The sequence below is a fragment of the Medicago sativa genome, chromosome 5, assembly GCF_051527215.1.
Source record: "Medicago sativa cultivar Bolivia chromosome 5, Bolivia_mono, whole genome shotgun sequence".
In the NCBI taxonomy this organism is placed as follows: domain Eukaryota; kingdom Viridiplantae; phylum Streptophyta; class Magnoliopsida; order Fabales; family Fabaceae; genus Medicago; species Medicago sativa.
In genome coordinates this window covers 43646062-43718150 of record NC_140753.1, presented here as the reverse complement: position 1 = coordinate 43718150, position 72089 = coordinate 43646062, and the positions used below count along the sequence as shown (strand labels likewise).

Genomic DNA, 72089 nt, shown 5'->3' with positions numbered 1-72089 from the left:
GGAAAACAGTTACGATTTGATCTTTGGAAAAGAGAGAGAGAAAGTTGAACTGTGTTTGCGGTGATTTGGCACGTTGTGATTGATTCTGTTGCTGCACATTGATGAGTTGGCTATTTATAGGCTGACATGTGGATTTGTGGACCTGTGAAATTGTGACACCTGGACTGGACTGTAACTAACTCGTCCTTGGCTGGAAATTGGCCTGAGGACCATTCTGCAATTTTTTGAAAGTTTGGGACCAATCTGGAAATTAAAAAAAAAAGACTATTCTGCAATTCTGGAAAATTTAAAAGGACTAACCTGCAAAAAATGAAAAAACTAAAAATAAAATTGGACAAAATATGGACTGTTCTGCAATTATTAAAAGAAAAGGACTTAAAAATAAATTTGAAACAAAGGAGGACTTGGATGCAATTATTAAAAATTTGAGGACTTTGAAAAAATTAAAAATAAAATTGGACTAAAAAAAATTGGTAAACTTGACTAAACGTAAAGTGGAACGATTAAAAATAACAAAACGGACTAAAACGAACCAATTACTTAAATGAGGTACTTTAAAGTAACCTCTCTCTGTCGAAATTTCGTGTGAAAAGACCAAAATGCCCCTAGGGACCAAAACGACTTAAAATGACTCAGATGCAATTTTAAAATGATTTTTAACAAGGAATTTAGGCAAAAATCTATACAAGCACATTGAAAAGACCCAGAGACAATTTTTTTGGAAATTAAGCAGAGTTTTAACACATGAAAAGACTAAAATGCCCCTAGGGGCTAAACTGACTCAAAATGACTTTAAATGCAATTTTTGAAATGGATTTTGACATGAGATTGAAACAAGGACTTATTCAAACCAATTGAAAAGACTCAAACAATTTTCAAGGACTAAAATGAGTTTGAATGCAGGAAATGACTAAAATACCCTTTTTATGGATTTTGCAAGTAACATTGAAATAAGATACAGAGGAAAATGCAATTGATCAAGGACACATCAAGTGATTTGAAATACAAGAAAAGAAGAATTGAGCTAGTATTTTTAGGTCCAAAATTAGGGTATAACAACTCCCTCCGGTCCTAAATATAAGAGAATAATCCTTTTTTAGGTTCATTGAATAATTAATGTACATAGACTATAATATTTACTAAATACATCATTTATTCAATGAATTTAAAAAGGAATCTTCTCTTATATTTAGGTTTGGAGGGGGAGAGAGAGAGAGAGAGAGAGAGAGAGAGAGAGAGAGAGAGAGAGAGAAAACACAGGCAATTTTATACCGGTTCCTCTCATAATAAAGGAGTGGTCCAGTCCCTTTGTACTTCCAAGGGATTTCACTATAACCTCACATATTACAATTGCTCAACGACTCTTCCAAGTGAGTTCTCAATGCTCAAGAACACTTTCAAGAGACTTTTTTTTCCCAAATTCACTACTAAGGGACTTCCTATGCTCAAGGACAACTCCAAGATACTTCCTTTTCTCAAGCACGTAGGCAAGAGACTTATTTTGCTCACAAGGCATCCCTAAGAGACTTTTGTTGCTCTAGGATTCACCTAGATACTTATATTGCTCAAAGACAACTGAATGAGACTTCTGGTGCTCAATCAAATCTGACTGAGACTTTGTTGCTCAAGTTTTCACCAAGAGGCTTATGATGCTCAAGATTAACAAGCAAGAGACTTATGTTTGTTTACAACAAATATAAACAAACTTGTTCCTACACCGGATTTAACAATTTATGGTGTAGACTGAACAAAGTGAACACACTCTTTTAGACTTCTAGGATTTCTAAGATACAATAATCAAAACAAAAATCCTAAGTGTTTATGCACTATTTAATTTGGCAGAGTAATGACACAATTAAAATAGTAGAGTCCTGTTAGTCCACTTCATGGTCTTCAGCTCCTTATATAGGGAGGGATTTGAGAGACTTCGGAGAAGAGTGCTAGTGTATAAAGAGTTGTTGAGAAGTTTCAGATCAAGGACGTTGAACCATTGTCAGATATGGATAATTTCGTTGGATAGTCATTCAAAAATCCTTTGCTGAAATAGAAAGTATTTGTTCATTCTTCTTGACTATGAAGTCTTTTTTTGTTTCTACACGTGGTCAGAAGAAAACAAAACTATGCTCAGATCCTTTGTGAACAGCTACATAAGACAACAAAGTTGACATGGAGTTTAGGTCCCTCAGGTGCTTCTGAAGTCTGAAGGTCTTCCAAGTCTGATGGGGTCTTCCGTGTCTTACATGAACTTCTGAGTCTGGTGATCTCTACAGAATATGATGATCTCTTCATCTTCTGGAGAGGCGTCCTTTTCTTCTGATCTAGTGAGTTGACTTCTGGTTGACCTTTCTTCCAATCTTCTACCAAAGTCTTTGAGCTTCTCTTGTGCTTATGATGCTTTCATAGTTGTTCAATACTTGATGGATATATTATATGATCTGCACACTTGAACCAATATTAGTATGTCCAATTGTTCTTCAATACTTTGTTATCATCAAAACCTTAGAGGAATTGTACAAGACCTTTCTTGTTCCAACAATTTATGGTGTTTGTAGGAACAATGAAGAAGGCATTGGTTACTCGAAAAGTAAATCTATTGAAATGGTTCACATTCTTGAAAAACCAAAGCAGACTAACTACATGATCTGACTATTTGAAAAAGAGAGAAAAGATTAAATCATATTAAAAGCCTCAAGCATCTGAACAACCTAAATCTAATGTAATATCATTCAAAGAGTTGAAACTCGAGAAAAATATAAAGCACAAAAAGGTTGAAAGATTGGAAGACCAGAATTAAGGTTTGATCAAGCCATAATCATAGTCTCAATTATCTTATAGGTCCACCAATTAACTGCAGCATGATAGCTAATTAATTAAATGGGTTAATATATATTTACCCCCTGTAATATTAGCGATTTACCCCCTGCAATTTTTTTCTAGATTCCAACCTTATAATTTGAAAATTCGTTGTTTTTGGACCTTCATGGCATCAAATTTCAAAATTTAAGGCACTTTCACCCCCTGTAATTTTGATAACATGCAAAGTTATGATAATCATGTGTTAAAATTAATAAGACAAACTTAATTGAAATAAAAACTGAAATTTAAATTAAAAATTAGAACATTACAATGTCTCTTAACTTTCTAGATCCACCTGAACCCTAGAAAATATTTAGCTATCCTCATATTTGTTCCATATAAGTGGGGCAAGTGTCAATAAGACAGTTATAAAACATTTCCACTTATATGAGTCATCAGAGTCAATTAATCAGATTCTAACCTTCAGAGGCTCAGATGCTGATTCCCATCATATTCACTCACTCAGAGGCTCTGACTTGAATAGCTTTTGAACACCATCAGACTCTGAACTTTATCAGGTCTTGAAGTTGTTAGATAAAGCAAGGAGTGTATCATACCTTTGTACAGTTTCTGAATCAGACCCTTTTATTCCATATCCACTTATCCTTTTCAAGGGATATAAATTAAGATTTGATAGGGAGTTCATTTAAGTATAAAACATAAACTTTTTAATTTCTTGATCCGATAAAGAAATTTTTTCCTAAAAATTCTTGTCTAACCTCACGTAGCCGAGGTTTGAATATTACTTCAAATCTACTATCATGCAATTGACTGATGCTTGTTAAATTATTTTTTGATCCTTCTCTGTGATGAACTCTATTATTTTTTGCTGAGTTTATCTTACCAATAAAATCTTTTTCATTTGACCTGAGTTTTTTCCATTATTATCAAAAGTTACTGGACATCATTATTTTTCTCTAAAGGAAAAAAAAATAGCTTTTTCTATCTCCAACCATAAGTCTTGGGCATCCATTGTCCAAGTACCATGGTTTTTTCTATACTGTCAGAAGGCCTTCCTTAAAGAAGTGTTAGTAGCGTTTTGGGTACCTATAGCTCGTTGGTTCCTTGCTGGTTAGAGTTATTTATAGGAAATCCTTCTTTACGAAACTAAACATTTTGAAGTTTGGATTTATAATTACTATGACTTGAGTTTTGTGGAGGTTGATGATTTTTATTTTAAAAGCAAAAGATCTAAAGATGTCTATATTTGTTACAATCATTGTTATCAAAATCCCGATTTAAATCCTAAAATCCAGGATTTTGCGACTTTCTTCACCTTCAACGACTTAAATCCATAGTAGAATCCTAAAATAAGCAAAATCCATGGATTTTGATTGCGATTTTACGATTTTTTATAAACAAAGTCATTTATGACTATAAACTATTTATAACATATATTTAGTATTATTATTTTTTGGTAAAATCCATCGATTTTGATTGCGATTTAACAATTTCCTATATCGATTCTACAAAAGTCCTTGAGTAAAATCCTTCGATTCTGATTGCGATTTTACGAGTCCTGATTTCGCTATTCCCTTCGAACTTGAAGTAAAGTCCCGATTTTGACAACCTTGGTTACAATATGTATATTTGTATCTTTGATTAATTTTTGTATTCTTTTCTGGAATAAAAAAGTTTTCATTTAATTTTTCAAAAAAATACTTACCTGAAATCACATAATATATAGGAAGGTTTCAGTGGACTTTACGAAACTAGTTGTGTAGATTTTTAATTGACAAGATTTTTTCTTCAAAACATTGTTTTCTTCTTGTTCTTTAGAAAATTCTTTTTCTTTGATGAACTCACTTTGTTTAGAGAATTAGGTTTGTATACTAATTTTTGTAATTCCTTTGGAATCATTGTGAAAAATTACTCTCTTGATTAGGGGAACGGAGAGCTGCTCTCTCCCTCATAGTAAGTCAATTTGGACCGAATTGAATAAACAATAGCGTGTTTTTCCTCTTCTCTAGTACTCTTTGATCTTATGTTCTTCGATTCAATTGTGATTTTGCTTTACAATGTTGTCATTGCTTGTGATTTATTTGGTTATTGGTTGTCGCTGACCCTTACTCCACACATCAAAGTTTATTGATATGAATTCTGAGCTGTATTCACAAAAGATTTGATGTAACGGTTCCAAAAACTACTACAACTCTACAAGGATATCACTATATAAGATACTATTAATGAAAAAAAAAAGCCAAATAATTTGTATAAACAATTTAATGTTGCCATAATATCTTATGCAATTTTATAGCATAATAAAATCCAATCTAGCCATAGTCAACATTTTCTATGATTTAAGTTTTTTAAGGGAACTATTAATATATCTTGTTCTTTTTTCCATTTAGTTTAATACGATATGATTAATGACATAGAATAGCATTATTTAATATTAAATTTATTAATTTAATATATTATAAAACTTATTAATTAATTTAAATAATAAATACATAGATTTAGAAGAAAAAAAATTGGTCAAGTAGTGTAGTGGCATAATATTTACCCCTTGAGGTGAATAATTGAAGAATTCAGAGTTCAAACGTTGGCTCTTTTATAATGCAATGTACCTTACCAACCGACTAATGCTCCTGGGTACTGTAAATACTTACATAATTAGTCAAAACATGAAGTAGTTAAAAGCATAATTACGAGTGACGCTAGCACTCATTTAATTTGTATGCATGTCAAACCAAAATTTCATTGGTGTTAGGTACATATAGATTAATTGTTTTCTAAATTTTGATATAATCCCTCCTATTCTTTTTACAAGAAATAATTAATTTTTTAGATACAATGAATAAATTATGTATTTGCTTTAGATTCTAGATCATATATGTAAATTATTCAATCTAAAAGAAAATAATTATTTTTTATAAATAGGACCGAATGAAGTATTTTTTTAACCTTAAGTCAAAAGTATTTATTTAATAAACAAAATGGTCTCCTTGTTCGTATGTGTATATCGAAGTCGTTTTTTTGATGAATAAAATTTTGGATTATAGGAGACACAACACATAGAAAGTCATAACGGGAAAAAAAAAAGTCTATGAGAATTTACAATAAAATTTACATATTGTGAAGCCTTTGAAATTAACTAGCCTCTTTAATTTAATCCATCATCATAATGTTAAAATTTATGTAAAATATAGGCTTAAATATGAATTTCGTCCCTGTAATATAGATGTGTTTTGATTTTCGTCCCTGTAAAAAAAAAAGTTTGAATTACGTCCCTGTAAATTTTTTTTTGTTTGAAAATGGTCCCTGGGCCCACTGTTCAGCTGAGTTGGCAAGGGTTTGGCCACGTGGCAGTTGCTGACTTTGCAACTTTTGCCACGTGGCGTGCCACATAATTAAAAAATAAAAAATAAAAAAAAATTCTGAAAATTATTTATTTAAATTTAAAAAATCTGAAAATAAATTTAAAAATCATAAAAAATTTCCAAAAAAAATCTAAAAATAATAAAAAATTTCCGAAAAATCCCAAAATAAATTTAAAAATCATAAAAAATTTTGAAAAAAATCTGAAAATTATAAAAAATTTCCGAAAAATCTGAAAAAAAATTTAAAAATCATAAAAAAATTTCGAAAAATAAATATTTTAATTTGAAAATTATATATTAAATTTTTTTCGAAAAACATAATTTCAGAAAAAATTTCCGAAAAAAAATTTATTTTAATATTTCAGAAAAAAAATTATGAAAAATTTTATTTTAATATTTCGGAAAAAATTTATAATTTTTAAATTTTTTTTGAAAATTTAAAAAAATTTCGAAAATTTATAATTTATTTTTTCGGAATTTTTAATTTTTAAAAAATTTTAAAATTTTTTCGGGAAAAAATTAATTCTTATCTACAACATTCTTCGAAAATTTTCACATTTTTTAAAATTTTTCGGAAATTTTTTTCACATTCTTCAAAAAAATTTCGAAATTTTCGAAAATTTAAATTTAAAAATCTGAAAAATCCGAAATATTTTTAAACTTTCGAAAATTTCAATTTTTTTAAAATAATCATGAGGTAAGGCGCAACATTAAGAAAGACTAATGGGGCAAGAAAGATGTAGCAGAAGTCTGACAGGAAACTTTTTTCGTATAACCCCCTTCTACTTGTTTAATTAACTGAATATGCGGGGAAAATAATAAATAACAAGCCTTTTAAAGTAAAAATTGTCATATTCATATATGTATAATGTTATCATAATCATATATAGATCAACTTTGCTGGCATGACACACAAGTTTTCGAATTTTTTCAAGTTTTTGAAATTAAAAATTAAAAATTTTAAAATTTTTAAAATTTTTGAAATCTTTTTATGATTGTTAAATTTATTTTCAGATTTTTCGTAAATTTTTTATGATTTTTAAATTTATTTTCAGATTTTTTGGAAATTTTTTATAATTTTCAGATTTTTTTCGGAAATTTTTTATGATTTTTAAATTTATTTTCAGATTTTTCGGTAATTTTTTATGATTTTTAAAATTATTTTCATATTTTTTAATTTTAAAAACAATTTTCAGAATTTTTAAAATATTTTTTAAAATTGAATATTATGTGGCACGCCACGTCAATGCCACGTGGCAAAAGTTGCACAGTCAGCAACTGCCACGTGGCGAATGCCATGCCACATCAGCGCTACAGTGGGCCCAGGGACCATTTTCAAACAAAAAAAAATTTACAGGGACGTAATTCAAACTTTTTTTTTTACAGGGACGAAAATCAAAACACACCTATATTACAGGGACGAAATTCATATTTAAGCCTAAAATATATAACACCAATAGGGGATGAGTCTAATTGGTTAGACCCCCACAACATGATGGATGGTGGAGGTACACATATTTAGTGTCTTACATATTTAATAATGGATAGAATAAAAAAAATACAAAATGTAAATTGTCCAATAGATTTAATTAATTTTAGCACACGTCTTCATTGTTCTTCCCCCGTCCACCTTTGTTTTCATTTGATTGTAATTTTAAAACTTCCAACTAGATGATTGAAAAATAACAAAGGAATGACATTGATTCATTGAAATTAAAATGATTAATGAATGTTTTGGAGATATATGGAAATATAAATAAATAAGATGCTCTTTATTCAAATAATGCATACAATAACACCACTATGATTCAGTCTTTACCAGGTCACATACATGAAACTAGTTAAGTCTGTGTGCTTTAATTGAAATTAATTTAAAAATCATGAAACATAAAATATTAAGCATAAATTAACAGGAGCATCTTAAGGTGGATCTAAGGACTCTGATCAAAAGAACTCATGAGGACCATGCCCACCTTCTCCTCCCATATTATTGAAGCCAAATAAATGAGGTTGAAACATTGGGTTATGTAAATATTCTGCTAGGATCGAATCTTGTTCAAGATTTGGCTGATGCTCAAACGATATGTTAGAGGATGAACCATTTTCAACAAAAAATGGAAGGGGTTGGGTAGAAGTACCCTGGATTTCAACCTTATCAGCATAATGTGCAACAAGTTTTTTAAGATCCTCCAAAGGCTTCTTGAATGATTCAAGTTGGACAAAATTCATCCTATCAAATGGACAAGTCCACCAAAAATTAGCCCCGTTATTCTTTCGCAGTTGGCTCAGATCATTCGCACGGTTCTTGTTGATGTCTAATGCATCTTTCATACGAGTCAATAGATCATTGAGCTCGCGCACACTAGCATTACGGTAAGCCTCTATGAATCGCATGATGTCATCATTTTGGGGTGGGACCTGAGAGAGATAACGATCTATGACCGTTTCAACATTTGGGTGACCAAATGAAAAGACCTTCTCACTAGGTGAGAATATAATTAGAGCGATATATGCACCACAAAGGGTGCAAAGCTCACTAGCTTTCTTGAAGAGCCCACTACGGCGCTTTGAGAAAGTCACCTGAAGGTTGCTTTCATTGCTAATCTTTTTCATCTCAATCTTTTGGCGACCTTGAGTTTTTTTTCCGCTCGACATGGTTAAAGCACAAAAAACAGAGAGACAAAATAAGGGTGGGTGTGTTTGATATTTAAACTAAGAAATGACACATTTTAATTGGTCGTGAAGAGTTCATTTTATAGACAAATTTTGTCAATATATTTTTTACACGCATTTTTTTCTTAAAAATCTACCTTTCCGTTACATTAAATATTTACTGGATTGAGATTCTCATAAATCTCTTTTAATATGGTTTATATGGCAGGTGATTAAATCTAAAATAAAGTATTTCTTTTTTCAATTTGTATTTATATTAGCATATTTAACACTTGTTAGATAAGTTATTGTTGGATAATTCTAAAAATTTGCAATAATTATTTTCATATTAATTTAATATATAAAAATTTACGAGTGTGGTACACTATAAAGAATAATGACATTATATTTCACAAAACAATGTAGTAGGGTTTATAGATGTTTTATCCAGTCTTAGTATGAAACAAAATATTCCGATTGATTGATTGACAAAGTTGTTTATAAAATATTTATAAATTAATTGAATTGAGAAATAATAAAAAGAAAATGTATGCAAGTAATCATGATTGATACATAAACACTCTTTGGACCTTCCAGCTTAATATTAAATGGTCATGTAAGCACTTTTTAACAAAGTTTAATACGATCCTTCAAAAAAAAAACAAAGTTTAATACGAAATAGGTTCAATTTGTTCCAACAAAAAAAAAATGTATAGGACTAGTTCAAATGCACTCTTGGACGGCAGTAAAATGAATATTAGTATCACTTAATTAATAATAATTTCATTCTTCCTCAATTATTAAAAAACATAGATTTTATCCGGCTGTCAATTTTATAAAATATTATTAATTTTTTAAACATGCAATAAATTAAAATATTGACACAACTAAAAATATATTTCTTTAATTATATATATATATATATATATATATATATATATATATATATATTATGATTCAAAGAAAAAAGTAAAATTTTGAAACTAAATTATTTGTTTATGTTAATAATTATTCTTAATTTAATATGATGAAAAAGTCATCTTTAATATATTACATTAGTACACGTATGGTAATTGGTTTTTAATATATATATATATGAGATATGATTCGTTGACATCAGGTGTCAAACTTTATTTTGACACCAAATTATATCCGTTGATTTTATTTCATCCAACAACTCTCGTTAGTTCACTAGATCCACATCAGATCTCATATGTACTTGATGTGAAGCTTCTACAATTCTTGCTCTTTTATTCCCATACTGTTGAGATTTACATTCGTTTATGAGGTTTGTCTATGTTATCAGTTACTGGAACTCAAACGAACATATTTTTATTTGTAATTGCAAAAGGATATTAGGTTAGATATTTTCATTCCTTCAACGAATCCGTTGACAGGTGTCAACGGACCCTGACTCTCTCTCTCTCTCTCTCTCTCTCTCTCTCTCTCTCTATATATATATATATATATATATATATATATATATATATATATATATATATATATATATATAATTTCATAGGCTTTTCGAATATAAATCTCTTTTATACTTTTCTACTCATCTACACGAAAAAATTATTCATATTAAATTGGTGTGAATACTATTGATGCACCAAAAACATAAATATCAGTCTCTTTTATCCTCTTCTACTCATCTACATGAAACAATTATTCATACTAAAAGATAAAATAAAATAAGAAAAATGATGGAAATGTATACTAATAAATGTTATATCATCAATAAGAAAAAAAGAAAGTGAAATATTTGGTAAATCTATATCCATATAAGAGAGTAACTTGAGTCACTGTTGTCTACCACAAAAACTAATAAATAGTCAAGAAGTGTGTGAAGAGTACGAAAGAGAAACAAAAGCTATCATACAAAATTTAAGAGTAAGAGCTTGAGAAGAAGGGAAAGAGGAAGAAGTATTCAAATAATTCACTCCTTTCCCTTTATGAAAGCTTTACTTTATTCTTTTTCTTCTATACGAGGCAATCGAATATGGTCCCTGTCTGTCATCCAATCCAATAGGCATTTAGGGATCCCCGACAAAAACTAATAAATAGTCAAGAAGTGTGTGAAGAGTACGAAAGAGAAACAAAAGCTATCATACAAAATTTAAGAGTACCATCCAAAAATCCTTTGAAAAAAGTAATGATGATCCAAAACTTCACCATTGAGCCCTTTCTTCCTACTCCATTTTTTTCTTTTAATTTTCTATGGACACTCATTTTGTTGGGATGGAGGGTATGATGAAAAGATCTCAAAGTCTTACTACATATTTATACACACAATGATCATGACTATGAATATGAAAGTATAACCAACTAACTTATTATTAAAATTTTGTATTAATGCAATGAGTGAAAGAATAGTCATATTTAAGGAATGAAAGTTAATGAATATGAATCAAATTATAGTTTAAAGGTAATTCATGTGCTAAAGTTAATATTTTTTTTGAAATAACATGACAATATCTTTAAAAAATGATAATATGACCATAGACATTATTGAAATTTGTAACTAATTAATTGATTAATTGTGTGGCTAAAATTGTAGTGTATATTATCTTATTAATATTATTTAACTGAAACTAAATGAATAGTTATGTAACAACAATGGAATAGGAATATAAGTATAGCACTTAACTAAACATGTAATATGCTTCTATATTAATACTAAACCACTGTCAGATTTTCTCCTTCTTACAAAACACCACAAAAATAAAATAGACACAATCCTCTATTATTATTATTATACAATTGTCTAATATTGTAAATAAAATAAAAATATGACATATAAGAGATGAGTTGTTATTTTGATGCACACATAAATATATTGCTATAGATATTCATGAGTCATCTTTCATATTTTTCCTCATGACTTGGACAAATATGAAAAAATCAAAATGGTTTATATTATAATATTGATGATATGAAAAATTAAATAGTTAATTTTGATAACAATAATTAATATGGTGGGACTGCTATGAAGTTAAACAACAACAATATGGATATCAATGGACTAAGAATTTAAGATATATAGAATTAATCAATTTATTAAAGATGCATAAAATAAGAGAGGATGTCAAGTTATTAATAGTGTGAGAAAGCTTTTTTAGAGGTGCAACATAGTCACAATACTTGCATAAGAACTATGCAAGCTTAATAATAATAGACAGACAGATAGATATAGATAGAAAGGGCTTTAGACCCTGTATTAGGCCTCATAGTTTTGTCTTTGAAAATATTTGTGTACGTCAAATTTTGTAAACATGTTCACTTGAAGCTCAAGTGGTATGTAAATGATAAGTCGTAGTTCATGTTGTAAGTTCGATTTTAATGATAGCTATTTTATTGGTTATTTGAACCTTAAATTCCTTTTGCTATCAAATTCCTATCAATTTAATTCGATGTTGGTTGTTCTAAATATATTAAGACAAGTAGTGTGCAATCAATGTTTGTAAAAATAAAAAATTAATATATATTTGTATCATTTTATTAATATTATTTTGTTATTTTAAGATCTCTAACAAAATATTTCGCATGTCAAATTTAGTAAACATATTCCCTTGAAGCTCAAGTGGTATGTAAATGAGGAGTCATACATAGTTCACATTGCAAGTTCAATTTCAATGCTAGCTATTTTATTGGTTATTTGAACCTTAAATTCTTTTTGCCTTCAGATTCCTATCATTCTAATTTGATGCCGGTTGTTCTAAATATATTACGACATTTAGTGTGTAATCAAAGTTTGTAAAAGTAAAAATTTAATTTATATTTGTATCACTTTAATCTTAATTTTTTATTTTATGATCTCTAACAATTTGTAAATAATATCTTTGTTAAATATTATTTTCAACATGCACAAACGCACATGCATGCGTGCGCACACACACGCATATACATATATATATATATATTAAAAAGGTCACACATATTGCGTTGATTATACAAAAAGAAGATATACTCTCACAACGTGCTAAACCAAAGTTTAATTTCTAGCTGACAAAAGACACACATCATATTGAATTAATTTTGATTGAGGAAACTTATGAAATTTTTTTTGTTAATTTTTGTTTTATTATCTCTAAATATACTTAAAATGCCTCTATTTAAATTTCTCTTTAACCATCTAACCATCAGCAGCTGCTTCTGCACTAGGAGGAGGAGTGGCAGCTGCTTCCATCCTGTTATGAAGAGTGCAAAACTTCAGAGAGAGGTCGCAATTGAGACAGTACATCAAACAGTGTTGGTGCCACAAGAAACATTATATGAATGTTTTCGCATGTCAAATTTAGTAAACATATTCCCTTGAAGCTCAAGTGGTATGTAAATGAGGAGTCATATATAGTTCACATTGCAAGTTCAATTTCAATGCTAGCTATTTAATTGGTTATTTGAATCTTAAATTCTTTTTGCCTTCAGATTCCTATCATTCTAATTTGATGCCGGTTGTTCTAAATATATTAAGACATTTAGTGTGTAATCAAAGTTTGTAAAAGTAAAAATTTAATTTATATTTGTATCATTTTAATATTAATTTTATATTTTATGATCTCTAACAATTTGTAAATAATCTCTGTGTTAAATATTATTTTCAACATGCACAAACACACATGCGTGCGTGCACGCGCGCGCACACGTGTGTATATATATATTAAAAAGGTCACGCACTTATTGAGTTGATAGACAAAGAAGATATACTCTCACAATGTGTTAAACCAAAGTTTGATTTCTAGCTGACAAAAGACACACATCATATAGAATTAATTTTGATTGAGGAAACTTATGAATTTTTTTTTTTGTTAATTTTTGTCTTATTATCTCTAAATACACTTAAAATGCCTCTATTTAAATTTCTCTTCAACCATCTAACCATCAACAACTGCTTCTGCACTAGGAGCAGGAGTGGCAGCTGCTTCCATCCTGTTATGAAGAGTGCAAAACTTCACAGAGAGGTCGCAATTGAGACCGTTCATCAAACAGTTTTGGTGCCACAAGAAACATTCTACGAATGTTTTATCATAACCGTAGGAAGCTTTACGAGCAATACAAGTACCACCTTCTTCATGACCAGCACTACCATGTATCATAATAATGAGAATCAGAATACATAAAGCACTATTAACTATTTTAGCTATTTGTAATTGTAATTAGAATTGATGATGATGCATAATTCACACTGCAAGAATTTATAGGCCCGGTTCTTTCCATTAATTAATGTGAACGTAAGCAACTTGAGCACAATTTCAATTTGCCTTTCTTTGGTAAAATTAAGGTCGACATGCGACATAATAATAATAATAATAATAATAATAATAATAATAATAATAATAATAATAATAATAATAATAATAATAATAATAATAATAATAATAATAATTCCCACTCAATTGAATATGCACAGTAACCACAACAACAATACAAATTAAATAGAATTGGAAGTGATGAATACGACTATGAAAAGTGGTTCCATGAATTCATCACTCATCACGCAGAACAAACTAAATGAACGGCAGAAGCAACAATCATATAAATAAAAATTGTTGTTTTTGGATTCCCAAATGGTTGTATTTTGGTTTTCCAAATTCTATTTTCTACCGAAGTTGTTACTAGGTTGAGTCACGATCAGGTCGCTCTCTTTAAGACGTTTCGTGGCACTGCCCAAAATTGTGCAAGGCAGACTATCAACCACGCCGCCTCCAGGATAAAACAAGCCCAGCTACAACTGTGCAGCTAACTACTGCATTGTAGAAAACTGTTCGAGAATTACACCTTCAATATGGTACTAAGACCACTCTTTTAATACTGAAACCAATATGGTACTATAACCACTCTATTATGGTGTTGAGACCACTCAAATATGGTGTTACTACCATTCTAATTTCTAACATCTCCAAATATCAATATGGTATTTCAACCACTCAAATATGGTGCTACGACCATTCTAACATCTAACTTCTTCATGAATTGAAGAAGAATATATATGTTTAAGATCATTCTTATTATACCGAAAATGGACTATGATCTTAAAATATTATTTATTGTGAAAAGTCATAAATAATTGAAGGGGCTATGCTCTTAAGACCATTCTTGATTCCGAAGGGACAATATGCCGACAAGGGACTATATGGTCTTAAGAACACTCTTAATTCCGAAGGGACAGAAATGAGTAGAAAAAGGAGAAGGACTTGTCAACACAAGTCGAAGGAGGGAGAAGAGAGGAAAGACACAGGAAGCATCAACTGTGAATTTCGGTGTGTAGAATGCACTTTGTGAGCTCTCTATTTATAGAGAAAATTCACAACTAATAAGTGAGAAACTTTGGGAACAAATAATTCACATATTAGATCTAGTACAAAAAATATCTCAATTGAGTACCAAAATATATTATATTGAGTACAAAAATATATTATATTATATTATGTACCAAACTATATTTCAGATAAGTACTAAAATATATTAGATTGCCTACCCAAATATTTTAGATTGTGTTCCAAAATATTATAGATTTCGTTCCAAAATATTTTAGCAAAACTTGGGGACTAAGAAAGCACTTTCTAATAATGATTAAATTAATTGTTTAATTTATCATTTCCCAATAATAAAATATATATCAGTATATATTTTTTCTCTAGTGCTTACTTCATTCACATAATTATGTACCCCCAATAATTAGAGGTACACCCCCACTATATAAACACTACTAATGTGTGTGTTCCATCCGATGTGGGACTTCCACTTTTTTCAATTCACACAACACTAGTTCTACCCAACATGAGAATTTGTGTTTTGTATTTTAACTCAATTTCCACACATGTTCCAACAATCCCCCACTTGAATTTAAAAAATGGTTTCAGAAATAACGTAAAAAACGTCTCCATAAGATTTGCTAGTAAACAAAGGTGTCGCCTACAACTCGAACCTTTGCATAGCGAGTAAAATTCTGATTAACAAGAGTTGCTTACAACATTGAACTCTATCTCAGACATAGAATCCACACACAAACCTTATCATAAGGTGTATTCTAAAAGCCCGTGCGTTTATGGTCCTGCACGTCTATCCCAGTTTTAATGAACGCTCTAGGTATTCTACCCCGAATCCCATAGGAACCGGCCTCAGTTCCACATTCGTATAGGTGAGTCTACCAAGAGTACTCCTGTAGCTATGTACTCCACTCAACATAGAGTATAGATCTCATTAAGAGTTTCTATTATCTCATCCTTCTGTCGCTGCAGGATTCATGCTTTCTTAATTTTTCTCATAGCATGTTCTATCACTCATGACTTGTTATTACCCATTGAACCTATTTCTTGGGATCTCCAGTCACGTAGGTCGGGTTACCATCACTTGTGACCTTTGGGCATTAGTCCCATCCTATTGGATGTGTTTATGACTTTCTTTCTAGTAATTCCTTTCGTCAAAGGATTGACTAATTCTTTATCAGTACGTGCATGATCTACTTCAACTGTTCCTCTTGAGAGTAGCTAGCTCTCTAATTCTTTATGTGTTCATGCCTTAATAATCGTCTCTTGCCATTGTAGTAACGATTCTCAATTTTTGTAATAGCTGCAGTACTATCACAATGAATTAACACTTCTGGAAACAGTTTTACCCACTAAGGGTTCTCAACTAGCAAGCATCTTATCAACTTGCTTCTTCACTAGTTTTCTCTAGTGTTCTCATCTCAGATTCATTCCATAGTGGACTGAGTCAATATCATTTGTTTCTACAAATAACTCCTCCAATGATGCTCAATATGCAGTCACTGGTCGCTTTAAGACTCATCTGAAGGAAGTTTAATTTTGTATCTTGTACCATTCATGTACAATATGATACTTCTCATTTGTATCTTGTACCATTCAAGTACAATATGATACTTCTCATAATGTAATTCTAGAGTCATAATCTTCTTAAGGCACCTCATGACTCTTTCAATAGCATGACAATGCTTCTTATCTGTCTACTAGTAAACTTGAACAAAATTCTCACGACATGGCCAACATCGAGTCTAATACATTCAATGACATACCTAAAGAATGTCAATGATGCTCACATATTCTATTTGTATAACATCATCTCAAGTGTTCTTGAAAAGTTTTACACTTGCAAGTTTACAGTCAAATAATTACGGTTCCTTAAGATATTCTCAACTTTATAAGATTCATCAGAAAAATTCTATTTTCTGATCTAGTAATCTTGAAACCAAGAATTACTGATCAACTTTGTCTAGGTCTTTCTTATCAATGTTGTTGATAAACAATGATTTCACATAATTCATAACATGAATCTTTAAACCAAATATGAGCAAGTCGTCTTCATATAGAGACATATGATCGTGCAAATATTATTTACATATTTATTGTAAATATATTTAATGCTTTCATTCACTTTATACTCATTCGATAACATTAGAATGTCAAATTTTTCATGTCATTCCTTTTTAGACCTCACAAAGAATTATCTAACTTACAGACCTTGTTTTCTTGTCCATGAATCACAAAACCTTCAGGTTGTTTAATATAGATTTCTTCTTCTAGTTCACCATAAAAAAGGCAACTTTCACATCCATTTGGAGTACTATCAAGTTATGAACAGCGGCTAAAGGGACTAGTACTCATCAACCGTACCATCAGGTTTTAGTTCTTTTCCAAAATCCAAATACAACCGATTAGTTTGCAACTATGAGGCAAGTCAACAAAGTGTCATGTTTTGTTAGACTCTAGAGAATCCATTTCATCGTATATTGCTTCTTGCCAAAATTCAACATCCATTAAGGATATAGTTTTTTAAGGCATAATGGATCTTCTTCCAATGCATAAACCAAGTTCATACTCTTTAACAATTCTAGCTTTCTTACCTCTTCGAGGTTCTATAACATCTCGAACGATGTTTTCATAACTATTTATGATTACTGAAATATGATCAGATATAGTGCCCCTTCTAGTTCTTAATATATAAGGGGAATTTAGTTTACCCCCAGTAGTGCCCCCACTATTCTTCAATTTACAGGGGGGTACTTACTTCATAGAAATCAACATCGTTTGACTTTATGATCACTTTAGCATTTAGGTCATAAAACCTATAAGCTTCCCTAATTATAGGATACCCAATGAATACACATTCATAGGCTCTACTAGTGAGTTTAACTCTCTTGGGTTCAAAATCCGAACTTATGTCAGACAATCCCAAGTTCAAAAAATAAGACAAGTTGGATTGTCTTTTGTTCAAAAATTTCTTAATTAGAATTTTTGTTCATAGACTTGGGTACTCTAGCCAACATAAGTTTCAATTTTCGTTAAAGAAATTGAACAAATCAAGCATATCAATTTTATTTTTCAAAATTCGCAGTCATCAATAAATATGATAAAATATCATTTCTAGGTTATGTGTCATCAAGTTCTCACATATCATAATTTATTAAATTTAGAGATTCAAATTCCCTAAACACTGATTTATATGAACTTTTGGTTCATTTATCTTGACTACAAAAGATAAAATTGTCTAATCATATAACTTTGGAATTAAGTCCAAGTTACTCAAGTTTAAAATTAAACGTTTGTTCACATAACAAGTTTTGATATGTCACATATTAAAATTACACAACTTATAAAATATAAGGAGAATTTAGTTTTAAACATATCATCAAAAGGCGCAATCTTTTTCACAAGAATGCATGGTACACAAGTCTCTCTTTTAAGTCTGATTCAACTCAGTCTTATTCAGTAGAAATCTGAATTTCAGATTCTTTCTTACTTCATATCTCCAATGCCAACAACTTTAATGGTGTTATAATATTACTAGACCTTGCATCCGTGCTGCCGCACGGGTCATATTGATGGCAAACAAAATATTCAATTATACTGTTAATTCATAATCTATTTGTGCAAATACAATGTTAAAAATAATAATACAACTTAAAAAAAGGGAACAAATCATGCTGGTACATTACGAAAAATTTCCTTGTAAACAACATTGTATTTAGGATGATTTGAATGATTCAAAAATTCGCCGCAATCTAAAATATGAGAACCATCTCCACCATATACTAACAAATACAGGTGTTTCATGTGTTGAAACTGACATTAAATATATGGTAGTATGTCCACAAAGATTAGTTTTCGAATAGTTGTTCGAAACGAATATCTTAATCATTTTGGATACTCGCCGCTACATAGGGAAACATAGAATTATGATTTGAATAATAACTAACTTGAGATCAGTTATGAATTGACTATGGGTAGATGTCGAAAAATTTCCTTTCTAGGAGAAAAAAGGCAAAGTTTATTTGAATGCATTTTGTGCCTTGTAACTGCAATCTTGGTTTAACAATCACCGCAATTTAAGATAATAGATGCACTGATGGATAAGATAACATGGTCTCTTAGATTATCTTGCAGTGAATAATTGCATCAGTTCTTGCTTCTTGAAAAATTAGAATATTAGCTATACGTAACAGATATGAAGTTATGATTGATGGTAATAATGTCATAAGCAATGAGATTATAATAAGGTACGTTGTTCATAGAAGGTTGCTCGGAATGATAACATAATAGAGATCAGTCAGCAATTTACTATACTAAGATGTCAAATAGCGTCCTGTTCAGCATTAAGTGACAAAGTTTAGCAGAAAAATATTATGTGTACTGTAACTACTATGCTTTAACAGTCACCAAACTTTAAAACATAAGCTGAACTGATCGCATGCATTTTGTAGATACAATGAGTTGCAGTGTAAGGTTTTAATCTGATGCTTTTTTCCAATCGTATAATAGAGTATGTTGCAGAGAAAATATATTGTCAGTTATCGCTTCACAGAGATTTAGGAAATTAGTTATACTTAACGGATATGAAGTGGTGATACCAGTGTAACGAAATGTGGACCTTTCAATACTCGTGCTCTTTTTCTCTTCAGATTCAAGTAACTATAACTGTGTGCACCTTCATTAGAACCTACAAATTAAAAAAAAAAAAGCTTAGAACATCAAAAGGTAAGAATTAAAAAAAAAGTTCAGAACAATCAAATGGAATAAATGAATTAAGTAATAGTAGTTTTAGCACGTTCTACTATAATCACAATGAAACAACTTTTTTATAAGCACAATGAAACAATTGTTCCCCATCTGGAAAATGTGTAGACAAAATTTTATCAAATAAACAATAAAAGATTAACAATCACAACATTCTCATGTTTAGTCCATCTCAAGGAAGTTTGAAAATTGAAAAAACCAAATAAGACACAATCAAAATAGATAGTTAACTGAATCAGATGCTACAGGAAATTTATTTGCAAAAGAATGAACACCAGATATCACACAACCATGATTAGAGAAACAGATTAGAGAGAACATACATACCTTCTATTAGTTTCTTTCCTACGGACAACATAATTCGAAGTTATTTAATTCCTCAATGATTTAGTTACTCTCAATTTCTCAACAAATCATCTAATACCATAAAAGATAAAGAATCACAGACAAAACAATAGTTGTAACAAATAAAAGCTAAAAAAAAAAAAAAAACTTAAATATAGATGATAGCAGCAGAAGAGCCATTGGTCTGTTTTCATAACAACAACCACCACCTGAATTCTTCAACCTGCAGTGGGAAGGGTGAATTTTGTGTTTGTGATTGTGATTTCTGGTGATGCAATTTCACAAAGGTGGGGTCGGAAATTAGGGATTTCCAACACTTACTTACATACCTGAATCGAAGAAAAGATCTTATAGGAAGAAACGAAAGTACATCAAGGATGAGATCGCTAGAGAGGATAGAGGGCACTGCCGGCGACGGAGTCATTGTCATGGCGGTGATGGTAATGACGTGATGAAAGTTGACCGCGACGATGGTTTGTTAACGGTGACGACGGTGACGGTTGGTTAGTGATGATTGTTTGGTTACTGCACTGATGGTGTGGATAATGAATGGTGATAGTGAACAGAGAAGTGAGAGAGTGGGAGATGGAACAATGAAAAAAAAAATGGTGTATTGAAGTTGAAAAAAAAAGAGATGACACAGATAAAGTAAAAAAGATGGTTTATTTCGATTTTCATATATAAGCATCAGATTGACTATATCATTAGTTGTCGACATGTTTAAACAATGAACAAATTTTTGGAAAAAAGTTACTGTATGAAGGGAAAAAATGGTTGAAAATCACAAAATTTTGAGTTTAGATTGCGAAGGAGAAAAAAGGGTTCAAAACCGTTTGGAAAGAAAGGAAAAAGAATTAATTTGTTTTTAGAAAAAGGAGTTTAATGTTGGATATCATGTAGTGGAAGCCAAATGCTATCACAAAAACAGTATGTGGCTTGTTGGTCAAAATGCTTTGAAGTAACCATATGTCATGGGTTTGAATCTTTGGAGAGAATTTTTTATGTCATGGGTTTGAATCTTTGGAGAGAATTTTTTTCATGTCATGGGTTCGAATCTTTGGAGAGAATTTTTTTCATAAATATTTTTCAAAACCCTCAAAAAAGGCAGGAGGACACAAAGGCAATTGTGAGATATAAATTAGGTTTAGGGTTTTCATATTAGGCATGCATTGTGAACCTTCGTATTATATATTAAGATAACAACACTTTCTTATTTTCAGCAGTAGCATATGTTTTGAACATAGCATAATCATAGTAAATATGGCGTGATGCGCTAATGTTTATCCATCATTCACTTAATTCACCAACTAGAATGATTTAACTAGTCATATAAGTGAATTTCTTTAGTCATGTTAGGCTACAAAGCAGCACTTGACATGTTCATATAATTGCGGGGCATATGACATGGTTTCTCACAATTGTATTAAAAATAAATTGTGAACCAATGTCAATTCTTGATGGTGGCTGCTGATTTTCACTTAGGACCTTTTTGGGGTTCCTATTCTCTTGGCAATTAGAGTTATTTATTCACAGTGCAGTTCTGATTTTTGAAAATAAATTTCAAATAGATTCAAAGTAGCTTATGTGAATTTCGTTAGTGTTGTTGTTATAACAACAAGCAACACTTCATTGTTTCAGTCGAAAAGATGTAATTCCATAGCTTGATTTATCCTTGTTGTATTTAGGAACAACGAAACCTCAAAAAATAATTTCTTCGGTAGACATAGCAGTCGAAACGTCTTAAAATTGTTGTTTTTAGATTCCCAAATGGTCGTATTTTGGTTTTCCAATTTCTATTTTCTACCGAAGTTGTTACTAGGTTGAGTCACGACCAGATCGCTCTCTTTAAGACGTTTCGTGGCACTGCCCAAAATTGTGCAAGGCAGACTATCAACCACGCCGCCTCCAAGATAAAACAAGCCCAACTACAACTGTGCGGTTAACTACTGCACTGTAGAAAACCGTTCGAGAATTACACCTTCGATATGGTACTAAGACCACTCTTTTAATACTGAAACCAATATGGTACTATAGCCACTCTATTATGGTGTTGAGACCACTAAAATATGGTGTTACCACCATTCTAATTTCTAACATCTCCAAATATCAATATGGTATTTTAACCACTCAAATATGGTGCTACGACCATTCTAACATCTAACTTCTTCATGAATTGAAGAAGAATATATATGTTTAAGATCATTCTTATTATACCGAAAAGGGACTATGATCTTAAAATATTATTTATTGTAAAAAGTCATAAATAATTGAAGGGGCTATGCTCTTAAGAACATTCTTGATTCCGAAGGGACAATATACCGACAAGGGACTAATGTAACACCCATACTAGACGTATCTAGAAAGTCTAGCATGTGCATTAGTTTAGTACTGGATACATTAAAGTTTTACAACAATAACACTTCGAAGGAATATCGTATACAACAAATGCGTTCGTACAATAAGTTTACAACTCAACTTTTCTAAAGAATAATAAATGCATCCTTTAAAATCCACATCATCCAGCAGCGGGTACGAACGAACACTTGTCGCGTCATCCATTCGGCTACTAGCTTGCTAATCCATCCTGATATCTGAAACAAATAAGGATTGGGATGAGACATAATGTCTCAGTGAGTTCCTCCTAACCCTAGGCTATGGCAACCACGGGGGAAACCTACGGTCACCACGTGTCTACAATACAACCTGCCGGTTGATTATACGTGTATGGGGACTTGCTTTCTTAGACGGCTGTGCTTGCTAGGGCCGTCATAATATTCTTAACTTGTTATGGGCTTCTCTTCTATACGTGTCATGGCGGTTAAGGGGAAACTAAACCGCAATGCCAAGATACAAACTATGCATCAAGGCCTTCACTTGCTAAATTCATGACACGACTCTAAACCGGACGAGTAGGGAAAACCTAAGATCGTGGTCGGCATATCTTCCTTTACTTGCTTCTACTTGCTTAATATGTTGTATCTACAACATAACATCTCTTATCACCTAAGTGATTCTTGCTATTTACTACTTCTTGACGAACTACGCCAAGTCTCTACTTGTTCTTGAAGATCTACGTCAAGGCTCTATGACATAACATAAACATGTATAATAGATATGCATAGTTAGCTTCATTGATTATGTTAGCGTGTAACAAACAACTTATCTGAGTTCATTTTACGGATTAGTCCCGAGTGGAGTAACCCCGGAAACTAATCCCTTACTACCGGTGAAATGCTTAGCAAGAGCGCACCGGAATCCCTTAGTGAACGTGCGGGTCCCTTACGGCTTACCCCATTCCCCTTGGAGAACCTTTTGTACCTAACCTTGGAAGGTATACAAAAGTCACGACATCTTAACTTAGTGAAATTCGGCTCCCTTGCGGCTTAACCATTCCCCTTAGGGAACCCCTTGAATCCGATTTGGATAACAAGAGACATGACACTCTTTCTTTCTTGAAAGTCTTAGTCTTATGCTTGTATGAAGATTAAATCTATACATACTATCTCTTATACCTCAGATCCTTAAACGATCCCATTAGAGGTAAACTTATATGCTTGCTTAACTTACTTTGTGAATGGATATGAAATCGATTCACGTCTTGCCATACTCGTATGACACTAGCTTCTATGCGAAGATAACACTCACATTACCTCGCGTCTTATCAAGCATACTACTAATGCATGGCATTCTATTTCTTTCTAACTATTCTAGTTCTTGACAAGCTATGTCAAGGCTCTACTTCATTCCCTTCCTGAATAATTATCTTGCTACCCGATTCTTGTCTTACTATTCTCTCGCTTACCATGCTTGAATATACTTGCCAAATACTTGCTTTATTTTCAGAAAATCTCCTTTTCAACTTTAACAATTAGGATCTTGGTTTGAGGGGTTTATATATAAAAAGACTACTTGAAGAAAACTTGAGCCGGGACATGCCAACAATACGCGAAATAAGCAAACAGTGCACTGTGCACTGTCCACTCGCCTCGCGAGTAAGCTTGCTCGCCGTGGCGAGTAGCTGCTCGCAACTGCGAGTTGGGGGCGAGCAGTACCCCCTGTTCGGCCCTCTAGCTCGCCTAGCGAGCTATTTGCTCGCCGTGGCGAGTTGTGACAGTCCAGCAACCTCAAAATGGATATTTTTGACTTAAAAACCTCAAACCAAGCATCTCCAAGTGCTATATGACCCTTAGGATCATTAGAAACCTGTAAAACATGAACTGAGCAAGTATTCACAAGTCAAGCAAGCATGGCATACAAATAGGGTAATAATTTCTATGTATAAACACTAAATAAATATATATTTTCTTGCAAGCATGAATCACATATTCCCAAGGGTGGGAACTATCTAAGGAACTCACCTAGACAAGGTTAACATAGCAGCCCCAAGTCCTAAGCTCAAGCATGCCAAAAACCCTAGCTCTTGGTCTCTTTTGCTTTCTTTGTTCAAACCACTCTAATCTTGTTGTTTCCTTGCAATTCCAAGCTTCATGATCTCTTGTTGATCATCTTAATTTCAACCCAAAGCTTTCTAACCAAAACCCTAGTTTCTCATAAACTTCTCTTGAGGAGAGAAAGTATTGAGATCAATCCATTCCAAGCTTCATAGCACTCCCTTCATGGAGATAAAACCATGACATAAGCAAAGCTCAAGCTTCCACTTCACCAAACCATAAACCCTAAGCTTGAATATCTTCTAAAAAGGAGAGGAAGAGAAAACAAGCTTAATCCAAGTTACTAACCTCTTGTAGAATCATAGGGAAACCAGAAATTGAATCATGAACCTTGAGGAAGAAGATTTGATGACATGATGAGGTGAGGAGAGAAGAGAGATCGATGGAGAAGAGGAGAGAAAGAGAGAAAATGCCTTTTCCAACTTTTGGAGAGAGAAGAATAAAGGAATAATGGGATATTCTTTGGTCCCAATCCAATAAATATCCTTTCACGCGCAATTACCAAATTGCCCTTGCCTTAAGCGTGTTAAATACGACACCGATACTTTTCCCGTGTTATGCTGACATGTCATAAAATATTGACTATCAACTACTTTCCATGAATCATAGGTAAAATTCAATTCCAGAGCAACTCTATCTATATATATTTAGTTTACTTTGATTAAAACCACCAAAATCTTATATAAAAGTTTTGTTAAAAAATCTGTCGATATAAACTCAAGTTAGCTAAGTGTGGTCTCTGTGGATGCGATATTTTATTTGTTTGATAAAAACCAACATACTTACCACTGTGCTGGAAAAATACAAAACCAGTGTTTTTCCTTTTATCCGTTCAGAAGGAGGCAGATACTCTTTGAGAATCGAGTCATTCAATTTGGATAGCAACGACAAGGTGGTTATTGCAGATATCGATCTTGTTGAGGTTAGCAAGTGCTTAAAACCGTTTTCAAGTAATAAAGTGATAGGTAAGACGTCTTCACAAGGATTGTCGTTTCAACTAGGCAACTAGCTATATTTATTAATAAGAAAATAAATTAAATAAAAAGCGAGTAAATTGGGGGGGGGGGGGGGGGGGGGGGGTTGCAAGTTTCGTTTGATTACGCAAAGCAGTTGAGATTTTAGCAATGGTTTTTTATTGTAGAACTTAGCAGTGGTTAGGATTTTTCTGATCCCCTCTATTTTCTTGTTGAATTAAAGACAATTAAATATCAGTTATGAGATAAGAGTTCTATTTAAGTGATGAGTTCGTCGAATTGTTACGTCCCTCCAGCTGTCAAGTTGCACCTACTGATCACAATAAGGCTACACGCTCTCTAAGGGTATAAGGTCATAATCCTTTAGTGTCCTTATACTCATATAAGGTTGTTAGAGTGGGATCTTACTCTCTCAGAGGTAATTAAAACATAAAGTCTCTCCTCTCTCCCTTTAAAAGTCACTATTCCTTTTGATAATTCCGATGACATTCTTAATTGGCCGAATATGGAAATAATTCATTCCTCCCTCCAGGTCGTTTATTTTTTGGAGATATGCTCACAACAAACTTCCAACTGATGAATAACCTAAGTAAAAGGGAGTGGCATTGTCTCAAATTATCAAGCATGAAATTAAATATTTGCCTTCTAATGGTTGTTATGTCCTCGCCTAGAAAAACCATAAAATCAAAGCACATGAAAATTGCAAAGAAAGCAAAATAAAGGCTCGATTCAACAAGAGGTAAACAATAGATTTCAGTTGATTTTTAAATAAATCAGAAGCTTGCATGATTAATCTCACAAGGTGTTGCCGAAGTCATGGTGGTAGGAGCTTCTACGTTGGCAGCAATAAAGTAGTATAGTAGCAAGATTTGGCAGATGATCGATTCCATGTAGAGCATTGTGCGACGCCATAAATACGGTTTAAACACATGGTTTACTGCCAACACATATTTACCATATCACAGTTTTTTGTTGAGTTTTATGGTGTCCAGAGCTAAATATAGTTATTTCAATGCCTAACCTGTTAAGCGAATGGCATAAAAAAGTTTGTGCCTTTGATTGCGTAACTAGCACTACTATTGCATAGGTTGTTTAACATACACTAGACAGAATGAACTAACTCATCAAATTCCCTTCTTCAATCTTTGTAGCACCTTGTGATGAAACGTGTCCTTGAGAAACCATTTGGAAGTGTCCAACCATCTGTGGCTGCTGAAGAAGCTGTTGATGCTGCAGTTGCAGTTTTGAATGCTGAAGTTGCAGTTGTGAAAGCTGCAGTTGCAGCTGTGAAAGCTGGTGCTGTTGTTGCATTTGCTGCATCTGCTGCTGCTGGTTAAATACAAACATATCCTGCTTGCATTCAAGGTTTCAAGTAAATAAACAACAGTGTAATGTAACCCACCCATCACAGATTTAAAATAGAAAGTAAAAAGCTCTCGACTATATGTTACCCGAGAAAAAAGCATCCCAATCAAGTGGCAGGCTATGTCAGAAACAGATAGTATCAAAGTCTGTGATGGCAATTGAATAACTGCACACTGAAATTAGATAATATGTTCATTACCACAAATTTAGTGCATAGACAAGTAACACAGGTGAAACCTTACTGTAACCACAGAAAGTACTCTACTATCACGATTCACGAGTTTATATTCTACCGGTCACGAGTTTTATTATTAATTCATAACCAACAGGAGTTGAGTTGTTGAGTTGAGTTGTTGAGTTGAGATATTCACAGTATCCTTAATTTGAAGGTAAGACATTCTAACTAGGAAAGCAACCCTAAATGTAAGGCAAGGGGGTTTAAATGAAAAGAAAACCAAAATTAGCAAGTCACAAATAACCTACCAGCTTTTTTTCCTGCAGCTGACCAAGAAAACCATGTGGGTTCATTGCCCGAAATACTAGGAAATCTACCTTTCCTACATATTGTTGCCTAGTTACAGGATATAAAATTAGTACAGCTACAGAACAAAATTCATGTGATCCTGAGATACAAAAATATGTTAAAAGAATACAAGTTGAAAAAAGGACATACAGGTTATTCATGTGATCCTGAGATATAAGCTGAACTATTTGCATTTCAGGAGACCAGTTTGCTGCAAGTCTGAGATTAATAAAAGGTGGTGAGTAAAAATGGAAAATGGCAGGTTTGAGTGTCACGTATGTTGGTAAATCGAAAGAACTAAGAAGATATAAAATGTTAGATGATATGATTTGGTCCGATAAGGCAGTCAAACTCAGGAAAATTCAATACAGACTCAGTCATTACAATGAAATTGGAGAAAGCAATGCGTAAAGAGTGAAATTTCCTAATGTTCTCAATCAAGTTAATTTAAAATGAAATTATAAAACTGAAAATTGTATCACTGAGTTATTTTGTTAGTTTTTATTGTGGATGGATGTTGGTACTGAATTTGAATTATATGAAATTATTCTACAAAGATACTGAGTTAGCATTAAATGCAAATGTCACTTAATAAAATAAATGATGCCATAATAATAAGTAATTCACCTTTACTGTTTTAAATGAAGAGTGGGGCACTGCAGAATTATTCAGTTGCCTCTAGTATAAAAAATGCTTTTATAGATTATTCAATTGCAGCCACTATTGGCATTCTTTATACTAGGGACCGTAGGCTGCAATGGCACGCTATCAATGGCGGATGGCGGTTTCAGGCTGTCACCAACAATCCGCCATAAAAACGTGTCATTGCGGCCCATGGCAGTTGACACAAAATCCACCATACTATAACTCCATGCAGCACTGAACACTAGTAAATCATTTCTATGCAAGAAAAGACAACCACTGAATTTGTATCACTTCCATTCGCAGGCAATACAGGATGCTCTTACATTAGAAAGTAAGGACTTTGTTGTGTCCAGAACAAATCGCATGCCAAGCTTAAGGAGACCAGTAGATGTATCAATAAACTCAAATGGAAAATTAAGCAATGTGACACATTATTGACTTAAAGTTTAACTGTTTAATTTTCTTTCTCGGAAAAACAAAGAGGTTTTATTTTGTAACCAAACAAAAATATGTTGTATTACACATAGAATCTCTTAAAAAAACTAACCAATTTTTGCACAATAGGAAAATCACTATTTCAGGCTTAGCTTTAATGAAATGGACCATAGGTAATAAATTGCTGAGATTGCTCTGTCCATTCATATGGGAGTCTGAAGTTTATTTACCTCATTGTGGTTACTTTGGGAAGATAATTTGTCCTGTTATAATTTCCTCTTCTCATATAAAATCATTGTTGTCAATTGCGGATAGCGAAAAATAATGGACTGTTAAAACTCTGCAATGCAATAGTGCTATAGTGCCACTATAACCTCTATTCGACAATATTTTGTACTTAATAGCGTATCTCAGAACAACAGCAGTTTGTCCAAATCCAGCTACTCTATAGGCCGGTATAGCTTCTATTTAACAACATTGAATATAATATATATATATATATATATATATATATATATATATATATATATATATATATATATAAGCATAAATTAATTATCAATCAAAGTTAATCAGTACTAAGAAAATTTTCCCGAGCAAACCAGGAATTACTATTTCACTTATTATAAAATATCACAGAATAAATTCTTTGACTCTAAAGTTTGAAGACCAAAATCAACCCAACATCAAATACTAATAATAATAATAATTTTGCATCAATAGTATTATAAACTTCAACGACAATATAATCTAGTCTTTTGAGAAGAGATAATACGACATCCGAATCTTACGTCTCAGAGGAAGAAGAATTCCTGTAAGCCTGCCACAGAAATTATACATCAGGATTACACGTCGAAAAAACAAGACAGTTTCCACAAAATAGTATAAATAACAAATATTAAGAATAAGACTGCAAAGGCCATATAGGGAAATGATGATAGGCTGGATAAATTAAAATGCAAAACTGAAATAGTTTAAAACATGTAAAATATATAAATATATTTTATCAGGCAGTCGGGAACATACTTCGAGTTTGGTGATAAATACTGGTTGTCCTTGTCTAAGTCCTAATAAGCTTCCCTGCATGAATTTCAAATTCAATTATTAAACATTTAGAACTGATGCATGCTAAAGAAATCCAAAAATTTGTTACTATAACATTCATAAATGATTGAAAGCTACCAAGATTAGCTATTGGTGCGAAACAAAATGAATGGCGGATGGAAAAATTGTGAGGCTATTTAATCAACAAAATAAATTCTAAGCTTTACTAAAACAAAGTGATATTCTTAAAGGACTTGTAGACACAGTGGTGTAAAATGAGGGTGAGAGTTAAAGTTGAATCTAGGTTTAAGAAAGAAACGCATACCTCCCAGACGCTTATATAATTCGATTGTGCAGAAGTTGTATGTTGTGATTGCATCTGCTGGTGCTGGTGCTCGTGCTGTTGCTGCTGCAGACTGGATAATTGTGACTTAGATACAAACTTATCCTGCTTGCGTTCAAGGTTTCAAGTAAATAAACAAAGGTCTAACCCATCAGAGGTTTAAAATAGACATTGAAAATTCAACAACTATATGTTACCCCAGGAAAAAACATCCCGATCAAGCGGCAGGCTTTGTCTGACACAGATAGTAGCAACGTCTGTGATGGCAATTGAATAACTGCACACTGAAATTAGATAATATGTTCATTACCACAGCCAGTGTATAGACAAGTAACACATGTAAAACCTTACTGCCAATAAAGCAAGTAACTCTACTGTTACGAGTTAATATTCTACAGGTCACGAGTTTTATTATTAGTTCAGAACCAACAGGAATTTAGTTATTGGAATGATATGCTCACAGTATCACGCGTCAATTTCATTACACAGGGGAAGTAAATTGGGGGAGAATTAAGGAAAACATTTACATTCTAACCAAGAAAACAATGCTAAATGTATGACAAGGGTGTTTAAACGAAGGAAAAAAAAAAAAGTAATTAGAAACTTAAATAACCTACCAGCTTCTTTTCCTGCAGAAGACCAAGGAAACCATGCGTGTTTCTTGCCCGGAAAACTAGGAAATCTGACTCTCCTACATATTTCCTAGTCACAGCATATAAAATTAGCACAGCTACAGAACAAAAATCATGTGATCCTGAGATACCAATAGTTGTTAAAAAATACAAATTGAAATAAGGACATACTTGTTATTCATGTGATCCTGAGATATAAGCCGAACTATTTGCATTTCAGGAGGCCAGTTTGCTGCAAGTCTAAGATCAATAAAGGTAGTATCGTGTATGTTAGTAAAACGAATGATTTAAGAAGAGGATATAAAATGTTTGATCATATGATTTGGTCTGATAAAGAAGTCAAAATCAGAAAAATACAATACAGACTCGGTCATTACAATGAAATTGGAGGAAGCAATGCCTAAATTAAGAGTGAAATTTTCTATTATCTCAATCAAGTTAATTCAAAATGAAATTACGAAACTGAAAATTGTGGTACTGAGTTCTTTTATTAATTATTATTGTGGATTGATGTTGGTACTTAAATTTGATTATATGAAATTATTCTTGGAAGGTGCTTACTTAGCATTATATGCAAAATCCGCCATGACATTGATAACCACAAAATAAATTCCAGGCAAAAACAATTTAATTTCCAACTGAATTGACTTTTCAAACAGATAAATTGCAAATAACAAACCACTGAATTATTATCACTTCCATTCACACGCAATACAGAATGCACTTACATAGAAATCAAGGATGCTGTTGTGTCTGTAACAAATGACATGCCAAGCATAAGGCGGAGAGTAGAAGTAACAATAAATTCAAACGGTAAATTAAGCAATGTGACACGTTGTTGACTTAAAATTTAATCGTTTAATGTTTCTCTCTCGAAAAAACAAACAGATTTTATTTTGTTACCAATATATGTTGTACACTGCACATAGACTCTCGTTAAAAACTAACCATTTTTGCACAATAGTAAAATGTAAAGCCTAGAGAGAATTCATAGAGAATTTCTTAACTAGCTTTTGATCTGAAAACTATTTATCATTAATTGAACAAATTCAGCTACACTCAAGCATTTACAATAGCCTAAAGGGTTACCTGTTGTAGCAGGTTGATCTATGGATGACAGACGTCTGTGTACAGATAGCATCCCTTAACTAGCTAGCTCTAAGACTAACCAGGTACAACTAAACTAGTTCAGATGTCCTTCTCGAATATATAAACTCACTATTTCTTCATTCTGGTTTGTTTTGGAATATATAAAATCACTATTTCTTCAGATGGTGGAAATTGTTGAAATTCCGCTAAGCAATAGTACTATAACGCCAATCTAGCCTCTATTCGGCAAAATTTTGTATTAAATACTGTATCGCAGAAGAATAACAGTTTGTCCAAATTCTGCTATGTTATAGCGCCGCTGTGGCTGCTATTTAATAACACTGAAAATAGTATTTATTTATATATGAAAAAACTATCTAAGCGTAGATTAATTTATGAATCATAATTAACCAATACTAAGAAGAGAAAACCATTTTAAAGAAATACTACTATACTAATCTAAAAAAATATCACAGCATAAATTCTGACTCTAAAGCTTGAAGACCAAAATCAACCCAACACCAAATTATACTACTGATAAAAAATTTAGAGCAAAAGTATTGTAAACTTCAACTACAATATAATCTCGTCTAGTAGTCTTATGAGAAGAGATAAAACTTCGGAAACTTACGTCTCAGAGGCAGAAGAACTCGTGTAACCCTGCGACAGAGAAATTACACATGAGTTTCCACAAAATTATATAAGTAACAGTTATTAAGAGTAAGACTGCAAATGTCATACAGTGAAATGATAGTAAGCTGGAAAAATGAAAATGCAAAACTGAAATAGATTAAAAGTATATATTATTTCCGGCAGTTGAGAACATACTTCGAGTTTGGTGATTAACACTGGCTCTCCTTGTCTAAGTCCGTATAAGCTTCCCTGCATGAATTTCAATAATTGAACGTGTGTGTGTGTGTGTATGATTTAGAAAGAACATTTCAATTAGATATGAGAACATCTCAAAGTTACAATGTAAGAGAGAGGTACTTTCTCTAACACTCACTCTTCTATGGGGGAAACTCATGTTGGTCTCACCACTTTATGTAAGATCCATTTTCAATGTATGGTATCCACATAGATTTCACCCAACAAGAAAATGAGTGTTAAAAAGAGTATCCATAGCACTCCTCTTTCAAAATACATATTAAGGAACATTTGAAGCAAACAAGATCAGTAGCTACGTGCAGGGGCTTGAGATACATAAAATTAAGGCACATTTAAAATACATAAAATTAAGGCACATTTGAAGCGAAACTGTGCGCGATTGTTGTTATTATTACTAGTGAGAGAGAGAGAGATCAAGTTGAATATGTGGACATGCATGCATACATACCTCCCAGAACTTTACGTACTTAGATTGTTGTGCAGAAGTTTCTACTTGTTGAGGCATTCCTTCAGCTTTGGGAATCATGGCTCCAATTCTTGAAGAAGAAAGAATTCACCGATAACTATCGTCGTATTCTCTCTTTCTATGGAATCATGATGACTCTAATCTTTCCACTTCCAAAACTTATGAAATCACACAAATACCCTTTAGCACGAGCAGGGGCGGATCTAGGCATGTGGGGCTAAAATTTCAAAGAACCAATAATGAAAATTATATTAAAAATAAGAAATAACATCATTTGATATAATATATTGCAATGAAAATCGTTTCCTATCCATTTATTGAAAACGAGCTAAAATAACATTATTGTTAATTGTTAAAAGAACTTATGTTTCTATATAAGACCGTTACTTAGCCACCGATCACCTATTTTGTTACATAGTCTTCACAACTTTCATAGCTGAAAAAACATGTTCAACAGACAAGAGCAAAGTCAACTTCAAAAGCTTATAAATCATAGCAAATGTCCACTTATTTGTTTCCACAAGTTTTAAACAAGGTTGTTGACTTGTTGTGCTTATTCTTAACATAATGTGTTTTATTTATAAGGGTAATAATCATTTTGGTTCCTGAATTTGTAAGGAATAGTCATAATAGTCCCTCAATGTATCAAAATTTCAAAATAGTATATGATTGTGCACTTCATTAGTCAAAATACTCTCTAACATTAAAATATTTCGTTAACATTGTTATGTTAGTCCTTCAATATACTTACTTATTTTCACTTCAGAGACAATTTTGACTAACAAAGGGCAAATTCATAGACTATTTTAAAATTTTAATACATTAAGAGACTACTTTGAGTACTCGTTACATATTCATAAACTTAAATAACTACTACCCTTATTTATAATAAAAAAATAGTGAAGTTAGATGTGGGGCTTTAGCCCCGCATAGTCCCTAAATAGATCCGTCCCTGAGCGCGGAAATACAGGGAGGGTGTTTTTCGCGCAGCAGGATATAACCAACGTTAAACTCTGCCACGTGTCCTTAAAAAAAAAAGTGAAATGAAATCATCACAGGATCATTGCATGCCCATTTTTTTCTCATGACAAGCTTAGGCAGCAGGATTTTTTTTTTTTTACCGAAATTTAGGCAGCAGGTTTGATCCAATTCAAAAGGGTTGAATCAAATTTCAATGGTTTGAGTATGCATTTGGATTTCACATAGGGGCACGTGGCAGCTTATAAAACGTTGGATTTAACGAATGGATTAGAATCGGCAATTTTTTTTAAGTTCTTTATCTTATTTTTAACAACCATATTAATTATTTATCTTTTTAAAAAGATCCACGTGGTTTATCATTATATAATTATCCTAATAGTATCCTAACTTTAATCTCTTTCAACTTATGAAACGCGTTGTGGAAATTTAGTCTCTTTCAAAGGCATCACATCAAATCTTTTTCAAATGCTTATTATGTTCTTGTTTTCATTTATCTCTAATTCCTTCCTTCAAAGGCATCACATCAAATCTTTTTCAAATGCTTATTAGACCATTTACAATGGTCACCAACATTAAACAACATTCAACACTCACTTTTTCAATTCCCAACACTCCACATCATTTTCTCTCTCTTAATTCAACACTCATTCAACTTTTACCTCTCCAATGGTTGTTTTCATTCAACACTCTACCCCACCACCTTTTATTTCTTATTCTTATTTAATTTTATATTTTTGTTTTTATAATTACATAAAATTACAATTATCGATTATAATTAAATTAAAATAAAGAAACACTTAACAATTTATTTTTTTGTTTTTTGTAAAAACAAAATTTATTTAAATAATTTATTTTTATTTTTCTTAACTTAAAATACATATAGAAAGATAATAATAAGATGAAGATAGTGAAAAAACTTGGTTTTTTTCCTGTGTCCAAATCAAATGAACCAAGTCTCTATTTATAGAGAAAAAAAAATCATGAATTTTGGTATTTTTATTTTTTTTTAAATTATTTTAAAACAAAATAATTGATTTCCAATTATTAAAATTTTTAAAAACCGGGAAACCAATATAATCGCAACACGTGTCCCCCATCATTTCAGAATTTTCCTTCTCTCTCCGTAATCTGCACTTCACGCATCCTGTCTGCGCGTGTACTACACACGCCATATTTGGTCCAATTAAGCCGAGACACGTGACAGATCCGGCAGGGTTCAACTGTGTTGAATGCATTCAACCTCTCTCTCATCCATGTCACATTCAACACACCATTAAACATACCATTGGAATGGAAAAGCTTGTTGAAACTCACATTCAACAGACCATTGTAAATGGTCTTATGTTCTTGTTTTCATTTATTTCCAATTCCTTCCTACTATTTCTAAAAAACGACGTAGTTTTCCCCCTCTTTTTATGCTACACGGGTTTACATTGACACCGTAATTGTCGTATATTAAACTTTCATTAACTTATGTTATGATTTCTAACTAAAGGACTAAATTGTGAATCTTTTAAAAAAGAAAAAGGACCAAAACATATTAAAAATAAGATCAATTACCAAAAGAGGTCTGAAAAGGAAGCAAAAAGCGTGCACTTTGTAGCAAAAGGAAGCGAAAAGAGTGCACAATACAAGACTTAAACTACTCCCAAACCATCCAAAATCCAAACCATGACATTTTGTTCCATTCTTGAACTTAAGTTGGTCGATTACATCGCAATTCAACCATTTTTAACCACTGAACAAAATGTTACCTCATATTTCATCACGTATTTGTTATTAAATTAATTTATGGGTGCCGGTTCATTTTGGATTATATCATTGGAAACTTGTTTAGGAATTTAGATTATATAATCCGAAAACAGGGGTCAGGTGTGTTGAATGTTGATTTGTCTCATAATTTTGTTCAATATATTGATTTGTAGATGTAATTTTGGTTGATTTCAAATATGGAGGCATGCCCTGATTCTGTTAGGGCAACATGACAACCATGGCTGCATCGACTAGGTAAGAGCGGGCAGTTGGGCAATTGCGGGTTTAGAAAGGGCATGTGTGATGGATTTAGATTGTCTTAGGTGAGACAAAGCTTGAACCTATCCAAAAATAAAAAGGATTTCAATTTTCCATTACTACAATAATGAAGAAATAACCAAAGCATAAATTTGAATATTTCCCTTCAAATGGTTGTTCTGTCCTCGCCTAGAAAAAGCTTTAAATCAAAGCACATGAAAATGACATGAATTTGCAAAAAAAAATCAAATCAAGGGCTCAACTCAAAACAATAGATTTCCGTTGATTTTCAAATAATTAGAAGCTTCTGTAATCTACCGCGCATGGTGTTGCCGACATTTCATGGTGGTGGGAGCTTCTATGATGGATGTGATAAAAATAGTACGGTAGCAAAATTTGTCGGATGATGGATTCCATGCAAAGCATCCATCATATGACAGTGCGGCAACACAAATACGGTTTAAACATGTGGTTCACTATGAACCACCTATAGAGATGATCTAACCTAGCACCAGCCTTTAGATCATGTTAACCACATCATAGTTTGTTGAGTTTTATGCAACACAAACACATATTTCATCGCTCAACCCCTTGAGTGAATGGCTTAACTTTTGTGCCTTGGATAGCGCAAATAGCACTACTCATGTATCGATTGTTTAACATAATATAGACTCTGAATCCATCATAAATCCAATGACTTTATAGTCTGCTCTCAATATATACAACCTATCTGTTTTTAATGGCTCATGACTAAAGAAATGGTACGATCATAAATTAAATGACCAAAACTATCACTGTCTGAGTGTCTGCCATAAATTATGAGCCAAGTACTTGCAATTTCATGCTAGTAACCTACAAACATAAGTTTAATGTTGAAATGATATGCCAGAATATAAAATAAATAGAATCCCCAAAACATGATTGTGTTGTGTCAATCTTAGGGAAACTGTATCAGAGAATGAGCTAACTCATGAAATTCCCTCCACCAATGTTTGTAGCTCCCTGTGATGAAACTTGTCCCTGAGAAACCATTTGTGAGCGCCCAGGACCTTGAACATAGGTTTGACCCATTCCGGCACCAACCATTTGTTGTTGCTGAGGAAGCTGTTGATGTTGCAGTTGCTGTAACTGCGGAAGCTGTTGCTGCTGTTGCTGCAACTGTGAAAGCTGCTGTTGTTGAAGTTGAGGGAGTTGCTGCTGCTGTTGCTGAAGTTGTGGAATCTGCTGTTGAATCTGGGAAAGCTGCTGATTCTGTTGCAGTTGTGGAAGCTGTTGCTGTTGTTGTTGCAGCTGTTGCTGCAATTGTGGAAGATGCTGCTGTTGCGATTGCATCTGCTGGTGTTGTTGCATTTGTTGCTGTTGCGTCTGTTGCTGCTGCTGACTGGACAATTGTGGCTTAAATACAACCATGTCCTGCTTGCATTCAAGGTTTCCAGTTAATAAACCAAAGGTGTAACACATCACAGATTAATATTGAAAATTCAACAACTATATATTACCCCAGGAAAAAGCATCCCGATCAAGCGGCAGGCTTTGTCTGACACAGATAGTAGCAACGTCTGTGATGGCAATTGAATAACTGCACACTGAAATTAAAAAAATATTATATGACCACACTTGTAAAAATATGAAATAAATGGTTCACAGCCATTGTATAAACAAGTAACACAGATGTAACCTGACTGTCACCAAAGAAAGTAACTATTGTTGAGTATCATGGAATTATAATTCTATCGGTCACAAGATTATTAATTCAGAGCTAACAAGAATTGAGTAGTTGTGGTTAGATGTTCCCAGTATTACACCTCAATTCCATAATTCATGGGAGGAATATTGAGGAAGAATTCATGAAAAACATTGACATTCCAACTAAGAAAACAACCACAAATATAAGAAAGGGATTATGCTGCATCCGAAACCGGTACTGTGTACAAGATACAAGAGTTTTTGAAAAATTAAGGTACGGTTACGTTAATAGTATACAAAGACACGTAATTCATAAGAACAAAATTTAACAAAAAAATATATAAAAAAGCCTTCCATAATTTACTATTTATCAAATCAAAACAGAGTTAGGAAATAAATATACATAATCAAGTAAGTTAGGATAAGAGTAATAATATATTTACATAACGGGAGTCTTATAAACAAGGTTGTCAAAATCGAGATCTTGCAATAGATCAAAGGGGGATAGCAAGATCGTAAAACATAAGATCACAACCAAGATCGAAGGATTCAACTCAATTAATTTTGTAGGTTCGAAAGGGGACAGCAAGATCGTAAAACATGAAATCGCAACCAAGATCAAAGGATCCTACCAAAACAAAAATAATACGAAATATATATTATATAGTGCATTCTACTCAAAGTTTCAAATCTTAAACAGACAAATCTCAAATCTAAACATAAAACAACCTAGTCACATCTTAAACAAAAACGACTCAAAGCCAAGATTGTTAGAATCGTATGGAATCGCCCAATTTCACGCCGACTTCATGTTTTCATGCGATTTCGTGGAGATTTTACTCAACTCGTGATTCTATTCACAATCTGAATCGGTAGGGGTGAGTGAAATTGCAAAATCGTGTATTTTCGGGATTCTGACAACAATGCTTATAGATGTATGCTAGAAACACTAATTTTAACACACTTTTTTCTAACACACTCTCTTATTGGGTGAAATACATGTGGGTCACACCACTTTGGGAATATGGCCCACATAAAGGGGTGGGACCATGTGCATTTCACCCAAGAAGAGGATGTTAGAAAGTGTGTGTTACAATGATTGTTGCTAGTGAAAAAATAGGAACATAATATACAAATATAACACACAAAAGTACCCACGAGTACCGTGTTCGGACGCAACAAGTATTCTGGAGTGCCCATGCATTAGAGGACAAGGGGGTTTAAATGAAAAGAAAACGAAATTAGAAACTCATAAAGAACCTACCAGCTTCTTTTCCTGCAGCTGACCAAGAAAACCATGCGGGTTCATTGCCCGAAATACTAGAAAATCTGCCTTTCCTACATATTGCCTAGTCACAACATATACAATTAGCACAACTATAGAACAAAGTTCTAGGAACAATATATATTAAAATAATACAAATTGAAATGAAAACGTACTTGTTATTCATGTGATCCTGAGATATAAGCCGAACTATTTGCATTACAGGAGGCCAGTTCGCTGCAAGTCTGTGATCAACAAAAGTATCACGTATGTTAGTAAAATGAGGAATTAAGAAAAGGATATAAATTTTTTGATGATATGATTTGGTCATAAGGAAGTCAAATTCAGAAAAATCCAATACAATCAGTCATTACAAAGAAATTGGAGAAAGCCATGCCCCAAATAAGAGCAAAATTTTCTATTTTGCTGAATAAAGGTAATTTATAATGCTATTATAAAACTGAGAATTTTAGCAGTAAATTTTTTAAACTAATTTTTATTATGGATGAATTTTAGTTCTGAATTTGGATTATATGAGAATATTCTTCAAAGGTGAGGATTAAATGCAAATGTCATTAAATAAAACAAATGATGCCGTACTAATAAGCAATTTAGGTCAATGTTATCGATGGCGGAAAGCCAAAAACCCAACATACGGCTGACATATGGCAAACTCAAATGGAAAATTAAGCAATATGACACATTATTGACTTAAAGTTCAATTGTTTGATATTTTTCTCTTGAAAAAACAAACAGGTTTTATTTTATAACCAAACAAACCATTTTTGAACAATAGGAAAATCACTATTTCAAACTTAAGTTTAATCAAATAGACTCTTGGTGATAAATTGCTGAGATTCCTATGTAGGTTCATATATAGATTCCTATGTATTTCCCCATATGAAATTTCTTTATTTATATATAAATAATATTTATGCATAAATTAATTATCAATCAATTTTAATCAGAACTAAGAAAATATTCCCAATAAAACCATTTAACGAAATACTACTTTCCTTATGTATAACAATATCACAGCATAAACTCTATGACTCTATAGTTTAAAGACAAAAACAACCCAACATCAAATACTACTACTAATAACTTTGCAGCAATAGTAGCATAAACTTCAACTACAATATAGTATTTTGATAACAGATAATACAACTTCCGAAACTTACGTCTCACTTGCAGAAGAACTCCTGTAACCCTGCCACAGAGAAAATATGAATCAGGATTACACGTCAAAAAACTAGACAGTTTCCACAAAATTGGAATTGTTAAGAATGAGATGCAAACAAATGAAATAGATTAAAACAAGTAAAAAATTTTTTTTTTTTATCTCGCAGTTGGGAACATACTTCGAGTTTGGTGATAAATACCGGCTGTCCTTGTCTTTGTCCTGATAAGCTTCCCTGCATGAATTTCAATTATTGAACATATAGAACTGATGCACAAGCAGCTATAAATAAATCCAACAAATTGCCACCACTCTAGAACCACCAGTTCATTCTTTGATATTACAAATAAGAAATACAACACAGCATATATATGATTATTTCCGTACAGTGTTTTATGATTTAGAAAGAACATTTCAACGAGATATCAGAACATCTCTAAGTTATTATGTAAGAGGTTGTACTTATAGTTATTTTTTAAATACATATTAAGGCACATTTAAACCAAACATGATCAGCAGTTAACTAGTTATCTTCGCTGAGCCATTCACTTTCAAGTCTTAACATGGTATCCCAACATTGCATTTAACAGAGTTTCACATGCAAGAACAAATACAAAGTTCATAGTCAATTTGTATGAGGAAAGCTTCTGCAAACAATGATCAAAATCAATCATGTCAGGTCTGGTATTTGCTAGCAGATTTCATCACAAAAACCAAAATGTTGCGCTAGCTCATTTAAATTCATAACAATATGCATGATTCGGCTTCAGGGAGTGTACAGAGTATTATGTGTACAGTAGACTTTCCTTATGCGTGGCAAGTGGCAAGTGTTAAAAGAAAAGAAATAAGCAAAGCATATTGATGTGAGTAGTACCATATCTATTGATATGTCATTTATAATAAATATGGTATCTAGAAAGCTAGATATGCGTAGCAAGTCCAAAGTCTTGAACATCTAATATACTCCCAGAAAACTATGTGGAAAGGCAATATTCAAACAAGTGATCCCTGGCCCAAATGCTGCTCTAGGGAAACCATAATATAAACAGAAATATACACAAAAAATAAGAAATTGTAATAAGTGAACTGAGTCCAAATTTTTGCAAAAATATTCCCTACCAAATTAAAATTTGCCCATTAGCTTAGTTGGTTAAATAAATAAATTAAATAAAATTTGAAAAGAAAGTAGCAGTGATACTATGCGGATCACATTATACTAATATCCCAAATTAAGCTTTACTAGATATATTCGAAATACCGCTTGATTATTCTTATTATATCAAATAAAAATTATTGAATAGCTACTAAGATTACCTATTGGAGCTAATTGCTAAAACAAATTGATTTTCTAATGGAAGAATTGTGTGGCCATTTCAAACAGAGAAAAAAATGTATACTAAAAGTCTAAGACAAACTGAAATTCATAAGGGACTTCTAGACAGTGCTGTAAAATCAGAGTGAGAGATAAACTTTAATCTAGGTTTAAGAAGGAAGTGGACATACCTCCCAAACCTTTATATATTTGGATTGTGAAGAAGCTGTCTGTTGTGCATTATTCGCAAGAGATTGCATGCCTGATTGTACATGTTGAGGTATTCCTGGAGTAGGAATCATTGCTCCAGTTACAGAAGAGACACCTGATTGACCGGGGCCATTTATTACATTTTGGTTCATGTTAACTCCGCCTTGCACCATTTGGGCCCCTGAAAGGTTTCCTGGATTCATAGCGGGAACCTGTTGTCCCATACTAACACCTCCTTGGAGATTAGCTATTGGTTGTGAAATCCCAGTATTTGGACTTGAGTTAGAAGTGGCTGATGTTAATGAAGCAAGACCTGAGTTTTGTCCAACCTGTGCAGAAGCAGTAAGAGATCCAGAACTAGTTATTACTGACGGTCCAGATGAAAATACATTTTGACCTGTAGGCCCAGAAGATGTCGTCCCACTGGATATCATGTTTGACATGTGCATGGCAACAGGAGTCTGGCCCATTGTTTGAAGTCCCCTAGAAGTTCCGCCACTTAAAGCCATTACCTGCCGTACTTGTGGATTATTCAAAATGCTCACATTTGCTTGAGCTGGATTCACAGGACGTATTGGTTGCAACATTGACACAATAGGCTTTGTATCCATTGCATTTTCATTACTTGTCATAATATCTTGAGAAACAGAGGATGGAGAAGATGTCTGCAAGCTTGGAACTCCTAGACCAGTACTAGTAGCACGCGGAACTGATGGATTATGTGAAAAAGCTGGTCCAGAAGTTACAGGCACTGGCTCCTGAAGCATTATCATATAAATCCAGGATCATTTGTATAATTGAATCATAAAGACTTCATTGAAGTGCATAGTTTATATGAAAGTTAAAGCGCTTTTCTAGAAATAATTTACCACTTTTACAGTAGCAGGAGTCACATTCCCAGCAGGTATTGGTTGCCGGTTCGGAATAGATCCATTCACTAAAAAACAACAGAAAACTGGTTAACAACAAGATTGCCAAAAGAATAAATAAGCCACTTAGAAAAATTGCTGACCAACCAAACATGACAAACTAGAACTCTAAAACAATTACTTGTCCATGAATTTTCTTACTATCAACCTTTTCAGTGCGATATCCATAATGACTAAAGAGTAAGTCCTATTCTTTTTTCCTTTTAAAAATATAGCAATGTAAAAAGACTTTCAATCAAGATCATTGTGTTTTACAAAATTGACTGCCACGACATATATTTCTCAACAAAATAAGACCAGCCCTACATATTTTCTCCCCTTCAATTACAGTAGTTTTTTTATGTTAGCTTACTGTTATTTCAGATCTCTGATCAACTGAGTTTGATAGGAACAAACACTATGCTAAACTGAAACTGTTGGAAATAGAAATAATGACAAAACAAGTGGACGAACCACCTGTACAAGATGAATAAAATGGTAAAATAATTCACAATGGATGGAGATGAATCTCCTTGCAAAAGGACGAAAGTAGATGATACTCTCAAGAAGAAGAGCACCCTCTATGAGATGGGAATCACCCAATACTTAACCCCTGAATTCGTACTTCACTCTCATCATATCCCTCACTTCAGTTATCCCTTCATTACAAAACCCAATATTCTACTCCTACTTGTTCCTGCATTCAGTTATCCCTTGTAATTATCGAGTGAGTATTTTCACTATTTCCCAGCCCACCCTCCTAACAACTGTGAGTCCGACATACTCTACCCGTGCACTTGTTCAACAGGTATGGGGTGGGTCCGCATATGTAGGAAAGCTTAAGATTTCGAAATGCACAACAAAAGTGACTCGTTGTTAGTGTATGATATGTGTTGGTCCCACTCACCAATGTAAACTATAACCTCACAAGTTGTTCATGTAGAAAATCTCTCCCATGACTCAGGATTTCTTGATAGAGTGACCCTACCCAGCTAACTCTCTTTCTAAGCAAGAGCTTTCCCTTGACAGGAGTGAGAGAAAAGGCCAGTCCTTCTACGAACAATTCTTTCTGCCCCAGCTAGTATCCTCAATTTCCAGTTCCATCCTTATAGGATTCATTGGTTGCAAAACCGTAAACATAATCTGATAAATATTTAACCTTACACTCCCAAAAATAAGTCTTCTGAACAAAATTCCAGCTATAAGTGCTACAGAGTTGGTGTTCAAAATTATGCAAAAGGAAACGCATAAGAAATAAATAAAGCATGCAAACTTATTTTTTGAATCACATGCCCTTTACTTAATATTTGTCTCAGATAAGGGATGTAGACACTGCATGCGTAAATAACCTGATGGCAATGAAGATGGGGGTGCCCCCGTAACTGGTGTGGCAGATACAGCGTCTACTTTTACAGGACTTTGATTTGAAGGCATGTTAGTTCCAGGTCGACTCAAGGCACTGCGGGCTTCCCTAAAACCTTCTGATATTAAAATAAGGAAATGAGTGGTCTTCGCATCAACCGGTGGATCAGCAGCTCTATTATTTCGTTTTCCCTACAGTGCCAAAAGAATGTTAATAATATCATGAATATTATTCAATAGCAGGGAAAAAAAGTTGTTTTTTCTAATAATATCCTTATAATATTTACTTTTGAAAATATTAGGATATATTTTGTGATCTCAAAAATATTATCTCCTGCTTGCTTTGTAAGACATTTTCTATTTTCATTTTCTAAAGTATGTGTTAATTTTAACTTGCTAATAAGATGTGAGATTCCTGAAGTGAATCATTGTGATGCAGAGAAGATGAAATGCTAGCTAGGAATGAATTATTTTTGGAAATAATGAAAACAATTCTTTTGCATTTTCATTGTTGCAAAAAAATGCATACAATTGTTCACTTTAATCCTCTATTATCACTTTGTAGCAATATAATTAACATAAATTTTAGAAAATGAAAATAGAAAATGTTTTCATAAAGTAAACGGGGCCTAGTGTGTATTTTAAGCAAATACAAAACTATTCTAGAAAATGTGAGATTCGGAGTGTACCATTCTCATGTTTTGTACAAGTAAAAACAAAAACATTCCCTGGTATTTTTTTTTTTTAAAACTTGGTATCCGATCCAAGGATCGACTAGTCCGAGGGGATCAATCCCACCGCCCACTTGCAGGGGCCCCATTCTAAGCCAGAGCAAAGCTATGTATGGACTTACCCATCGAAATTGGCACCAGAAGGAATCGAACCTGAGACCTTGAGAGGAGCACACTCCAAGATCCCAAGCCAACCACTAGGCCAACCCCAAATGGGTACATTCCCTAGTATTATTAATTCCCAGGAATCCAGTTTACCAGTATTTTTCCAACTTTCTAATTTCCATTCCAATGAAGTGTGGTAATCTTTCAAAATAAACAAATAAATACAGATTATAATTTTCGTATAAGAGTGATAGGTCATCCTTACCGCGTTGTAGATGGCTTTAACTTTGGGAAGTTGTTTTGGGCAGACGACCGACAGAGAAATATTAAACTGTATACAGAGTATGACATTCCATTAACAAGAAGTGAACAGATTTATAATCTTACAGCATCAAAGACAGAGTGCCACACGAATAAAATAAATAAAACAAAGTACCTGTGGAAATGCTTTAGCAACAGCTTCAGCATCATATAACTGGTTCACTTGGTTTGAGTCAATGGATTCAGTCTTCTCTAGGCTCTGCAGTTGCGGAACATATACCGGTGTCTGCAATGGGTAAGGATTACTGGCTGCCACAAGGATACAGTGCATGTTCATATCCACATTCTGCTGATTTGGGCCTCCACTTTGAGAAGGGGGGAACATCTAACCATTCCAGTATTGAGTTTGAGCATTAAAATCCATCTTACAGCCAAAATATGATCATAAAATTTTCCAAAATGCAAGTTTGAATTATATGGAATATTTTATTAAAGGGCATAGATACTGGAATTGCTAAAGATTTTATGCTTCAAAAAATACACCCAGGCTATCAAAAGATGATGTAAATAAGTGTAAGGTATACACCATTGTGTCCAATACTTCGTATATATTTTGGTGTCTTTGATCATTAAAAAAAATGTGTACAGAGATTTGGGCTTTAAGCTTTAGGAGTCCTGTATTCCTATATATAGAGGTTAGTCTTTAGTATCAATGATATTTCAGTATAATTATATTTCTTCTTATTCTTATCCTTTTATCTAAAACCTTTAACTTCAACAACTACACAATTGGGTTTTAAAAGTTATAGACAGGTCTTTGGCTAGGATTACAAGGACGCCTTTTCACCACATTTACATGGACAAAAACATTTTTTTATATTTAATAACCACACTTTTTAACATAATAGCCACAGTAACCAAAATGAAATTGCGAACATTTCAACTCAGATTGTTAGCTCAAATCATATCCAATTGAGCCATTATGAACCAAAAGGCTGATTTAGCTCCAAAACTATGACCATTAGCTCTGATTTCACACATAATTTAACTCAAATACATACAACCACCATTTAGGTTTAAACAACACGGCAAAATAAATAACTTCTAACATTTGATATTATATTCACTTCAAGTAAATAAAATATAGGAAATATTCTGCAAACCACAACTATTACTGTAACCCATAAAGCATCTTATATCTCATATGTAAACCAGTATTTCATCTGTTATATGAGAAGATTTTGATCAAAATAAATAAAGCCACAACATCATATTAAACAAGGAAAAACGCCCATATTACATGTGCACGTGCACAAACACGCATATAATAAGGTCTAAAAGGAAACATTACGTGCACAAACACGCATATAATAAGGTCTAAAAGGAAACATTATGAAGGAATCCGGATCAACGTATATGGTATGAAAATTGAAGAATTAACAGGAAACTATATAGAGCACGCATACCATCAGAGCTTCAGCAAGCCCTTCAGCAATAGCCGCGTCATTAAAACCACCGCCAGAAAATGGTATAGATTCTAGCCACTGTAAGAAAACATCTGGGTCTCTTGTCCAGCCAGTACGTTGCACGAGGATACCTGCATCCAGTGATGCCAAGATAAGTAAAAATACTCGGTAGATTGTCAATTGCACATAAATTTGTCAGTGCAGAAGGCGTTGGGCAGATTTCAAGAATTCTAAAAGTCCAAGAGATTATGCAGTGGAAAGTAAAATTATAATAGTGCAACTTCCCACACTCGAAGACCCACTTGCTAGTGTAAAAGAACATAGACAGAATTCAAGTAGTAAAACTTATCTATTTTATAATTTAACATCCCACACCCACGCATGTGTGCTCAAACTATGGAAATTTTATACGTACAAACAAGTTTAATCAGCTTCCTTCTTTACCAATAAGTACCAGTTTACTTTTTAATGATTTGTTATTGGATATTATACTAAGTAAAACTCTGTGTCACCTTAAACAAAATTAATTTAAATCTAAATTAGAGAAAAATTAAATTATATAGCAGGTAGCAGAAAGAAGTTGATTTATTTTGAATTTAAAATAGAGAAAAATTATATTATGCAACAGTTTACTTAAATATGGGAACTGGGTATAAATTAAAAATAAATCAGCTAACACAGGTAGCAGCAAGAAGTTGATTCTGAAGCTATGCAAAAATTATGGTATGAACAGCTTTCACAAAGCAGGAATTATGAAAATTAGCAAAACTGTACCAGAATAACATCCATGAGTATTATAGGTGACTAGGGAAAACTCGACGTTGGAACCAGAAGGCTTCTGCAAAAGAAGGGGACAAAAAATCAATACATTAATCACAAGACCTTCATTACACAAGACAACAAGAAAAACACATTTTACTAGTATGATTCTAACAAATGCATATATCTGAACATTTACCAAATGATTCCCTACGGGACATTCACCAAAAAAGACTAAAAGCAAAATCCTGAGCTGCAGATCATATAGTATCGGAGAAGAAAAGCAAAGAAGACCTAAATATAATGCATAAAACCTAGGCAATGAAGAGACCACAACAAGTTGATGTTTTCTAGTGATAGAATATGAGTTTGTATGTTTAACAATAGCTTACAAGTGCATGCTATTGTGCTACTAGAATTTTCCTATAGTTAGTTCAGTTGGTTAGAATTTGTTATATTAAAGTTGTCAACTATTACAGAATAACAACTACAGCTTCGCTCTGTATTACAACTCTCATAGTGGTTGCTTTGTTGGCCGCATATCCTTCCAATACCAAATCTGCTATCGATTTGTTCATGAAGGTGGTGGCATTTGAGTGTTGAGTTACCGAGAGAGAAAAAGGGTATATCAAGAATGTGGTGGCATTTGATTAGTATATTCTATTATGACGTGGAATAATTTATGTGGGTGAGCATAAAGAGGGCTTAGGACAGCTAGAATGGTCTTTCTGTTTTAGTTGCACTACCAAGACAAAAGCTATGGCTCTGTTTGGTAAAATTAGCAGATAGCTGATAAGCTAGTTGATAGCTTTTAGCTGATAAGCTAGCTGATAGCTTTTAGCTGATAAGCTAGTTGGTGTTTGGTAAAATTAGCTGATAGCTTTTGCTTTGAATAATAAGGGTAAATATGGAAGAAAAAATGAGAAGCTAAAAGCTATAAGCTCAAAAGCTACTTGAAGTAGCTTCTGAAAAATAGCTTATAAGCTCCTGAAATAAGCTATAAGCTCGTTGTACCAAACAGAGCTTTTTTTATCAAACGAGCTTATAAGCTAAAAGCTAAGAGCTAAAAGCTCTTTTTTTGGGTTTACCAAACAGAGCCTATATTTTTCTGAAGAGCAATAGACTTAGGAGTTAGGACCTTGGTAGCATTTCCCTTTTCTAGTAAATTAGTATATGCTAGTATCTCTATTATATTCTAACATGTCTGGTCCAACCTACTTGATCATCAAAGCAAATGATATTTACCCAGCACTAATGTTAACAGGAAAACATCCATGCCAGCATATAAAACGAATGAAATGAACATATTATCAAGCTTAGCCAACGGCTTCTATAAATCATCACTAGACAATACCAACTTAAGCTACTGAATAGTGGATTGTGCCTTGTTCAGGTAAGATTGAAGGTAACAAATAACAATCAATTGCTTGGAGTGTAGCGAGGCTATGAATTGACTCGTATAGTTGTTCTTAAACATTTCCGAGTCTTTATCCACCGCCATATCATGTGTTGTAAGGACGAAAAATGCAGCATTAGCTTTGGATAAATAGACTTCCATAACAAGCTATTTATGTTGTCAAGCCATTAGGAAAGACAATATGTTTATCCAAAGCCAATGAAAATAACTAACATACACTCACTACATATGAAATAAGACTAATCAAAAGTGTTCAGGTGACACATTAAGTACTAATATTTTCTTTCATTTTTTTCAAAGACTGAAATTTTCACCGAAGTAAAAATGTATACCTGCCCAGTCGACTCGTTCCCACCAAGGCACCTGTAAGAATACCAAAGTAGGTTAAAACATGTGGATCATAGGATGTGTGGTGAAATATAGCCATTAAAATAGACTGAAGTATGCATACGTACATGCATATACGGCATATCTAGTGAGAATAGTGTTTTTAAGTGCAAGAGGAAATCATATTACCCATTGGAAATCTAGATTTTACGCGTGATCAGTAAGGGGAATCTAGATTTTCCAAAATGTTACGCTTAGAAGTATGGGAATAATAAATGTGTTCGATAAGACACGACTAGTTAACTTTTTCATTTCCAAGATGTCATTTCATTTAGGAAAAAGTTATTTGGAATTTTCGACAAATTCCATATCCTCTGAGCTGGATTCATTTCTTATCTACATTAGCGGTAAGAGAGTCGCTTTACGCCAAAATGTTACCTATACTGCCAAATAGTATCTTACTGGCAATAAGCATTTGGATCATGGCATAAAGTATCGTACCGACTCATGTGATATGAATCATAAAACACAACAAACTTTGAGGCTGCTAATACACAGACCTGGCTGAATCAAAATGAGAAGAGATACATCTATCGATTTCAACCAAGTATCAAACGATAAAATGAGAAAACCAATGATTGTCATTCTAATAAACTCATGATCTGTTACGATATATATGCGATATCTATCTTTGATCTGTTAATTAATGGTTAATATAACTTGGTTTACACTCTAACGTAAATTGTTCACTTTAAAGGAGTCAGATCTCCTTACATGATTGACTAATGCCGGCAATTAGTTCAATCGTCGAACCCAACGTGTTTAAATATAGTCTAATAAACCAAACCTAACAACAATCAACACAATTGAATAAACAGAATCAACATCATTTCTACAAGAACAAGAACAGAACTTCATTTTCATTTTATAATCATAATCATAATCAATAACAATCAAAACACAATTCAATTACAGCACCAAAATCAAAAACATAATCTCCAAGACAAAAAATTGAAAAAGTAAACCCTAATTTTGATTGAAAAATGAATAGAAAAACAAACCTGACAATTTTTTCGAGATAATCCATTTGAAGAGTATCCCAATAAGGTCCCATAGCTGCAGTGGTTTCAACAACAACGATAAGCTGTTTCTCCGCCATAGTGTTTGTTTGAAACAAAAACGAAAAAACCAAAAGAGACTAAGAGAGCACACAGGTATTGGGTTTTATATAACACAAAACAGCGTTGGTTTTGGTTTATATGGGAAATTGAAATGAAAGAAAAAAGTATTATTATTATTATTACAAAGAAGGAAAAAAATTGAGTGAAAAATGATACAATGAATGTGGGTTTGAACGGTGTGAATTGTTTTGTTTGTTTGTTTCTGTTACTTTTTGATGAAGACTGTGGCCAAAGGCAGCGGAGTGGCCACCGCGGGCAACGTTTGGTTTGTTTGGGGAAGAAATTCCGACAACAAACACTTCAGATGGACAACTACGCAAAATGAGCTCGTTAGTATTAAACTATGACAAGATGATATTTGTACCACAATTTTGTGATATTTTTGAATAATTTTCTCTCTCTTTCTTATATAATCTTTTGGATTAATGATGAAATCGAGAAGGTTGTCATAAAAATTGTCATTAGATGTTGTAAAGATATCATTAATTAAAGTAAGGGAAATGTTAACTTGTGCCCTTGGGGCATAAGTTAAGAAATCAAATGTAGAAAGTTTTTCTTGAAACTTATGCATTCAATGCTTTAAAAGTTGCAAAAGTTATACTTTCAATACAAAATTTATTTTTAATTTCCATTTTAAGCTCCTTAACTTGTGCCCTAAGGGCACAAGTTAACATGACCCTTAAAGTAAATGATACTCCTAAAATATTTAGAAAAAGACAAAAAAAATACAATTATCATAATCTAAAAAAAATAGAGTAAATTACATTTCTCTCCCCTCAGAGATGTTTGAATTATAATCTTCTCCCCTCTTATGTTAAAATATACTCTCCCTCCTCTCTTATTCAAAACATATTAGAAAACATTTCACTCTCATTTCCTAAGAGAGCTTGAATTACATTTCTCTTCCCTCTTATGTTAAAATCTACCCTTTACTTCCTCAATGATTTTTTTTTTATGTCTAATAATCTAGCACAAAAGTTATTTAAAAGTTAATTTTATACTCTAAATTATAAAATTAATAGAAAAATATTTAAATTTAATTATCATTGACATTTAAATTATAAAGAAATAAAATTATTTTTCTTAAATGGTGGTTCAAAATTAGTATATATCATAAAAAAAATTACTATTTATGTTAAAATAGATTAAAGTGTAGTGCATATTTAATTATTAAGGGAGGTGGTTGTAATTCAAAAATCTTATAGGCGAGGGGAGTATCAATTTTACTTTTCAAAGGAGGGGAGTGTATATTTTAACATAAGAGATGAGAGGATTGTAATTCAAACTTCTCTTAGGGGAAGGGGTGTAATTTACTCTAAAAAATATTGAAGAAGACCGTTTTCAAAAAAATATAGAAAAAGACAACAACAAAAAAATTAGATTCGATGGTATGCGATCTCTCCAGACTTAACAAAAGATCATATTCAAATTCAGTTTTAAAAATGTAACGATGTTAAATTTTATTTAGAGATGGTTTTGTGACTCATTGTGGTTTTATCTGACTCGAAAGATTAATCTATGTACAAGTAGATTATGTTTAGTTAGTCATCGTGAACTTAACTTAGTTGATAATGACAATGCATAACATATGCAAATAAAAGATACAATTAAAAAGAACGGATAGAAAGAACGGATAGACAAATCCTTCCACTAGTATATAAAGTCAATTTAAAAAATTAATAAAGTCAACTTTAAAGTTAAATATACTTATAAATATATATAAAATTTGACAACTAACTATTTTTTAATTGAAAGTTTTTAACCTCAAAACAAATATGGTTTCCTAAATATTTTTCCGTAACAATCCAATATATATTTTTAATTTGAATTCAAGAATAATATTAAATATAAATATGACAAAATACAATAGAAAAAAGGGGATAGTTCCGCTAGTAAATTAATATTTATATATGTTATTTGGAATTAACCATTTTTGTCTATCCAAACAATCTAATTTAGAGAGAAGAATCTATCTTGTGTGTCCAATAGGTTCTATAAAAAAAATATCAAAAGTTATTTTTTTTTTGGTCAGGTAGCCTAGTGGCTAGAATTCACCTTATTTTTTATTTTTTTGGTCAGTTAGCCTAGTGGCTAGAATTCACCTTATAAGGTTTTTTGGTCAGGTAGCCTAGTGGCTAGAATTCACCTTATAAGGTGAATAATTCACCTTATAAGGTGAATAAGTGGGGTGTCCGGGGTTCGAACCCCGGCCCTTGCATATAATAATTCATTGTCCTACCAACTGAGCTATGCTTATTTTAATAGAATGTTATAAGCCCGTAAAATAATATCATTATCAACTAATTATAATTTGGCATACTACTAAAGGAAGACTATGGTCCCACCATTGGAGGGCTAGGGAGTTTGGAAGCAAGCTTGTTGATGTATATCCTTCATCTATCAACCTTTATTTATTAGTTATGCTCACCATGGATAACTAAACTCTTTTTATGTTGGGATTAGATGTAAATAACTAGTATTTTAATGTAATTGTCTTGATCTGGATGGTTTATATGATATGTATTCAATATAATCTTTGGTTTAAATATATTTTTAATGATTTTGCCGACTAGCACTCTGCAAACGTTCGATTAATTTAGTAAGTGTAATAAATCAACTTAAACACATATTAGCATATGCACTTGTTCTTTCATTCTTTTTTATCATCAAAAACTTCGAAGGCATTGTTCAAAACTCATTTTGGTTTGATAGATTTGATATTGATTTGGACGAAAATAGTTTCTTACAATTCCTTTAGGAATATACTACATACAAAATTATTGATGATAGATGATAAAAAAAATGACAGACCACACCATTCATCTACTGGACTAATAAACTAAACAAACAAAAAATCAACTTAAATATAATGTATATTCAACGGGAGTCCCTAATATGGACCTTAAAAATAAGGGTCCATTGGTGGACCTATGCAAATGACTTACTATAACAAGTTACCATCCCTTCAGGCTTTAGCACAGTATCAGTGAAAGGTTAATTTTCCAGAAAAGACCCAAGTGCATTTAGTGACTGGAAAATAAGAAAAGGTCCAAAATGTGTGAGTAGGAAATTGCTTGAGGACACACCTTTACCAAACGTGATAGTATGAACGATGATGAGGGTCTAAATCCAATCTGAATAAATTTATGCATGATTTCATACAAAAAGAAAAAAGAAAGTATTCAAAAAATCCTCAAAAGAGATCTCCTCTGTCTGGTTTAACTAAAATGATACGGTAGAGCAATCACCAGAATAACACTTTTGCAGATCTATGTTTGTTGAGACGAAAACAAGGATACGAATCGGTGTTGTTGTAGTAGTTTTTTTTTGTTGTTCTTGTAGAGACAGCGTCGGAACAAATCGAAAAAAGATTGGTTTTTGCACAAGAAAAATGCTAAATAGTATAAGGTATTTTTGAAGAAATGAAACTAATATACTTTTCAATGCCAACAAGGAGCTTGGATTTCTTACACCATCATCTTCAGATGACCAAATCTAATCATCGATGAAATTAGTTGATATGTAATAAATGTATTATGATTTCAAAATATTTACAGCAAAAATGATTTACATATAAAAATTAAAACCATAAATCACAAAGAACACAAGATGTTCCATAAAAAAGAACATAAGATGGTGACTGGTCAAGGAAAGTAGAGGTGAAAGACTCGGTGTTGCAGAGTGGAAAAGTAGTTGGATGTTGGGTACCGGCTAGTAACCTGCTGTAGTAAGTCAACTGCATAGGTCCACCCATGAACCCTTATTTTTGAGGTCCATACTAGGGGCTCCCCTTTAATTACTCCTTAAAACTTGTGTCAAGAGCTAAAACATCAAAAGAAAAGGAATGGAGGGAGTACTATATTAGGAATCAATAACCAATTTCTACCTATCTATTCCACGTGATACTCCTCTTCTTTTTCTATTCATTCTTAAATTCATTAATAGTGAAAGAAAGAAATTGTTTGCATTGATACAAATAAATCGGTTTTAGTTTTTGACTATGTATTTATAGTAGCATTTGACCAACACATTATTATTGGACATTGATTAGCATTTATCCCATTTTACTTCCTTCCGTTTTTATTTTATTTTTTTCGGCTATTTTTCCCCATTTTAAGTCCCTACTGAATAAATTTACGTCCCTTAGACCATATGCAATGGTTGTTTAATTATTGTTGAAAGCCAAAATAAACCAAAAAAATCAGTCCAATGGTTGTTTAAGTTTGGTTGAAACCGAAAAATTGTTTAGCAGAATAAACAACTTTTCTCCTGCCAGCGACGGACACGCGTCCAGCTTTAATTGCTTCAATCCGGAGCGTGTGCTACACGCGCATACATAGGCGCGTGACAGCAGGGAGGGAGAAGAGAGAGAATCTCCAACGGATAACAATGGACACGTGGCAGTTTTTTATTGGCTGTCCGGATTCTTATCATTTTAATACTTTCACCTCAATTATTTCGTCCAAAATTAATTTAAAAAAATAAAAAAAAAATACCAAAATTCATGATTTTTTTTTCTCTATAAATAGAGACTTGGTTTATTTGATTTGGACACAGAAAAAAAAACCAAGTTTTTCACTATATTAGTCTTATTATTATCTTTCAATTAGCAAAATTAGTGAAGTTGTTATCTATTTTTGTAGTGAAATGGAGAACAATAATAACAATTTCAACAACCAGAATTCTTCTAGTTACCCACATGGCTACCAAAATCCCAACAATTTTCAAAATCAAAATCATCAATTTTTCAACCATCCTCCTCAAAACATGCCTAACTATGGTTTTCCATCAAGTTTCAACCCGACATCCTCTGCTCAAAACTATACTCAATATATGAACCCGTCATCCTCTGCTCAAAACTATACTCCATATGGATCTATGATGGGATATTCATCTCAAACACCCCCGGGATATTCATCTCAAAGACCCTCGTTTGGTTATATGCCAATGGGGACTGAAAATGTTCAGAGTGTTGGTGCACCTGAATTTCCAGGATTTTCAACACAAATAACTCCTGGTGGCATGGCAGCTGCTAATCAAGTCACTCCTGATCCAGAAGATTCAACTCCTAAGAGCAAGAAAAGCCAGCATCCAGGATGGACCACGCAACAAAATTTGGTGTTAATCAGTGCGTGGATTAAATATGGAACAGACAGTATTGTTGGCAAAAATCAGAGAGGTTCAACATTTTGGAATCTTGTTGCTGATTCTTGTAATGAGTATTGCTCATTTGATGAACCACGCGATCATATTGCATGCCGAAACCGTTTTAATTATATGAGCAGCAAAATAAATAAATGGATTGGTGCTTATGAAAGCGCTAAGCGTTTGCAAGGAAGCGGTTGGTCGGAAAATGATGTTTTGAGAAAAGCGCAGGAATTATATGCATGTGGAGGGACTAATAAATTTATTTTGATGGAAGAATGGCAAGCTCTCCGTGATCAACCACGTTATCTGAGTCAAGTAGGAGGAAATATTGGCTCAGGAAGTAGTGGATCTAAGAGATCTCACGACGGTGATGCATCTGGCTCAAACTCTGTAGGATCTACTGCTCGTCCAATGGGTAGGGAGGCAGCTAAAAAAAAGGCTAAAAAGAAAAGCAAGGACGGTGGCGTGGAGGAGGTGGCAAAAGAGTGGGTTCAATTCAAACAAATCAGGGAGACTGAGATTGAACAAATGAAAGAGTTAACCTTGGTGAAGAAGGAGAAAAACCAACTAAAGAGAATGGAAATGTATCTAAAGTTAAGAGACGAAGAGCATCTCGATGACGAAAAGAAAAATTTGTTGGAAATGTTGAAGCGACAGCTGTTTTGAATTTGTTGGAAAAATTTGTTTGTATTCGGTCAAAATTGTCATTGTTGTCTAGTCCCGAGTGTGTGCTTTAATAATTATTAGTGTTGTCTAGTCTAGTCCCCAATGTATGCTTTAATAATTATCAGTGTTGTGTAGTCCTCAATGTTTTCTTTAATAATTATCAGTGTTGTCTAGTCCACACTGTTTGCTTTAAAAATTGTCAGTGTTGTCTAGTCCCTACTGTAATAATTATCCGTGACTTTATTTCCCATACTATCTCAATGTTTGCTTTAATAATTATCCACACTGTTTGCTTTAATATATCCACCACACAAATCTCACTAACTATTTCACCTACTATTCGTGAGAATGTCATCCACACAATATGCTTATATATAGAGACTCATACCTACTTCCAATATCACAAATCTCATTCATATCTACTTCCTATATCACAAATCTCAATCTACTTCCAATATCACAAATCTCATTAATATCTACTTCCTATATCACAAATCTCAATCTACTTCCTATATCACAAATCTCATTCATATCTACTTCCTATATCACAAATCTCATTCCACTTCCAATCTTTCAAAAAAACTATCAATGGATCCTTTTGATGATATGGAAGCCTACACACAAAACCGTCATAATGAAGACACTTTTATGGTCAACCAATTTATTCAGCGTCGAAAAAATGCAGAGGAAAAGGAAAAGAATGCATCTCGTAGAAGAAAATATATCAATAGAGATCATGCAGCGGCAAACGAAAGACTAATTGAGGACTACTTTGCCAATGAGCCTACATATGACGATGCAATGTTTCGTCGTCGGTACAGGATGCAAAAACATGTTTTCCTTCGAATCGTTGAGGACCTTTCAAGTAGTGATGACTACTTCACCCAACGATTTGATGCAGCCTATAAAGAAGGTATATCTCCCTTAGCAAAATGTACCACAGCAATGCGAATGTTAGCATATGGTGTGGCAGCAGATGCGATCGATGAATATATCAAAATTGGAGGTTCTACAGCATTGGAGTGCTTACGTAGATTCTGTCAAGGAATCATACGATTGTACGAGCAAGAGTACCTGAGAGTACCAACCGAAGATGATCTGCAAAGAATACTACATGTTAGTGAAATGCGGGGGTTCCCAGGGATGATCGGGAGTATTGACTGCATGCACTGGGAGTGGAAAAATTGTCCTAAAGCATGGGAAGGTCAATTTACTAGGGGGGATAAGGGAACCACCACAGTCATTCTTGAAGCAGTTGCATCTCATGATCTATGGATCTGGCATGCCTTTTTTGGATGTCCGGGAACGTTGAATGATATAAACGTTCTAGATCGGTCGCCAGTGTTTGATAATGTGGAACAGGGAAAGGCTCCAAGTGTGAGTTTCTTCGTGAATCAACGTCCCTATAATATGACATACTATCTAGCTGACGGTATCTACCCTTCTTATCCAACTTTCGTCAAATCCATTAGACTTCCTCAAAGTGAACCCGATAAGTTATTTGCAAAATATCAAGAGGCATATCGGAAGGACATCGAACGTGCATTTGGAGTTCTTCAAGCTCGATTTAAAATCATCCGTGAACCAGCTCGCTTGTGGGACATAGGCGATTTAAGTATCATCATGAAGACATGCATCATATTACATAATATGATTGTTGAGGATGAACGGGATACATATTCTCAACGCTGGACCGATTTTGAGCAATCTGAGGAAAGTGGATCTAGTACACCGCAACCACCACCATACTCGACCGAGGTGTTACCCGCTTTTGCAAATCATGTACGTGCTAGATCCGAGTTGCGTGATTCAAATGTTCATCATCAATTGCAAGCAGATCTAGTAAAGCACATATGGGCAAAGTTTGGAATGTTTAGGAATTGAAGATAATTTGTATCGTACTAATTACGTTATTTGTGTGTTGTGTGCTTAGTTTATTGTTTAGCATTTTAAGTTATTTGTGTGCCGCGTGCTTAATTTCTTGTATTGCATTTCAAATTAAGAAAATAATTAAATATTTAAATAAATTTTGTTTAATTATAATCGTTAAGTGTATATTATTTTAATTTAATTATAATTGATATTTTTATTTTTATGTAATTAAAAATATAAAAATATAAAATTAAATAATAAAATTAAATAAGAATATGAATTAAAAAAGTGGTGGGGTAGAGTGTTGGTGGGGTAGATTGTTTAATGTTGTTTAACCATTGGAGAGGGTTATTTGTGAATGTTTGTTTAATGTTTAGGTGGAAGAGAGAGAAAATGATGTGGAGTGTTGGGAAGTGAAAAAGTGGATGTTTAAACAAAAAATGATGTTTAACCATTGTAGATGGTCTTAGAAGCTCCATACACCTTAGTTGCCCAGGTATTCGTCCAGTGATCCTTCGCAAAGTCCGTCTGTTGTTTCTTCATCCTTGCGAGATTTCCGTGTACTAAGGGTGTGTTTGGGAAGAGGGTTTAGGAGGGGAAGGGAGGGGAGGACTCACTTTTATTTTTTAAATTAGGAACAATGTAAAATGTTTTTTTAAGATAAATTAAGTGTTTTTGGAGTATTATATGATCATTTATCATGTTGTTAATTCAATTTTTTAAAAATCATTTTATAATTTCTTTAAATTAAAAAAGAAATGTAAGCCCTCCCCTCCCTTCCCCTCCTAAACCCTCTTCCCAAACACACCCTAAGAGTCTTGAGCTAAAAAAATTAAAGCGGTTGAGGTAAGGGCTTTTTCCCCATACGTTCGTGCTAGGAATAAGTTTATGTTATGAAGGAAATAATGGAATCTTTAACCATTAAAGAGGAATCACCCTTAACAAATTAAAATGCCATCTAAGCCTTATCATAAAAAGATAAAATGTTCTTCTAATGTTATGCATTGTGTTTGAGATGTTCTTTGATCTATGTGTGTGATTGATTATGTTTAAGAGGTTCTATGATTTATGTGTGTGATTGATTGTGAAATTGAATAGTGTGTTAGTTTTGATTAAAGTACTCTAGCACAATAAAACATTGTTAGTTGGTTTTGAAGATATGCATCATATTTTGAGACATGCATCATGTAGTATGCATGGTAGGTGTCTCCGTGGCTGAATTGTCTAAACTTGCCTCCGTGGCTGAATTGTGCTTTTGTGGCTGAACTTTGCCTTCGTGGCTGAATTGTGCCTCCGTGGCTGAATTGTGAACTTTGCCTCCATAGCTGAATTTATCCGGATCATATGAGTCTGCATTTTCATGCATAAAAAGCATTCATTTGTGTTAAAAGAATTTAATATATAAGTTTTTATTTAATTTCTTCTTATGGTAAAATGTTCTATTATTTGTTTTATGACATTTACCTTCCGTTTGGCATGTCCCAATTTGGATAAGGAAATTGACCCTTACATTAAATAAATGTTATAGGTACCAAAGAATGATAATATGAAGTTGATGTTTGATGAAAGAGTACGCGGGGACAAAAAAAAAAAGGGTTTTATTGAATTGTAAATGTAATTTAAAATATTCTTTTTAGTGTACTATTTTCTTCTGTTAGAAAATAACAAATTGTGAACAGTAATTTTCTATCAATTTATTTAAATAGCCTATCTTTCTATTAGTTTCATTGCAATAGTTTATTTCTAAAAAAATAGCATCATACTTTCTAAAGAAAATGAATATTTTTAAGTAATATCTTGGATCAAAAATCCGGGGCGTTACACATTAACTTAGAAAATTCCTTGCAAAGAGATTCATTAGTAGAACCAAATATCATATCATCAACATATATTTGCACAACAAGAATGTCTTTCTCAAGAGTCCTTCTAAAGAGTGTTATGTCAACCTGACCCCTTTTAAAATCATTTTTAATCAGGAAATTACTTAGTCTATCATACCAAGCTCTGGGAGCTTGTTTCAGACCATATAGTAATTTCTTGAGTTTGTAAACATGGTTAGGATGCTTAAGATCCTCAAAACCAGAAGGTTGTTTCACAAACACTTCTTATGACATCACTTCATTTAGAAATGCACTCTTTACATCCATTTGATATAATATTATGCCATGATTTACTGCATAGGATAAAAGTGACCTAATTGCTTCCAATCTTGCAACTGGAGCAAATGTTTCAGTATAGTCAATGCCTTCTTGTTGACTGTAACCTTGAGCAACAAGTCTTGCTTTGTTTCTGACTACTTCACCTTGTTCATTCAGCTTGTTTCTGAATACCCATTTTGTTCGAATAATGTTCTTCTGCTGAGGTTTGGGTACCAGATCCCACACATTATTTCTTTGAAACTGATTGAGCTCTTCTTGCATAACTAGTATCCATCAATCATCTGAAAGCGCTTCATCAACTGTAGCAGGTTCAATCACTGATAACAATCCTATCATTGACTCTTCTTGTCTGAAATATGATCTTGTTCTTCTAGGACTTTCTTTGTTTCCAATGATTTGATCCTCAAGATGTGAAGACTTGTACTTGAATGTATTCTTGGATTGATTAGCTTGCTGAGAGCCATCTTGAGCTTCATCAGAAGCAACTTCATCTTGAGCTTCTGGAGTGGATTCAGCTTCTGGACTATATTCAGATTCAACAGTCTGATCAGGTTCTGGAGTGTCTTCAGGCACCTGTATATCTGCAAAACTTTCACCTTACTCTGAAGTTTCATTTCCAGGCTCTTTGTCATCAAATTTAACGTGCATTGATTCTTCAACACAAAGTGTCTCTGAATTATACACTCTGTATGCCTTTGACCTTTCAGAGTAACATAAGAAGATTCCTCTTTAGGCCTTGGCATCAAATTTCTTTAGGTAGAGCTTGTTATTTAGAATGTAACAAGTACATCCAAATTGATGACAGTAAGAGATATTGGGTCTTCTTCCCTTAAAGAGTTCATATGTTGTTTTCTCCAAGATAGGTCTAATATAGATTCTATTTTGGACAGAACATGATGTATTCACTGCTTCTGCCCAGAAATGTTTAGCCAAATTATTTTCATGAATCATGGTTCTTTCCATTTCTTGTAAAGTTCTATTCTTTCTCTCTACAACCCCATTTTGTTATGGAGTTCTAGGAGAAGAGAATTCATGGATAATCCCATGTTTTTCACAAAAATTTTCAAATGGCTCATTTTCAAACTCTCCACCATGATCACTTCTTACTTTTAAGATTTTCATTTCCTTTTCAGACTGTATTTGCGTGCAGAAGTTATTGAATACATCATAAGCATTATCATTACTTCTCAGGAATTTTACCCAAATCCATCTGCTGTAATCATCAACAATAACTAATCCATATTTACTTTCATATAAGGATGCAGTGCTAACTGGTCCAAATAAATCAATATGAAGTAATTCTAAGGGTCTGGAGGTTGAGACAATGTCTTTTGTTTTAAAAGATGATTTAACAATCTTCCCTTTCTGGCATGCACCACAAAGTGCATCTGAATGATAGTCAATGTCTGGTAGGCCTTTGACAAGTTGTAACTTACTAAGTTTTGATATTAACCTCCAGTTAGCATGTCCCAACCTTTTGTGCCACATCCATTTCTTATCATTCATTGATAGAAGACAGATTACCTTCTGATCAACCAGTTCAGAGAAGTTAATTTTATAGACATTTTCTATCCTCTTTCCCTTGAATACTAAGGACTTGTTATCTTTGTTGATTACTGTGCAGTTCGTCTTTTCAAACATCACATCATAACCATTATCACAAAACTGACTGATACTCAAAAGGTTATGTTCAAGACCATCAACCAACCACACATTTTTAATAGAAATGGAGGAGTTACCAATAGTTCCGGTACCAATGATCTTGCCAGATTGGTTGCCTCCAAACTTCACATTTCCTCCTTCTTTCATTGTAAGGGTGAGGAACATAGACTTCTCTCCTGTCATATGTCTTGAGCAACCGCTGTCTAGGTACCATGATTTTTGCTTTTCCTTTGCTCTTAGGCATATCTGCAGCATTGACAATTTCTTATTTCGGTACCCATTGTTTTATGGGTCCTTTGAGGTTAGTACTGAAGTTTTACTATTCACTTCTTGTACCTTGTGTTGTAAGTTTGACAGCTTCTGTTTAATCACCACCTTTGGTTTACCACCTTTTGGTTTTGATTCACCAGAAGCAATAACTGTCTTGTTCTCCTGAAACTTAGACTTTAAGATATCAGACTCTGATTTCAACAAACACTGAGGAGCAGGTTCTGATCTCTTCAGAATCTTGATCTTTGAATTCTTAGAATCAGTTTTTTGTCTTTGCCTTAGGCATAGTGTTCTTTGACTTTGAAAAATTCTTAATCTTAGAGCAAGAAGCTTCAGGTTCTGATTGAACTACAGTTTCAACCTAAGCACCTTCAGGTACAAAGAAGGTTTTCAGTCCTTCCTTGATGCATTCACAACATACTTTAAGACTGATTTCATTAGGTTTCCCTTCAGAAAATCCAATCTCTTTACCATTGTTTCTGTAAATGCTAAAAATCATTGAAGCAACTTTGCTTCTGTCAATACCCGATATAATAAAATCTTCAAGAGCAATTTCATGTTTACTTAAAGATTTTCAATTACACTTTTCTTGTAGCTTCTGACAAAGAAACTTGAGCTTCTCTTCATAAGTTTTACAAATGAAGTCAAAGCCTCTAAGTCCTTCTTCAGAAGCTTTGAGATCAAATAGAGTTGATTCTTGTTGTTTCATTGAATCAACATATCTTTCTTTTAAATCTTTCAACTCATTGGTTCTAAGTTCAAAATGTGTAAGGAGTTCTTAAGAGACTCAATAAGTTCTTCTCTGGGAATTTTAGAGTATACCTCATTTTCATCTTTTGATTCTGAGTCAGGTTCAGCTTCTGATGTCACTGTAGCCACTAACCCTCTAGCTACATTTGCTTCATCTTCTGCTTCTTCCTTTTTAGACCCAGATTCACTGTCTAAATCTTCACAGGTTGCCATTAAACTCTTCTTAATCTGCTTCCTGAATTTTCTTGAGTTGAAGCTTGATTTCTTTGACTTATCCTTTGATTTCTCCTTCTGAAGATCAGGGCAATCAACAATGAAATATCCAGGCTTCTTACAGTTGAAGCATCCTTTCTGATCTTCTTTCTTTGAGCTTTTATAACCTCCTCTCTTACTCAGAAACTTTTTATTCTTCCTTGCCAGATACTCAAGCTTGTTAGAGAGCATACCCATCATCTCAGTAGGATCTTCATCGGAATCTCCATCAGGTGACTCTTCTTCAGATTCAATAACCTTAAGGATATGTTTGGTTTGCATAAGAAAGTTTAAGATAAGAAAGTTTAAGGAAAGAAAGTGAAAGGAATGAAAGTATAAGGAAAGAATGATAGTAGAAAGTGAGAAGATCTTTTTAGTTGTTTGGTATAAGAGAGAGTGAATAGAAAGTGGAAGGAAAGAATGATGTGAATTTTTTTAGCTACATATGTCATTTTAAATAAAATATTCTTTTTTGGTGGTGGCCGGGGTTCGAACCCCAGGCCTTGCATATTTTTACGCATTGTCCATACCAACTGAGCTAAGCTCACGAGGACTAAATAAAATATTCTATCTACACATTTAAATTTATTTTAATTTAAATATAACAATTTAAGTTTTTTTTTTACATTGGAAGAAGAAATTTGTACAACATGTGTCAAAATCATAACTTCCTTAGTATGCATGTACATGACATGATGCACAACATTAATACTTTTTTTTGAAGGAACATTAATACTTAATATGCCTTAAAAAAAATGGTATACTGCAAATAATATATTACATCAAGGTTATTTTGGACTTTTTCTCATGATATGGGTGTCTTTTTCATGTTTCCGTGCTTGGAGGTGGAGAAAGGTTTTGAGCGTGGGTCCCACGTCAAAACTTTCTTTCCCTATCTTATTGCTGGCAAACCAAACCATGGAAAAGAGAATATTCTTCAACCTTTCTCTCCTTCCTCTTTCTTTCCTTATAGTTTCTCTGAAACCAAACATATTCTAAGAGCTTTTGATGACTTCCCTTTAGATGGAAGAGCAATGGATTTACTCTTCTTAGCAGACTCATGTTCATTTAGACTTATCTCATGAACTTTGAGAGACCTGACAAGATCTTCAACACTTTAAGTGTTTAAATCTTTAGCTTCCTCAATAGCAGTAAGCTTAGCTCTTCATCTAGCAGACAAGCTTCTTAGTATCTTGCTCACATGATCAGAAGCAACATAGCTTTTCTTCAGTATTTGTAGTCCAGAGACTAGGGTCTGAAATCTTGAGTACATTTCCTCAATACTTTAATCACCCTTCATCTTGAACAACTCATACTGATGAACAAGCATGAGAGTCTTTGCTTCTCTGACTTTCTTGCTACCTTCATAGTTTGCACAGACAGAAGCAAACATTGCCTTTGCAGTAGACTTATCACTCATTTTCATATACTCTGCTTTAGGTATAGCAGTGACAAGTGCTCCTCTGATCGTGTGATGCTTCTTGTAGAGTTTCTTCTGAGTAGGAGTATGTTTCCTTCTATCAATAGCAGCTCCTTCTTCATCAATGACTAAGTCACCGACACCATCTTCTAGAATGTCCCATAGTTTTTCATCTAAACCCATGACATAGTTGTAGAAGTTGGTTTCCACCAAGAGAATTCTTCAGGATCTCCATTGAACTTAGGAACTTTACCAGAGTCAGCTTTCTTGTTGTTTCCATAATCATATGGAACAGCATTGTTGTTCCCAGATCAAGAAGTGGAGTCTTCACCAGACATGTTTTTTTCAGATATTTTTCTGTTACACTGTTAAGTGTTGAGATAACAGACCAAAGCTCTAGATACCAATTGAAGGTGAGAAAAACACAAGAATGGGGGGTTGAATTGTGTTAGCTTTTTCTTCGTTTTCTCATACTGAAATCACTGGTCAGAAGCAGATAGAGTTCAGCTTCTGAAGTGATGTTCAAATTCTAAACGCAGTGGATAAAAACACACACACACACACACAGAGAGAGAGAGAGAGAGAGAGAGAGAGAGAGAGAGAGAGAGAAGAAATGCATAAAGCAATTATACAGGTTCCTGCCACAAACCGGAAGTAGTCTTGTCCCCCTTGCACTTCCAAGGAGAGTTCACTAAAATGTAATATCTGATTACAACTGCTCACTGCTAAAACTAGCAAGAGACTTCAAACTACTCAAGCACAACTACAAGAGATTTCCTATGCTCCTGAACACAATCAAGAGACTTCCTATGCTCAAGCACAACTGCAAGAGATTTCTATTCAAACAGAATTACAAAGAAAATTGTTTGATGTTGAACACTTGATATACAATTAGTGGTGTTCACAATACAAATCAGATACAGACTCTTAAGACTCTAGAATTTCTAAGATATGAACTTTGATAAGAAATTCTAAGTGAACTTTTGATGCAGAACAATTTTAGCAGAGTTTTGGCACTTGTAAATTGTTGTATGAGTCATACAATTCTCTAAGTCTTCACTCCTTTATATAGAGGTGTGAAAGAGACGTTGTTAATTGTCAGCACATCAAAAAGAGTCGTTTGAAACTTTGATCAATCACCAATGATCTTTTGCCTGATATGGATATTGTCCTATGAAGGATCAATTTCAAATCCATTCCAAGTCTGAAGGAACATTGTTGCAAGCATAGCTGTTATTCTTGTCTTGTAGCAGAGACACAAACTAAGTAGTGGAGATAGTGGTTGTACACTTCGTACAATTGTACTTTGTCAACGCTCTTCAAAGAACAAGCATCCAATGCCTTCAAATTAATTTGAATTAGTCGTTGCTTCATGTAACATCCCGATTTTTCGCTAGATTTATTTTATTATTTATTTATGTGTGTTTATATGTGCTCTTATGTGATTATTTGTCTCTGTGTGTATTTTTGGTTGGGAGTTATAGAATTCGGTGTTGGAAGGGTATTTTAGTCATTTTGGACTCAGGGGTATTTTGGTCATTTTGTGAGTATGGGTAATTTAGTAATTTGATGAGGATTATTTTTAGTGCTTAGTGAGAGCCGTTATTATTTTACTAAGTGCTAGGGAGTTGTAGTGAATTGTTTTATTACCGGTAGGTGACCGTTATTATTACATTTTACCGTTAAGTGGGTAGAAACATTTTGAAGTAGATTAGTAATGGCTTAGGCCCATTAAGGCATTGTGAGTTGAGCCCAATTAGGTAGATCCTATATAAACTCTATTCTTTGGAGAAGTAGGGTTTACACCATCATTTTTCACATTTTGAGAGAAGAGGTGGAGAGAGAAAGAGCAAGAGAAGATAAGGGTTTGAAGAGGAAGATCTAGAGAGAGCTAGAGGAAGCTAGAGATTCAAGTCTTTGGAGCTAAAGTGAAGCCTTAGTTGGTGATTGTGAAGAATTAAGGTAAGGGGGTTAGAATTCAATCATAATTAATAGTTGTAGTTCTTCCCTAATGCTTTACTTAAGTGATTAATTTGAATTTTGTTGTAGGAATTCGTGCCTAATTTTGATGACATGATTATGTACATGAATTGAATGATAATTGTGTTGTTGTTGTTGAATTTGTATGTCAAAATGGGCATATATGAACATGATGTGTTTTTTTGTATGAAATTGATGATGAATGATGTTGTGGCTGTTAGATTGAGGATGAATTCATGATTAGATGTTGTTGTTGTTGTTGTTGTTAAATGTGTTGTTGATGAATTGATGCATTAGGTATCATGAATTGGTGAATTGGTGATGAGAATTGTTGTTGTTGTTGAATGTTGTGGAAGTTTGGTGAATTGGTGAATTTTGTTGTGTTGATGTTTTCATCTCAAAACTTATGCATGTTTAAGTGTTTTGAAGTGTATATGACCTATAAACATCTTTGGGATTAAGTTTTGGGGTTTGGAATGATCAAAATTGGGATTTTGGGGTGAAAAGGGGTTGGAACCCGAAACATTTTTGAACTGTTCTGGTGCAGGACGCTTAAGCGTGCAGACCACGCTTAAGCGAGCAGCAAGCGTGCTGCCAGCGAGAAAGCACATAAGTTTTTGGAACTTGCACGCTTAAGCGAGTAGGCCACGCTTAAGCGTGCTACCCTCTGTACAGCCACTTTTGATTTTTCGTTTTGTGCACTTGGGGACCAATCCGAGCTTTCTAAAATGTTTCTTTTGACTTGTTTAACCTCTGTTTACACACTTAAACCTACTGGAACATCGTTTGAATCGAATTGGACTTGATTTTGTGAATTTCACTTAACTTTTGAAAAATGGTCCAAAACGTCAATTTTCCGAAAACTCATTTTCCTCGTGGAATTGAGGTAGGGTTAAGGTTGTGTACTGATTATATGATTTCTAAAAATGGTTGTGATTGGTTTCATCAAGTCTTAACTTGTTTTGCTTTGAAAATGGGATTTTTCTTGAAAAATAATAAAGAGAGACGAACTTCGTGATTTTCATGATTTCGTCGCCTCTAGCCGATGAAACGTAATGGTATGCTCTACTACATTTATATGTAGCCTAGAGGAATACTTAGTTGAGGCATTGAATCTTGTTTACTTGGTTTTGGTTCAATTGCTTCAATAATTTGAAATTGTGGAATGAGAGACGAATTTTGATGAAAATGGTTTTAAGAACCGATTGTCTTATAAATCCTTTATGGATAGTTTGATATGATTGTAAGAAGATGTATGAATAGTTGTTAGGTGATGAGTATGATGTTTGTCATCATGATGCTTTGTATGGAGTTATTGAACTATATGATATAGTTGAATGTTGTTTATAGCCGTTGATTATAGCCGTTGAATATAGCCGTTGAATTGTTGTGAACATATGCATGGTGGATTGAGTCATATGTTTATGCATCATATGTCGTGTCGGATGTTATATCCATATTGCCGTTGACTATAGCCGTTGATAATGTTTTTGTTGCATCATGGGTGACGACCTTGAGGAGACTTGGTACCACATGCATATATGTGTCGAGTATAGGGGCATATCATATTAGCATGAGTCTTAATTTTTGTAGTGGATGATGATTGTTGGTGGTAATTGTCTTTGATGAATGCCTACTTGTGATGATTGGAATTGTTGTGTGGGCTTGTATTGGAGGTTAATTGTCCATGTTATTTGATGAAGATTGAATTGGTTTATTTATGTCAAGTTGCTTATATTGATTATGATTGATGTAAAGCTAACCTCCAGTGGTTTTGACCGCCTACCTGTCTGTATGGATGGGTAGACGCTGTGCAGGAGTAGTTCGCTTTTGGTGAGTGCTTGGATAGCGGGAGCTATCTCCATTATCGTTTTGGAGTCGTAGGTTTAGGCTTTGAATAGGTTGTCGGTGTCTTTATGTTATTGTTGGAGTCTGTTTTTATTTTGATGAGATTTGCCCATTTGTCGGGACTTGGAGGATTTGATATGATGATGTATTGTTGACCATGGCATGTATACTTGGAGATATATGATTGTATCCGCTGCGTTTGTTGAGATATTTTTATGCATGCATGACTTTGTAGAATTTGTTGAGACGTAGCGTCTATTTCTTGAATATATGTATTATTCGCGTGTTTTATCGCTTTAATAGAAATAGGGCGTTACACTTCACTCTTCTGGTCTTCTGCAATGCTAGGCTTGATTAAATCCTTTGAACAACCTTTGAAGCTTTAATACTCACATCTTCTGATGATCTTCAGCTTCTAGTGATCTTCAGCTTCTGATGAGGTGCTTCTGATGAACTTAGTTCTGATGACGTCATCACTTCAGGAGCACTTGACTTCAGGAGCACTTTTCTTCAGATGCTTCAAGCTTCCTTCTTTTTGATTCCATTGCTCTCATTTGTTCTTTCAGAATCTATACTTCAAAGAGACACTAAATTTTTTGTCTATGGTCCTGCATACTTTAACATATATTAGCATATACAATTGACAATTTTTAATACCTTGTTATCATCAAAACTCTAAAGGGTAATTGTAAACACATTTTGTTCCAAGATCTGATTGGAATCTTGCACACAAGCATACACTGAATAAAATATCTGGCCTAGATGCAGTGAGGTATAACAAAGAATCAATCATACCTCTATACAGCTTCTGATCTACCCTTGGTCTAGTATCTTCTTTGCTTAAGGTGCAGGTTGGATGCATTGGAGTGTTCATCACTTTACAATCTTCCAGCTTGAACTTCTTCAGAAGCTCCTTAATATATTTTGTTTGATGAACATATACTCCTTCTTTATACTGATTGATTTGAATTCCAAGGAAGAACTTCAATTCTCCCATCATGCTCATTTCAAACTCATCTTGCATTAACTTAGTGAATTCCTTGCAAAGAATGTCTTTCCCAAGAGTCTTTCTGAAGAGTGTTGTGTCAACCTGTCCTCTTTTAAAATCATTTTTAATCAATAAATTACTTAGTCTATCATACCAGGCTCTAAGAGCTTGTTTAAGGCCATATAGTGATTTCTTAAGCTTATAGACATGGTCAGGATACTTCAGATCCTCAAAACTAGGGGGTTGCTTGACAAACATTTCTTCTGATATCACTCCATTGAGAAATGAACTCTTTACAACCATTTGATATAATATAATGCCATGGTTTACTGCATAGGATAGAAGTAACCTGATTGCTTCCAATCTTGCAACTGGAGTGTAGTCGATGATTTTCGGGTGTCAATCCATTAATTGGTTTTGAACCTTCAATCTTTGGATTTCTTGATTTTATTCGTGGGAAGGGAAAAATGAGAAAAAACCCTTTTTCTGAGCTTTGGATCCGGGGGTTGGTTTCGATGGAGGATGGTGTTAAGCACCTCTAAAGACCACGGTACTCCGTGGGAACCTCTTTCCTAACTTTATCTTGTGCTAGATCATTTTTACTTATTTGAAATTTGTTGTTTAAAATCTAAGTGAAAGAATGGAGGGAGAAGAAGTATGTTTTTGTTGTTTTTATTTGATTTGGAAGGATAAATCCTTTGCCTACATACCCTTAAAGAAAAGGGATCAAACCCCAATGTAGTTCATTCTCAAAAATATTTTTGGTGAGTTGGGTTGATTTTAATTTGTTTTGAAAATGGTTTTAAGAAGGGTTGCGAGACCTCAAGGTATAGAAGAATAAAATGGTGTGAAGTTGGTCAATTTTAATTAAGAAATTTAGTCTAAGTTCAATTAAGATTCATTAGAAATTTGATTAAGAAAATAAAAGGAAAAACAACTTGGATTTGGATCCAAGGTTTATTAAGAAAGTAATTTGACTTTTCATTTATTTGATTTTTGAGATAAAAAGATTTTTCTAAACTAACGGTAAGCTAGCGTAACGACGTAAAAAATAAAACGAGGGTAAAGCGATAAATAAAGTGGTATAGTGTCGGTGCAAGTGTCGGTGTGTGCAATTACTACGCTATTACATACCCTCCTAGATGCATTCTATGGGAAATAAAAAGCACAAAATAAATTACATCAATGCCTAAATACACACTAATAATAGGAAATGATAAAGCAATAAAACGCGAACACATGAAATAACTACATATGCCAAATAAAGTGAAATAAAAAGAAGCAAATATGCCTATAGTGACCCCTTTTAAACAGGCTAAGATGCATGATATAGGGATTAAATCGTTGAGTAACCTAAAAAATGCATAATATGAGATAGGATTTGATCTAAAAATGCATGAAGGCACAACTAAAATTAAGCAAGCTACCTAATAAAACAAAATGTGATAAGAAAAGCCAGGGATTTGAATTAACAAGCACGGAGGCATGATTAAAAATTAAACAGAAATGCAATAAAGTAGTGCAATATACGAAGAAATGATTTGAACAAAGAAAGATGCAGGAATAAGTTTAAAGCATCATGTGAGTTTTAAGAAAGATGAATATGCATGAGATGAGATGAATACCGAAAAATTAAAAAAATGCACGAGTTAAAATGAAATAACAATGCACACAAAATAACAAAATAATAACAAAATATAAAGATGAAATGAATGGCAAGCAATCAAAATAACGTGCATGAATTAAAACGAGAAAAAAAATGCACACAAAGTATCACAATAATAAAGAAACCATAAAAATGAAATGAGCGGCAACAGATTAAAATAACATGCATGAGTTAAAATGGAATAAAAATGCACCTAAGATAAAAAAAACAGTATGTAAATAATTAAATCGAAGCATAACATTTTTGTAGAGTTGAAGAAAATAAAATTTGAATAAAAAGAGGTGCAAAATATAAAAAGGGTGGTGAAATAAGTAAAACAGTAGAGCTTTTCAAAACAACTTTGGGCCCAAACAGTATAACCGGGCCGGTTCGGGTCACAGGTTATTGAACGGGTCGAACCGGATAAAGGAGGCGGGTCATTAATTTGGCTCAGGCAGGAATGATCTAGACCATCTGATGAATCAGAAGGTCCAGATTATATCACAGAAAACTCATCATAGCCACACAAACAGATATCACATTAAGACAGTAGCACAGGGACCGTCAGATCTAAGATCTGACGGTTCAAATAGAAGATACACAGTAGTAAAAAGACAAGGATAGCATACAGGATCAAAACAAAGGAGCAACAATGACCGTTAGATCCAAGATCTAACGGTCCTGGTCTGAGAACACACCATAATAAAAATAAAGATATGGGATAATTTTAAAAATGGAAGTGGTATAAAACGTAAGCACAGGACAAAGAAAACATAAGCTTAAAGTCTTTCTCTCTCTAACAATCAAAAACACTCTCCCTTCTCTCTAAAAGTGTAGGTCGGAGAAGATGAAGATAGGGTGGCCGGAGCATCTCCGGCGCGGTGGTCGGCCGGAGAGCCGCCGCGCCGGAGATTTTTATTATTTTTTTTTTGAAAATTTTTATACCGACGGCTTCCTCTTCTTCTCCTCTACTCAAATCTATCAATAGTTTTTCTAAAACCAACACAGAAATGCCTAGATCTACACATTTAGATTCGACATTTTTTTGAATATAGAGAAATAAAACGAAAAGGAAGTGTCTATTACCTCTTTGAGCCGATTTGAACTTGTAAGAAAGAACCAGAAAACAAGCCGCTGCTCCTTCCTTTCTCCTTGCTTCAGATCCACTTCCTTCTTCTTTTCACGATCCAGACGCGTCGGAAGTG

At 33.3% G+C, this 72089-nt stretch overlaps 4 protein-coding genes across 7 annotated transcripts; 1 reads left to right on the top strand and 3 right to left on the bottom strand.

Moving 5' to 3' along the window:
• Positions 1 to 8123: 8123 nt before the first annotated feature.
• On the bottom strand, positions 8124 to 8834 carry LOC146922297 (agamous-like MADS-box protein AGL62). Of its 3 annotated transcripts, none has more exons than XM_085710825.1 (2): positions 8279 to 8834; positions 8124 to 8215 (listed from the first exon to the last, which is right to left on the bottom strand). In XM_085710825.1, the coding sequence occupies exons 1-2, from the start codon at positions 8832 to 8834 to the stop codon at positions 8124 to 8126; spliced, it is 648 nt and encodes a 215-aa protein (XP_085566951.1). The 3 variants fall into 3 exon arrangements, with proteins under 3 accessions (XP_085566951.1, XP_085566952.1, XP_085566953.1); XM_085710826.1 differs by having other exon boundaries at positions 8124 to 8218; positions 8318 to 8834; XM_085710827.1 differs by having other exon boundaries at positions 8124 to 8252; positions 8352 to 8834.
• A 17500-nt stretch (positions 8835 to 26334) lies between these two features.
• Positions 26335 to 33232, bottom strand: LOC146922296 (uncharacterized). 2 transcript variants are annotated; one of them, XM_085715289.1, is made up of 14 exons: positions 33047 to 33232; positions 32539 to 32592; positions 32342 to 32370; positions 30793 to 30861; positions 30607 to 30691; positions 30187 to 30273; positions 29972 to 30094; positions 29629 to 29682; positions 29394 to 29422; positions 28833 to 28865; positions 27673 to 27741; positions 27483 to 27570; positions 27086 to 27172; positions 26335 to 26984 (listed from the first exon to the last, which is right to left on the bottom strand). In XM_085715289.1, the coding sequence occupies exons 1-14, from the start codon at positions 33122 to 33124 to the stop codon at positions 26751 to 26753; spliced, it is 1119 nt and encodes a 372-aa protein (XP_085571415.1). In that variant the 5' UTR covers positions 33125 to 33232; the 3' UTR covers positions 26335 to 26750. The 2 variants fall into 2 exon arrangements, with proteins under 2 accessions (XP_085571415.1, XP_085571416.1); XM_085715290.1 differs by lacking the exon at positions 28833 to 28865 and having other exon boundaries at positions 26503 to 26984.
• A 3505-nt stretch (positions 33233 to 36737) lies between these two features.
• On the bottom strand, positions 36738 to 50556 carry LOC146922295 (mediator of RNA polymerase II transcription subunit 25-like). Its single transcript, XM_085715288.1, has 15 exons — positions 50105 to 50556; positions 49049 to 49079; positions 47315 to 47378; positions 46541 to 46671; positions 45250 to 45459; positions 45079 to 45144; positions 43965 to 44169; positions 42577 to 42644; positions 41689 to 42465; positions 40367 to 40420; positions 40187 to 40215; positions 39182 to 39250; positions 39006 to 39090; positions 37555 to 37641; positions 36738 to 37468 (listed from the first exon to the last, which is right to left on the bottom strand). The coding sequence occupies exons 1-15, from the start codon at positions 50200 to 50202 to the stop codon at positions 37019 to 37021; spliced, it is 2424 nt and encodes an 807-aa protein (XP_085571414.1). The 5' UTR covers positions 50203 to 50556; the 3' UTR covers positions 36738 to 37018.
• Positions 50557 to 54789: 4233 nt separating this feature from the next.
• Positions 54790 to 56128, top strand: LOC146922294 (uncharacterized). Its single transcript, XM_085710824.1, has one exon. The coding sequence runs from the start codon at positions 54872 to 54874 to the stop codon at positions 56036 to 56038; it is 1167 nt and encodes a 388-aa protein (XP_085566950.1). The 5' UTR covers positions 54790 to 54871; the 3' UTR covers positions 56039 to 56128.
• Positions 56129 to 72089: the final 15961 nt, after the last annotated feature.

What these genes read in the sequence shown, in the direction of transcription:
- LOC146922295 (XM_085715288.1), bottom strand. Translation starts at nt 50,202, where the DNA reads ATGGCGGAGAAACAGCTTATCGTTGTTGTTGAAACCACTGCAGCTATG. An exon ending in TATCTCGAAAAAATTGTCAG is followed by an intron (nt 49,080 to 50,104) that starts GTTTGTTTTTCT and finishes GTATTCTTACAG; the next exon opens with GTGCCTTGGTGGGAACGAGT. An exon ending in CCCATCTTCATTGCCATCAG is followed by an intron (nt 42,645 to 43,964) that starts GTTATTTACGCA and finishes GTTGTTTTTTAG; the next exon opens with TGAATGGATCTATTCCGAAC.
- LOC146922294 (XM_085710824.1), top strand. Translation starts at nt 54,872, where the DNA reads ATGGAGAACAATAATAACAATTTCAACAACCAGAATTCTTCTAGTTAC.
- LOC146922296 (XM_085715289.1), bottom strand. Translation starts at nt 33,124, where the DNA reads ATGATTCCCAAAGCTGAAGGAATGCCTCAACAAGTAGAAACTTCTGCA. An exon ending in AATTCTTCTTCCTCTGAGAC is followed by an intron (nt 28,866 to 29,393) that starts GTAAGATTCGGA and finishes AAATTATAACAG; the next exon opens with GACAAATTATCTTCCCAAAG. An exon ending in CCCAAAGTAACCACAATGAG is followed by an intron (nt 27,742 to 28,832) that starts GTAAATAAACTT and finishes TATTAATCTCAG; the next exon opens with ACTTGCAGCAAACTGGTCTC.
- LOC146922297 (XM_085710825.1), bottom strand. Translation starts at nt 8,834, where the DNA reads ATGTCGAGCGGAAAAAAAACTCAAGGTCGCCAAAAGATTGAGATGAAA. An exon ending in TCCATTTTTTGTTGAAAATG is followed by an intron (nt 8,216 to 8,278) that starts GTTCATCCTCTA and finishes CGATCCTAGCAG; the next exon opens with AATATTTACATAACCCAATG.